At 35.8% G+C, this 72,089-nt stretch overlaps 2 protein-coding genes across 2 annotated transcripts; one reads left to right on the plus strand and one right to left on the minus strand.

Annotated features, from left to right (window-relative positions):
• Positions 1 to 1,796: 1,796 nt before the first annotated feature.
• On the plus strand, positions 1,797 to 11,538 carry LOC106143191 (elongation factor G, mitochondrial). Its single transcript, XM_013345212.2, has 12 exons — positions 1,797 to 1,965; positions 2,194 to 2,340; positions 2,767 to 3,086; positions 3,500 to 3,738; positions 4,234 to 4,419; positions 4,751 to 4,938; positions 6,125 to 6,363; positions 7,175 to 7,336; positions 8,622 to 8,740; positions 9,458 to 9,670; positions 10,114 to 10,315; positions 11,209 to 11,538. The coding sequence occupies exons 1-12, from the start codon at positions 1,891 to 1,893 to the stop codon at positions 11,348 to 11,350; spliced, it is 2,232 nt and encodes a 743-aa protein (XP_013200666.1). The 5' UTR covers positions 1,797 to 1,890; the 3' UTR covers positions 11,351 to 11,538.
• A 3,317-nt stretch (positions 11,539 to 14,855) lies between these two features.
• LOC106143192 (sodium-driven chloride bicarbonate exchanger) lies at positions 14,856 to 31,808 on the minus strand. The gene is made up of 14 exons (XM_060945519.1): positions 31,718 to 31,808; positions 25,350 to 25,460; positions 24,231 to 24,287; positions 23,326 to 23,808; positions 23,098 to 23,217; positions 22,761 to 22,835; positions 21,228 to 22,303; positions 18,679 to 18,831; positions 18,443 to 18,592; positions 17,703 to 18,368; positions 17,355 to 17,597; positions 16,808 to 17,013; positions 16,184 to 16,277; positions 14,856 to 14,945 (listed from the first exon to the last, which is right to left on the minus strand). The coding sequence occupies exons 1-14, from the start codon at positions 31,806 to 31,808 to the stop codon at positions 14,856 to 14,858; spliced, it is 3,615 nt and encodes a 1,204-aa protein (XP_060801502.1).
• Between the last annotated feature and the right edge of the window lie 40,281 nt (positions 31,809 to 72,089).

Below are 72,089 nucleotides of genomic sequence, written 5' to 3' on the forward strand. Positions count from 1 at the left end.
TGCAAATAATGAGAGACGACGATATCTCGATCGACAATTATCGGGCCCAGTTCGGCCATCGTTGATTACCGTCTCTTTCTGTTTTGTTGTGTTATATGTCATAGAATAATAAACTGTTTTTCTTAGTAATCATTGGTTTTAAAGACCGTATTCATACATACATACATACATAAAATCACGCCTCTTTCCCGGAGGGGTAGGCAGAGACTACCTCTTTCCACTTGCCACGATCTCTGCATACTTCTTTCGCTTCGTCCACATTCATAACTCTCTTCATACAAGCTCGGCGGTTTCGGGTACTTTTGACCTGACCCTTTACCAGGACGTCCTTAATTTGATCAAGATACGTTCGTCTAGGTCTTCCCACTCCGACCTTTCCCTCCACACTCTCCTTGTATATCTGCTTAGTCAACCTGCTTTCATTCATCCTCTCCACATGACCGAACCATCTTAACATACCCTTTTCTATTCCTGTAACTACATCTTCTTTCACATCACAACATTCCCTTATCACGCTGTTCCTTATCCTGTCACTCAATTTCACACCCATCATACTCCTTAACGCTCTCATTTCCACTGCATTTATTCTGCTTTCATGCTTCTTTTGCCATACCCAACTTTCACTCCCATACATTAATGTCGGGACCAACACGCCCCTGTGCACAGCCAGTCGAGCCTTTTTGGATAGTTTCTGACTGCTCATAAAGGCATGCAAAGCTCCATTCACCATGTTCCCCGCGTTCACTCTCCTTTCAATATCACTATCATACTTGCCATCTGATGTAAACTTTGATCCTAGATATACAAACTCTTTCACTTGCTCCACTTTTTCTCCTCCAATCAAAATATTACATGCTGTCATTTCTTTCTCCATTTCAAAAACCAGTGTTTTAGTTTTACTTACGTTCACTTTCATTCCTTTCTCTTTTAAAGCTTCATGCATACAGTTTACCATCTCCTGTAACTCCTCCGCTGATGACGCCAGTATAACCTGATCGTCGGCATAGAGCAGACATTTGACGAGTAACTCATTCATCCTTAATCCACTTTTAGACTCTTTCAAATCTGTCAAACAGCTATCCATAAATAGGTTGAACAGCCACGGTGACGCAACACATCCTTGCCTAACGCCTTTCTCAATCTTAAACCACTCAGTGTGCGCTCCGTTTATCCTGACACAAGCACTCGAATCCTCATATAAGGATTTCAGTGCTCGTATTAAGAGACTGCTCACCCCATGCATAGAAAGTGCTGACCACAATTCATTCCTCTCAACTCTGTCATAGGCCTTTTCCAGATCTACGAATGTGCAATAGACTTTTTGACTCTTGGCCAAAAACTTTTCGGCTATGCACCGCAAGGAAAAGACCTGATCAGTACATCCCATTCCCTTTCGAAATCCCGCTTGAGACCGTATTCATTTGATGAAATATTTATTCTTTTTAAATATGCATGTGTGTGTGTATCTATTGGAACCACAGTGCACGCTATTTTAACCCGTAAGAATTTTAAAACTATGACTGCAGATATGAACGCGATCGTACATACCTAAGTTGTATCATTTATTATTACAAATATCCATTTCGGAATGACTTAAATAACTTGTGAGTCTTAACTTGAGGACGCTAGCTGATCCCACATCTCATTTATATTATTGTTACTTCTATGTGTAGATAATTCTTTGTGAATCATTTAGTGGATAATTTCAGGAGGAAAGATGGCCAACATAAAAATGTGAATGTCATACTGACACTGACAGCCAGCTGTCACCGACATTCATTTCGATAATAGTGTCGGTGAGTCGTCTTTGGTGGGTCGTGAAGAATTTATAACCTCAAATGAAAATCTGATTTAAAGTATCGTGTATGTTTAAAATAAATCAAATTAATAATGACTTTAGTAGATTTAATGCGACTGGCAAAAGCCTTTACAAACGCCGGTAAAGCAAACTTACTTCAAGTTAAGGTGATTGATATTATTCATTTTTACTAATTTTCATATTTCTTTCAATTTTTACGTAACAGTTTCGATTTTTTTAAAGTTCCGATAGCATAGTACCTTTTATCAATTAAATTATAGTAATACTTAATCCCAAGGTTGTAGGTTATATCGCAGAATTAGTTCCCCGTTTTGGAAACTCCATTTTCCTTTTATTTTTCAGATTTCATTATACAATATTTTTTCCACTTACAGACATACTCCTCTCATGTCAAATATGCAGAACACAAGAAATTGGAAAAAATCAGAAATATTGGTATATCGGCTCACATAGATTCTGGCAAAACAACACTCACAGAGCGGATATTGTTCTACACAGGACGAATAGATCAGATGCATGAGGTTTGTATTGCTTCTTCAATTCTGTTGATTATTTGTAACAATATCTTAAGTAAATATCTTTTAAGATTAGAAATGTCTCAAAAAGACTTGAAAGAAATATTCAGCTAGATACATACATACATACATATGATCATGTCTATATCCCTTGCGGGGTAGACAGAGCCAACAGTCTTGAAAAGACTGAATGGCCACGTTCAGCTATTTGGCTTAATGATAGAACCATTCAATTCAGCTAGATCTTATAAGAAAACTTAGTTCAGCCTGTAAAAATTACTTTGTAGGGCACAGTCTATTATTTCTTCACTTTACCAATATTATATCATCTGCACGAACCACTGATAGGGCTAGGCCAATGATTTCTTCATATCAATTTACAAAAAGAATGCTTTAAATATTTAAAATCACTTGTTTAATCCTCACATTCAGGTGAAAGGCAAGGACAATGTGGGAGCAGTGATGGACTCTATGGAACTTGAGAGACAAAGGGGCATCACAATCCAATCGGCTGCTACGTACACAATATGGAAAGACCACAATATCAACATTATCGATACACCTGGTCACGTTGACTTCACAGTCGAAGTGGAACGCGCATTGAGAGTTCTAGATGGCGCTGTTCTGGTACTGTGTGCTGTTGGCGGGGTACAGAGTCAGACTTTGACGGTGAATCGACAGATGAAACGATATAATGTGCCATGTTTGGCATTTATCAATAAGTTGGATAGGTTAGGGGCTAACCCTGATAGGTTAGTTTCTTTATTACTTAATATTGGTATTTAAAGTAAATTGGATATATCTTCAAGACTACTTGCAGGATGGATAGATTAATAGAAATAAATTATAACAAAATAACTTGTCCTAAAACTTAAGCTAAGGTGATGTACAAAACGTATGATGAAAAGTAAAACCTTTTCTCAACAACGCTTATTTGATTATAGAGTTAAATGCTTACATTTACTTTGATATGATTATGTAAAAAATGCTGAGAAATTTCAAATGACTTATTTTTGGGACTAAAGTTTAACTATTTGTTCTTAAAATTAAGAAACTTATGAATGTGAACGAAGCCTGCAAGTGGAAAGATGGTCTGTGCCTGCTCTTCCGAAAAAGAGATGTATTTTATGTACTTATGTATAATATTATTTTTGTTTATTTCAAGAGTACTAAAACAAATGCGTTCTAAGATGAACCATAATGCTGCTTTCCTACATCTACCTATCGGCCTGGAGAAGGAGTGCCAAGGAATTTTGGACCTTGTCGAAGAAAAAGCTATGTACTTTGATGGTGATTATGGTGAGAAAGTTCGCCTCGATGAAGTGCCCAAGGATAGAAGGGCCGAAGTGCAGGAGAAGAGGCACGAGTTGATTGAACATTTGTCTAATGTGGATGATGCTTTAGGTATGTAACTTTTCCTAATTAATGCATTTTCTTCCTCAAATCCAAGTCCACTCTGAAATATTTTGTATTCTTCTGATCCACATTCAGTGAGAAGAGGGATCCACTAGGGTATCAGATTTTGGGGATCAGACCGAAATAACCCTTAAGTTTTATTAAGATTATTTGGTATGCATATCAATCGTCTTTCGCGATGTCAAGCCAAAAGTTGATGCAATAAGTGCGGTAAAATATTACATACACAAGTGTTCTCTGCTTAACCCAATGGTTAGAAAATGCTATTAGTATTCAGTCCGCCTACTGTGAGAAGGAATGAATACACTTTGTTATTACGGTCATTATTATTTAAGTCTAGAAAAAAACTATTAAATATTTGGATAGGATACTTTTAGTCCCTATTAAGAAGTAATATTTTAATCTGAATTTGTGTCCCTCGTAACAGATTGTATTTCGTACAATCAAGTAGCTAAAAATAAATATTTTTAAATATTCTACCAGGCGAGTTGTTCCTTGAAGAGAAAACGCCAACCATATCCGATGTCAAGCGAGCCATCCGCCGCACCACTCTCAAACGGACCTTCACTCCCGTGCTCGTAGGCACAGCTCTCAAAAACAAGGGGGTCCAACCGCTCCTTGATGCAGTACTGGATTACCTTCCACATCCTGGTGAAGTGGAAAATACAGGTAAAAACTGGTTACTTAATTCCTATGGAGGTCATTGTCAGTTGTGTAAAAATCTATATTATTTTTCAAATGTTATCTAGGTTAGGACTTAGGAATTCCATCATGAAGCCATATAGCTGACATTGCCCTTTCAGTATTTTCGAGACTGTTGACTCTGTAAATCTTGCAAGGGATATAGACGTGACTATATGTATGTAAACTTAATTCTCTATAAGTCAGTTAAAAAAAATCCTTATCAATAATACACTTTTTAAGACTTGCTTGTCATAACTGTGTTGTCTTTTTCACCCATATAAGTATTTATTAACAAGCCATTTATATCGATCCGCAGCTATTTTGAATGAGGACAAGGACGCCGAAAATATAGTACTGGACCCATCGAGGGACGGCAAGAAACCTTTTGTGGGCTTGGCATTCAAATTGGAGTTGAGCAAATTCGGACAGCTGACATATTTGCGGTGTTACCAGGGCATATTGAAACGTGGCGAGAATATATTTAACGCTAGGACTGGTAAAAAGGTGTGTTTCACTTTTTTTTTTCTATATCCATTATTTTGTTTGTACACAAAGTGCTCGTACATATATTAATACATACATATAATACAGTCTATATCCTTTGTGGTGTAGACGGAGCCAACAGTCTTGGAAAGACTGAAATGCCACGTTCAGCTGTTTGGCTTAATGATAGAATTAGGCCCCTCACCTAAAAGAAAAATCCCAGATTTATAAGCATATACCTTAGGCGCCTTTTACGACATCCATGGGAAAGAGATGGGGGTAGTACTATTTTGTATTGGTGCCGGGAACCACACGGACAAAGATCTCCTAATGAAAGTAATATAAATTACAATACTTTATAATGAAATAGTGTTCACCATCTGCTCAAAGCCTAAAAAAATCTATGTGAATTTTTAGTACAGTCAACCGCGTATCAAGTTACTCTGCATATAACTTTATGACGCAGTATGTTATTGGCATACAAAAGGATACAACATGAAACCTGTAGCAAAAGCCTTGCTTTGGGACCAGAGTGTTATCTATATTTTCCTCGCTTGTCAGATCCCGTGGCTTGTATATCATCTTTTATAACATACTAGCTGAGCCCGCGACTTCGTCCGCGTGGAATAGTTATTTTGGGCATCATAGAAGCCCTCAAGGATGAATAATTTACTCCGTTTTTTTTTTCATATTTTCCATTATTTCTTTGCTACTTATAGTTGCAGCGTGATGTTATGTAGCATAAAGCCTTCCTCGATAAATGGTATATTCAATGCAAAAAGAATTTTTCAATTCGAACCAGTAGTTCCTGAGATTAGCGCGTTCAAACAAACAATCTCTTCAGCTTTATAATACATACATATACATATACATATACATATACATATAGTCACGTCTATATCCCTTGCGGGGTAGACAGAACCAACAATCTTGAAAAGACAGATCGGCCACGTTCAGCTATTTGGCTTAATGATAGAATTGAGATTCAAATAGTGACAGGTTGCTAGCCCATCGCCTGAAAAAGAATCCCAAGTTTGTAAGCCTATCCTTAGTCGCCTTTTACGACATCCATGGGAAAAGAGATGGAGTGGTCCTATTCTTTTTTGTATCGGTGCCGGGAACCACACGGCTTTATAATATTAGTATAGATAGCTGAAGTGATGACAAGCCTTGACCAAAATTAACTATTATATATGAAACTTTCCAGGTCAAAATCTCACGTCTTGTACGAATGCACTCGAACAACATGGAGGAGGTGAACGAAGTGTTAGCGGGCGATATCTTCGCGTTGTTCGGCGTAGATTGCGCGTCCGGTGACACGTTTGTCAATGATCACAAGCTGAATCTGTCAATGGAATCGATACACGTGCCGGACCCCGTAGTCTCGATGTCCATAAAGCCGAAGAATAATAAGGACAGGGATAATTTCTCTAAAGCTGTTGCTAGGTGAGTTCTATATGAAATATATTAAAGAAATAATACATATAAATAAATATATACGGGACAAATTACCAATTATTATCTTATTACAATTATTATCTTATTATCATTAAGCCGAAATAGCTGAATGTGGCCATTCAGTCTTTTCAAAACTGTTGGCTCTGTCTACCCTGCTAGGGATATAGACGTGACCATATGTATGTATGTATGTATTATCTTATTATTGCTTACATTCTTATACAAGTGGTTCCCGGCAACAATATAAAAAATAATAGGATCACTCCGTCTCTTTCCCATGGATGAACTTGGGATTCATTATAGACAATGGCCTAGCAACCTGTCAATATTTGAATCTCAATACTATCATTTAGCATAACAGCTGAACGTGGGCTGTCAGTGTCTCAAGACTGCTGGCTCTGTCTTCCCCGCAAGGGATATACACATGATTATATGAATGAATTAATGAAAAAGTTTACAAACAAACAACAATTCTAAATAACTCAAAGTTTCTACATAACTTTCTTTAGGTACTTGGAAATGTCTAAAAGGTAAACATTATTTAATAAGTCAATCACGTGATGGGTAAAGTCATGATAATTTGTATGTAGATCCATACATACATATTATCACGTCTATATCCCTTGCGGTGTAGACAGAGCCAACAGTCTTGAAAAGACTGATAGGCCACGTTCAGCTATTTGGCTTTAAGACAGATTTGTATGTTTGTATGATATTTGATATATTCCTCTATGATTTCCAGGTTTACCAAAGACGACCTGATATTCCAGTATTTAATATATTCCTTTATGATTTCCAGGTTTACCAAAGAAGACCCAACATTCCAGTTTCGTTACGACGGCGACAACAAAGAGACCATAGTCTCCGGTATGGGTGAGCTGCATTTAGAAATCTACGCCCAGAGGATGGAGAGGGAGTACAATTGCCCCGTGGAGTTGGGGAAACCCAAAGTCGCTTTCAGGTAAATTCAAATTCAAAATTTTTATTCATTACTATAGGATACTATATATCGCTTAATAATTGTCAAAACGTATGGTTTAACAACATTGGTTGACGTCAAATAAATTACTTAAAACTAATTTTACTGCCGCTTCCAAGGCGTCAGTGCAAAAGAAGCGGTAACAAACTGCACTGCAGCATTTTCTTCAACAACGTCAACTTCACAATATTAATTAAACTAAGAATAGAATAAAAAAATAAACATATTATACACAGGAATCTTACTACTACAGCCCTCATAGTATGGCACGCGCGACGCCATTTTTATCGCGCGAAAAACTAATGGGGCCTGATGACCAATCCACCAGAAGAAATTATTACATACATACATACATATGTATGGTCACGTCTATATCCCTTGCGGGGTAGACAGAGCCAATAGTTTTGAAAAGACTGAATGGCCACGTTCAGCTATTTGGCTTTATGATAGAATTGAGATTCAAATAGTGACAGGTTGCTAGCCCATCGCCTAAAAAAAATCCCAAGTTTGTAAGCATATTCCTTAGTCGCTGTTTACGACATCCATGGGAAAGAGATGGAGTGCTCATATTCTTTTTTGTATTGGTGCCGGGAACCACACGGCAATTATTACGCTTTTTTAATGGCACACAAAAGCACATGCGTTGTACACGGTTACAATGAGATGAAACTTCAATTTTTCTCATTCTAAGCTCCTTGTTGTTTCGTCTTGATTCATATTGAGCCACTCATTCATGATAGTTCACAGCGGATGAAAATTCTGATCTAGCTAGTAGAGTAATGTTGGAAAAAAAATCGAAAGAAAAAAAAATTGCTATTTTCTTTAACTTTTTTTTTGTAGTTGATGTAGCTCTATGATAATAATAACAAGACCAACCTGTCATATCTGAATATCGATTCCACCCGATTGTCTTTTGAGCTTTTTCAACAATATTGCTTTAGTCTATCCCGTAAAGGATATAAACGTGATTATGTGTATGCGTATGTATGTGTATACATACATAAAATCACGCCTCTTTCCCGGAGGGGTAGGCAGAGACTACCTCTTTCCACTTGCCACGATCTCTGCACACTTCCTTCGCTTCATCCACATTCATAACTCTCTTCATGCAAGCTCGGCGGTTTCGGGTACTCTTGACCTGACCCTTTACCAGGACGTCCTTAATTTGATCAAGATACGTTCGTCTAGGTCTTCCCACTCCGACCTTTCCCTCCTTGTCTTGCCTGTGTATACAATTGTGACATTACTTATAGCCATCATTTTTCAGAGAAACAATGATGTCTCCGTGCGCATTTGACTACCTTCATAAGAAGCAATCCGGTGGGGCCGGTCAGTACGCCAGGGTCTCAGGAATAATGGAGCCTTTACCGCCACATCAGAATACGAGTAAACTATTTTTATTTTATTTTATACTAGCGACCCGCCCCGGCTTTGCACGGGTGCAAAATTCGGAAAAGATTATACATAAAACCTTACTCTTGAATCACTCTACCTGTTGCAAAAAACCGCATCAAAATCCGTTGCGTTTTTAAAATTTTAAAGATTTAAGCATACAGACAAACAGACTAAAATAGCGACTTTGTTTTATACTATGTAGTGATATTTGTACGTCTTGTTGTACTTCATAAATATCACTCTGATGCAGTGAGGCAGTATGCCACTTACAGACTTATTGGTTTTGTATATCCCTTGCGGGGTAGACAGAGTCAATAGTCTTAGACTGATAGGCCACGTTTAGCTTGGCTTAATGATAGAATTGAGATTCAAATAGTGACAGGTTGTAAGCCCGTCGCCTCAAAGAAGAAACCTAAATTTATAAGCCTATCCCTTAGTCGTCTTTCACGACATCCATTGGAAAGAGGTCGAGTTGACACGAATATTAAATTTATAATGTACTGTATAATGTAATGTAATTTATATGTAAATTTATAATCACGATTTACGAACGTATTAATGTCTTAGACCACTGCTTTATAATTTTTTAATGAAAATGGTCGAAACATCACCTCTTCTTACTTTTCCACCTACTCTTCATACTTTACACGAAAGAGTTATTTACGTTCAATTTTATCATCAAATATCAATATCAAATTTTATCATCAGGTTTAGAATTCGTCGACGAGACAATAGGTACGAACGTGCCCAAACAGTTTGTCCCCGGCGTTGAAAGAGGGTTCTTGGACACGTGTCAAAAGGGATACCTGTCAGGGCACAAGATATCTGGCGTCAAGTTCCGTTTGCAAGACGGGGCACATCACATTGTGGACTCTAGCGAACTGGCATTCTTTTTGGCGGCTAAAGGGGCTGTTAAAGATGGTATGTTTTAAATTTTACTGTTTGAAACTTGTGTGGTGAATTGGGGGTAATTATTTTTTTAACAGTTTCACTACTCTGCTTAAAAAGTTAGTTTTTTTTATGAATATTTATGAAATGTAAAGAGGATTCTGAAAGGAAAATAATAATAATCATTTTTATAGATATAAACAGGGGGAATTGATGTTTGGAAGCCTGTATCAGTGTACCATTCAGGTTTACATTTTGAACTTATTTGAATACATATCAGTGATCCAAATTGAGGAAGAAATGAAATTAAAAGATGGCACAATAACTGGAAGAGTTGCTCTCCAGTTTTATGTAGTCTAGTAAAAATCTAAAAGCAACCCTGTTTTGTCTAAAATCCAGACAGGTATTATATCTGTCAATAACTTTGAAAACATTTTTTTTTACTTACTTTATAGACAATTCCCGTTTCCTTTCAGTTTTCGAAATGGGCGCATGGCAAATCCTCGAACCAATAATGTTCGTAGAAGTGACTTTGCCCGAGGAATTCCACGGCACAGTACTAGGGCAGCTGAATAAGCGAGGAGGTATCATAACAGGCACGGAAGGAGCTGAAGGCTGGACCACTTTGTATGCTGAAGTGCCGTTGAATAACATGTTTGGTTATGCTGGAGAATTAAGGTAATTTTCTAATTTATTTAGGTAATTTTATAATATTTTTTATAATTAAGGTGATTTTCTCAACTATGAGTTTATTCTTAGCCATCTTTAGCCTATGAAAGAGAGTGTCAGATCGTTTTGAATCTGCAATAAAAGCAATATATAAGCTCAATAGAACGAATTATAATCACGCGGTACTAGGGTACCTGAAAAAGCGAGGAGGTTTTGCTATGGGCAGTGAAGTAGCTAGAATGTTCTAGATATGTTTTACGTGTGTAGGTTCTACGCACAAATGTATTAAATTTTGTCGTTTTCTACGGCATTGTATTAGTGCACTGTACTAGCTGAATAAGCGAATCAAATCAAATCATCTTTATTGTGGTGCGAGGAGGTATCATAACTGGCATGGAGGTGAGGGCTAGACCAATTTGTATGCGGATATGGCTCTGAATAATATGTTTGGATATGCTGAAGAACTTAGGTAAATGATTTAAGCGCCACAGTACACGGGCGAGTTTAGCGTCACTTGCGAAAGAATACAGGTTTTTCGCTAACCCCACGAGATTTAGCGGATAAAAAGTACAAGGATTTCAAAAAGAGGCAAACAAACTTACTTTTGCATTTATAAGTTTAGTCGGAATTCTTAGCTCTTGGAAGAAAGTGTCAGAACGTGCAATGGTATCACTGAATTATAGCTTTACTCGACGATATAGCAATAATTCAATGATACCTTACCTATAGCATGTTAGAGTAGAATTTTTCATACTTTTTTCTGAACCACAAATAAACACAAAAATTTTGGAAGGGGAAGGCCAAGATGAACTTACCTTGATCAAATTTAAGACGTATCGGACTTTTCGGTTCGCTAAAAATCGAGTAGCTTTTATTTAATTATTAAAATTTAATTGTTACAGGTCAATGACCCAAGGTAAGGGTGAGTTTAGTATGGAATACAGTCGGTACTCACCGTGTCTCCCGGACGTACAAGAACAGCTCATAAGGAAATACCAAGAAGATATGGGACTGTTACCTGATCAGAAGAAGAAGAAAAATTAACCGCCTCTATTTTAGAATAATTATATTTATATTTATTTAAGTGTAAATTTATTGTTTATTATTATACAATGAAATTGATAATTTGTTTTTTAGTCACGAAATTCCTGATTATATAATAAAGAGATAGAAGTGCCAACCCTCCGATGGGTCTTGTGACTTTTGGCTCTGTCTAGTCTACCCTGTAAGAGATAAAGACGTTAAATACGTGTAATTATGGAAATTCCATAAACATGGTTTTTTAACAATATTTTCAGCATAAAAATGCCAATTTAAGATTTGTATCACCATTCGCTTCCCGTTTTTTTTTTCAATAAACCTATACTTAGGATCCATTGTCTTTTGAATTTAATCTATATGAATAAAATAATCTTATTTTTGGCCCACATAAGAAATGCAAAACCAGGTTAATTGTATATGGAGTACAAATAGAGTTATCACTGCCTATACGGGACAAATTATACTGATTGAGTTAGCCCCGAAGTAAGTTCGAGACTTGTGTTATGAGATACTAACTCAACGATACTTATATTTTATAATAAATACTTATAAAGATAAACATCCAAGACCCAGGCCAATCAGAAAAAGTTCTTTTCTCATCATGCCCTGGCCGGGATTCGAACCCGGGACCCCAGGTGTCACAGACAAGCGTTCTACCGCTGCACCACAGAGGCCGTCAGACTGTGGTTGTGCCGTATGGTATAAATAGGACCACTCCAACTCTTTCCCATGGATGAAGTAAAAGGCGACTAAGGGATAGACTTATAAACTTGGGATTCTTCATTTAGGCGATGGGCTAGCAACCTATCACTATTTAAATCTCAATTCTATCATTAAGCCTAACAGCTGAACTGACTGGCCTGTCAGTCTTTCAAGACTGCTGGCTCTGTCTAGCCCGTAAGGGATACAGACGTGATTATTAATGAAAATAATTGTGCTCATTTCTATCAGCAACGATGTTACCACTCTAAATATATTTACCTCATCTAGGGCTTAACTTTTTTCTGGTATTATACCTCATGTAATTTTTTTAAAATAGATTTTCTTTACAGCAGGTTTAATTCGCTCACGTGTTTGATAGTTGGCTAAACATGGTCATCGAGCGTCGACTCGTGACTTCTTTGTAAGGTAGATATTATCCATAGATTACGTATAGAATAACCATAGTTACAATGAAACTCAATTATCTACATAAGTAGGTAAATATCTATCCTGTTGTAAGTATATATAACCACTTCTTTATCCCTTGTAGGGTAGACAGAGCCAACAGTCTAGAAAAGACTGAAAGGCCGCGTTCAGCTGTATGGTTTAATGATGGAACTTAAAATAATGACAGGTTGCTAGCCCACAAGAAGAATCACAAGTTTATTAGCCACTCCCTTAATCGCAATTCACGACATCCATGGGAGTGGTCCTATTCTTAATTGCCAAGAATTACACGGCACGGAGTAAGCGATATATCTTAATTTCTGGTACTTATAATTACTCACTTTGTAGCGTTCCGTGTACAAAATGGGTTCGAACTATTTAGGTAGGGAGATACGTTTTAATCTCGTGAGTGCTTGCTAATTAGAGGTTACATCACGAAAAGTCATTAGGGGTCATTCTGCAGATTAATCGCTACACCTACATACATATATTATGTATGTTTAAGCGGACCCCAGGAATTGGACATCTCGCGAACATAAGTACATTTTATTTATTATCCTTAAGAGAAAAATATACGACAAGGTCACAGGCAAACCCTGGGCTCCTCTCTATAGAAGTGAAGGTCCAACCAAATAGAAGGATAGGTACACTGTTAAGAAGACGCAAATTTACATTTATAAAAACCCATTTATTCTCAAAACGAACCACAAATATTATTCAAAAACCTTAGAAACCGCGTAACAAACATCTCGCCAGGTACAATAATATTAATTGATTTCTTATTAGGTACGTGTATACTATAACTAATAAATATAAATCAAGAATCCTATCTTACAGACTAGATTTAATTAAAATCTACAATACTCGTAGTTTTATAAACTGATCAATAAAATTAGTTCACGTTGCCAAGACTAAAGAGATTATCTTTAAATAATGATTTTTTTAAACGGGAATAGCAATGATAGGTACCTACCTACCTTTAGTAAGTAATATGTAGTTGTATGTATATACCTAACCTAAAGTATATACTGACTGTGCTCACTTATAATAACAAAAGAATTTATTGAATTATATAATGTGTAATAGACAAATGCTATTTCTACTTAATCAAAATATAGGGGTTAGAAAATTTAATCCTAAACTACTGGTGTTAGGGTGTTGGCACTTCGTTAATCATTTGCACGTGGTTACCTACTTACTACGGTTCTACATTCTATTTGGGCATAGATTTTCCGGTAGGTATACGAATTGGACGCATTAGAAAAAAAAAGCAACTCCTGTGAGAAAGCAGGTTGATTAAGTATCCCAAGCCGTACAGAAAAATAACACAAGCAATACAGAAAAATACACAGCAATAATAACCTTCACTATGTAACCGTAACCTGTTGTTATAAATTAAGTAAATTTTTGACAAGACTCTGAAAGACTTGACTACTATCTAGTCGTGTCTTTTTCTTGTTGGTTACTCCGTAAGGGTTAAAATGTGTAAATCTAAAAAGAAAGTGACAGAAGTGAACCAATTTTATATTCGTGGGTAGTTTAACTAACCAATTTATTAATCATTTCAATTTACGGTTTCTCGCTCAAAGACAAAATAAAAAAAAAAACAAAAGTAATAACGTCAAAATATAATTACTCAAAAAGTCGCGGTGATGGGCACGGTATTTTTCAACCGCCTTCAACGGTTTTCAAACATGTCTGGCAAATAAACTTGTTATATGAAAATACATATTTCTATGTCTTTGTTCTAATCTACGGAACATTCAAGCTATAATTCATAAATTTAAAAGATATCTTACTAAATTAGTGGCAGAGTTCATTTAGTATCAGATATGGCTTTACATGAAATATTACTCAAGCAACAAGTAGCAGTTTACTCAGTTTGATAGATTGCTCGTATACGGTAGGTGAAAATCATTTATATATTTCATGCCTGTGATGAACTAAGGATAAAATGATCTAAGCTACATACGAGCTTTATTACTATACGAGTACTAGCGAATTTTATTAACCTTTTTTATTGTTTTTTATTTTAAAATAGATATTTTGTGCTTATGCTAAATAAATATACTCATACAAAAATAAACAGCTATTTATGAATATCACACTAGAACTAATTATATCACTTACAAGGTGGTTAAGAAAAAAATAGTAAGTACGATGAAAATAGGGGAAAAAGCCATAATCATTAATCAATTAATTAAATTACTAATAGACGAAATTAAGTTATATAAGTTCACATTAAACATATCTAAAAGTACGTAATGCTAGACATAGAGTTTAAATACTGATGAAGATATATATTTACCTTACATTTACAAATAGCATAGTTAATTAGAGTTTATGACTTAAGAAAGTTTTAGACCGAGGTTTCAGCCGAAGTGCTGTTTTTTCTAGAATCACTCCTTTTACTAGCACTCCAAGACTCTTTTCGCCGAAGCAGTTCGTTCTGGAAAAGAAGTAAATATAAAATAATAATAATAAAAACAAGAAACATATAATATTCGTGACTTTTACTTTACATTAAAATCGACATATAGATATTAATAGGTATTGCTGAATTAAAGTACATACATTTGCAAAATACCACGATAATAACGAGAGTTTGGAAGCAGTTATATGACAATGAATTATCACAGAAATTGACAAAACTAAATGTTGTAAAATAAATCTAATAGTTGAGAAGCATGCTAAGGATAAGACGTTTTTAAACATTTAAAGCATTTAATCAACACTTCAAGTGAATTATGAAGAAGACTACAAATACATTTATTTGAACAAGTTATTGTGCATAGTACTTACATAAAGTAATTAAAAAAACCGCCAACAGGATCGTAAATAGTATTAGTCTAGCTATTAAATTCAAATACGAATAGATACAAAATATTTCAGTAAAATTCTAGCTATTTATAAAAAGTGCAAAACAGATTATATACACTCTACTAAAATGAAAGAAATAATGTTGTAGTCTAGAATAAATAGGTAGATAGGTATTTTGGAATCAGTACGAGTATCTGTGTATAGAATTTTCTGTGATGTTAGAGAATATAAATCGGAAAATGTAAATATAGTAAATAGATAACCATATAGATATCAGTTCACATTGCAAGCGAGTTTATGTGAGATCGATTAATTCGATAACTGATTTATTTTATATCTTGCCTCGCTTTCGATGTGAAGGATCGGTAAACTATCTTTTTAACTCATAGAAATCTTAATAACTGTGCATGATTCACGTAATTTCAATACTAGTATTTTTTTTACTATGTATATTAAGCATTTTAATTCATCTTTAAAAATTCCTAATGCCTAGCCTGCTCATTATCATATCATCTATATACCTAACATAAACTTCTTTCAATTGCCTTTCACGTTGCATCCATAACCTCATGCAAACGTTTTGAAGCTCTGAAATTCAATGCTCTGATATTCCTGACATCAATTAAAGTAACAAACTAAATAGTCTCCCCTTATAAATTTCTTAGAGGTTAATTGAATTTGTTAATAATCATATGTACAAAATAAATTCTTGAATTATCTGATCTTTAAAACAAGTTTTTTTATTTAAGATTTCTACGATTGTTACTCCATGCTTGGTGTTTGGGTTAGGTACCATGCGTCCATGCGTGTCCAGTGGTCATACGACACGGGGCTACTGTGAACCACTCAAAACTTGGTGTCATTAACCACCTTTGATTCCTCCTCTTCTAACTCGTCCATTGTTGATAATCTTCTTTCGATCTCAGATAGTGTTGTTTTTGATATTTTCTTGTGCTTGTTACTGAAATTAATTTGATTAACATTAATTAAACGACAATGAGATTGATCTGAGTAATTATCCTTTCAATTAGGATCAAATTTCACAATCTAACCATAATAAGCAAAATCTCTCTTCACACAAAAATGTAAATATAAAAGTATTTAGAATCGGCCCTGTTATAAGGCGGACTCATTGTTATACAGCTCTGTTCAAATATTTTTTACATATGGACGTGTACTTCACGAGTTAACAGGTAGGCACTTGTATTTTCTTTTATCTTTTAAGTACTGTAGAATGTTCTTAAATCTCGCTTTAACTGTCAACGGAACAGTCTACAATTTATCCAATTGCAATATTAAATATTGGGTAACAAAACTGAAAGGCCACATTCAGCTATTTGGCTTAATCATAGATTTGAGATTAATTTTTAGATTGGTTAAAAAAATTAGGCAAAAACATATGAACATAAAAAGGAGTGACGACTCATTGGCTGAATAACGCCATTTTAATAATTTTATTTAATAGAATTTAATGATATGGCGATTCCTTACTTTTTCTTTCCTTGCTTATGTTTGTGTTCCTTGGAGTCGTTTTTATTTTTACTTTTATTGCTATTATTCACTTGCTTCCATATCCCTGTCTTGTTGACTTCCTCTGATATGTTTATCGATGCCAAGGGAATGTTCATTATATTTCCATTTATAAGTGGAATTTGGAGATTCTCTTGATATGGAGGCGGGCTTGTCTTTGTTGCATCCTGTAATAGGAAATTCTAACAAACATAAGCACATAATAAAAATAATATTTGTGATCAAGAGAACAATTGACTAAACTTACCTAAAAGTAGATGCAACAGAGGAAAATTTATATGAGAAAAAAGTCGCAATGGATAAGGAAAATAAGTCCTACTGTGGCAAAAATAAAATGCGGTGCATGAACTTAAAATTACTTTTATTTGAAGAACAGCTGATTACATCGAACAACTAAAAATAACGCTACTAATGGCGGGATGACAAGGAAACCGAAATAATGATCTTCCTTTAAAGACAGATGATATATTCATCGGCAAAATCTTAAAAGTTTTGCATGCCATCCCACCTCAGCGTCTCCAAGTTCTCGAAATTCATCCTGGTTCCTCTTTGTCATCTCTGGCATTACGTCATCCAAAATCTTCAATTCTCGTCTGGTGAAAAAAAGATCTAAAGATTTCCTGATACCGATCATCACAACTAACATCAGTGGGAATAATATTGATGTCATCGAGAAAGATTTTATAACCCAAAGACAAACTAAACAAGTTAGTTGTATAGCAGTGAAGATGTGAACTCGACGAATGGGAACCTAAAAATAATGAAAATTTGTATCATAATGTTAATGTACTCATAAAAAATTTACTCTTGAATGGCTCTTATTCAATATTGGTGATATTGGTGTAACCCATTTTACCTGTCTTAGGAACATGTGGTCCGGTTGATACTTTTGGGGCATAAACATGATCAAAATTCTGTCAAAAAATTGCAGTCCTTTGAGCGAAGCTGCTCCCATGTACAAAAATACTCCAAATAATACCGGCATTGGTATGTGGCTCAATATAGGCGTCAGGACCACAGAACATCCTATGGTCATAAATATCAAAATATGTGTAACTCTTTGTTCTCGTACTCCTAAAAATTGTGGTTTTTCACCTGGTGCTGCACATTCTGATTCCACTTTTAATGAATTGACATGATTAATACTTAACACCGTTGCTGCTACAAACCATGGCAGTCCCATAACAGAGCAAACTTGTATCAAAATTGCTAAAACAAACAGATCTAGATGGTATCCACACCCCTTTTTCAATTTGTTCTCTTTTCTGTTTACAATGACGGCAGTTATTTGCTGATCCATGAATATTAATATGGTGCCGAGAAGTGCTGGTAAAATCGCCACCAAAGCAGAATAGAGGGGGTTGCCGTTGAAGGGTGTAATTATCCAATTTCTTGACGGTAGTGTGGGTTTGAATTCTGATGGTACTTCTAGTTTAGGTGTTTTGACTCCAACTTTGTAGTCCAAGAAGGACATCGATAAAATAGCAATGATAACGGAAAAGTCACTGATTACTTGTCGGATCTAAAAAATATAATATATTTAATAATACCTAATCATTTTCAGATATTTTATAACGTTACAGAAAAATTGTTTACCTTAGAAGGAAAGAAGAGAGAGTTTTTAAAGTCTTTCAAAATAACAGAAATAATGAATGTACCCAAAAATAGTATAATTGACATCAGATAAACATCTGGTACGTAAACTTTCGTGTCGCAGCCTGCTCCCGCCAAAGTTCCATTATAAATCTAGAAAAAAGAATAACACAAATTTATTTAATTTTCTTGATCATATTTAGATCAAAATCGAACAAGTTTTTAATGAAATTCGATACCTGACAAGACCCTTTGTCTACGGCGGTCCAATCGAAGTGGTCTGGCACTCTAGAGTAATTGCTTGGCAAACAGTAGCACTCATAATTGAGAATTTCGTCGGGGCGTGTCTTTAGTGGATACTTTTTCCCGATAGAAATTACGTTTTCCACTGCCTATAAATAACGATATTAATTAAACAATGAATAAAAAGGTTTTAAAATATTATTCGAAGAGTGTTACATAAAATGTCATAATTTGACTACCGATATATTATTTACTAGCTGTGCCTGCGACTTCGTCCGCGCGGAATAGTTATTTTGGGCATCATTGAAGCCCTCAAGGATGCTCCTTCCCCGATTTTTTTCACATTTTCCATTATTTCTTCGCTCCTAATAGTTGCAGCTAGACGTAATCCAAACATATAATAAAAGTGTAACTGAACTTTGTCTGTACATTGAAGATATTTAAGAAAAAAAAAATATAAGGGGTCTTTTTAGGGTCAATAGAAGCCAAAACAATTTTTTTTAGAATTTTTGTCTGTCTGTCTGTCTGTCTATCTGTCTGTCCGTCTGTCTGTCTGTATGTTTGTACGCGCATCACGCAAAATCTACCGAACGGATCTGAACGAAATTCGGCACAGATATAGTTAGTAACCTGGATTAGAATATAGGCTACTATTTATCCTGAAATTCTATCCCAAGGGGATGAAATAGGGGGTGCAAGTGTGTATGGAACTTCGTCATTTTTTAAATCGATATAAAAAGCTGTTAATTAATAATTATAATACATAGACTGATAGACAAAACTGGAGTCAAAATCTGTACTAATATTATAAAGCTGAAGAGTTTGTTTGTTTGAACGCGCTAATCTCAGGAAGTGCTGGTTCGAATTGAAATAATCTTTTTGTGTTGAATAGACCAATTATCGAGGAAGGCTTTATAAGGCATATATATATATATATATATAACATCACGCTGCAACTGTAAGGAGCGAAGAAATAATGGAAAATGTGAAAAGAACACGGCGAAAATTATTCACCCTTGAGGGCTGCAATGATGCCCAAAATAACTATTCCACGCGGATGGAGTCGCGGGCACAGCTAGTATAGCCTAAAGCCTTCCTTGATAAATGGTCTCTTCAATGGCATCATCGCTGCCTACAACTGTAGGCAGGTCGATGGGGCGGCCGTGACGGCCTGGGTCTTCACGACTTCATACACTGGGAGTTCCCATCGGCGGCGGCGTTATCACTGGTCGACGACGTCTGCCGCAAGGCAGCGAGGGGAGAGTTTCACCCGACGGCCCGGAGGGCGGGCGTGGAGCGGCGAGATGCCGCGCAGGTGGCTGTGTGATGACGCGTCCGCCCTCTCGAATATCTAGGTTCTCCCACTTCAGGTCCCTGCGGATCGTCGAGTTCCTCACGAAGCGCGGGACTCCGACGACTGCTCTGAGACGTTGGTTCTCTTGGGCTCTGAGTCTTCTCCTGTTGGTCTCAGAGCAGAATGCGTACCACGCCGGGGCCGCGTACGTGACGCCTCACGATTCCGCCGGATCTGACGTACGTTTGGTAGATCCCGAGCTTCGTCCTCAGGGGGAGGCTGGAGGAGAGAACTGCGTGAAGTCTCCCCCTGGCTGCCTTGGTCATGAAGCTTGCGCTCGCCTCCCGCCCCTTTTATACTCTGCCGCCGCTAGCCGCGTCGAGCGCGGTAACCGTTACGCAAAAATAATCCTTATAGCATGATTCAGTATTTACGCGCGATGGCTTGCTAGCGTATTTCATTTCATGTATAAGTTTGGTATTTCTATACTGATTTCGATGATTCTTTTTTTATTGAATAGGTACTTATATTAACTTTTAAGAATTACGAATGAGTGTGAGTGTTATTGGTATTATAAACATCAGAGTAAAGAAATATAATCAGAAATCTCCGAACTGCTAAGCTATTAGGAATTACACGTGTTATTGTGAGTCAACCATAAAAGATAGACTTATGCTGTCTTGGGATATTTTTTTAATAATTTTATGTAGAATATTTATATTATACATGGTTTCGCTGTATCTTTAACCATTAAGGCTGCACACGCGACGGAAGCTTAAAAAATCAAGTAACTTCTCCCGTTTTCCCAACATTTCCTTTCACTGCTCTTCTCCTAGTGACTGTAGCGTAATGAAAAGTATACTATAACCTGCTCAGGAGTATGAAGAATAACTGTACCAAGTTTCGTTAAAATCCGTCAAGTAGTTTTTGTTTCTATAAAGAACATACAGACAGACAGACAGACAGACAAAAATTTTACTGATTGCATTTTTGGCATCAGTATCAATCACTAATCACCCCCTGATAGTTATTTTGAAAATATATTCCATGTACAGAATTGACCTCTCTACAGATTTATTATAAGTATAGATATAGATAGAAGATAGATATAGATAGAAGATAGATAAGGTACACAAAATCTTATGGGATGCAAATTGGGATTACACATGAATTACAGGAAACTGGAGTAAAAGTAGGCATGACAAAAACAACAGTGTTAGTCATTACGTAAATAAATTCAAAGTGCGTTACCTTGTAAATGAATATAAATGCTATCAGTGTAGCAAAATTCTCCTCTGTGAATCTGGTTATGTAGCAAACTAGAGCGCTTGCATCAATTGCCACCAATATAACGAGAATTATTGTAATCCATGTCCCAATACAAAATCTAAATGACATATAATCCCAACCCGCTTGTTTACAAAATTCAAACACAATCGTTTCAAAAACTAACACGGGACCTGTTGATCCTAAAATTGTTAACGGTTGTCCTGAAAAGAAACCGTATCCCATGCCACATACAAATCCTGATATTAAAGACTCCATGGCAGCCATATTTTTTCCAGTAGCTTCACCTAATAATCCTCCAAATGTAATAATAGGTGACAAACACGCAAAATATAGAAAAATCCAAGATGCTATGCATTGAAGCGCTAACGCATCTTTAAAATCTGACCAATACCACGGTTTTTTCCTTTTCAAGTCATTTATTAGACCTCCAAACAGCCTCCCAGTTCTAGCCAGCCCCGATTCCTCTCTTTGTTTTTGTTCTTCTTCTTCTTCATCAGGTTCATCTTTCGGGTTATTATCATTGGGACGTTTACGAGGATCTTGTGATGGGATGGCTGCCGGCGGTTCAATACGAATAGCCGGATCCCATTCACCAGGCGGCAATACAGTTACCGCATCAAGGAACTCATCTATTCCTGCTAGCAAATGGTCTCTCTTCCTAGCGCGATATGCTACTTCATGGAATATTTCATCGGACATGAGAGTTGCCATTGCTCTTCCTATCTCATGAAAACTAGAATTACTATTTGGTGGTCCGAGTAATACGAACAAAAAACGTGTTGGCACGGGTACTTCTGTTAGGTCACCCATTATTGTTCCAGTCTTCAGTCTCACAAAAGCCGAAAGAGTTTTTTCAAGAAAATCTACTTCGCCAACTAAAATGTTGGACGCTTCAGCTCCTGGTGGTATTTTTCGCATAAAATTGGTATTACTTTTGTGATTTATATCTCCATTCATATGCAGATCACTGGAACTATGATTTCTTGGCATTGATAAGTTACTTGGACTCTTTACCATACCTTCATCATGAGCAGAACCTAAAATTTAAAAATATTTGTTGATATATTTTACATGCAGTTAATAAGTGTATATCACAAAGCAAAGTACAATCGAGAAAGAAAATTTCTTAAAAATAAGTGAAAAAATCATATGTGCAAAATGTTTTATTGTAGGTACAGCTGTGGTTTCAATGTGTAGCATCCGAGATTCAAAAATATTCTGTGAAATCACAAAAAGTGAAGTCAATAAATATTTAATAACCTATTTTATGTATAAATGTTAATACAAAAGCACAAACAAAGCTAGATTATTCCTATTAGCAGTTTACATTGCATTTAGCGTATTGTTATAGCTTAAAATAATTTCAACGACAAAGCAAGAGTAAAATAGAACAGTTAAAGTCTTAAAAATTTAAATTAATAATGATGTTGATGACATAATCGAAATTAAGACGTGAAGAAAAAACATCGAAGACATTTAAAGAGAAGCGGTTACCCGCATTAGGGATGCCTAGGAAACGAGTGAATTCTCCTTTGTGGGAATGCCCCCCTGCAGAACCGCCTTCTTCCACTGCAATATAACAATATATATATGCCCATTTAACAATACTTCAATAAACCGGAGTCAATAATTTCCCTTAAAACTGAACAATTTTGGGAAAGTTATTCACAGATTTAGACATATTGTAGACATCAAAAGTTTTTAGACACAACATAATATATACAGCAGTTATATTAGCGTCAGGTGCGTGCGCTGTGATGATTACACGTACAGGGTGTAGGGTCAGTGAGCTGAATTTTACACATTTTACTACTCCTCGCGGTCGGCTAACCTGGAACAGCTAGATAGGATCCTCTGGTATCGCTTGCTTCTAGAAGGGCTGTGTGAGGGGACGTGGTAGACCCCCGACAACCCCTGGAACTAGAGCGTCGAGAGCCACCCTCCTGGAAATCTGATAGGATATTGCCAGATTTTCCATATAAATTCTGCTTTATAAACATGCGTTACTTTTGACTTTATTGGATCTATTAATGAGTAATTGATACGTTCTAAAACTTACTTTTACATGACGAATGATTCCTTCCAATATCAGCAAGTGATCGTATAAGGGGTAGTCTGGACATATTATTGTGATTTCGTCTCTCATGTTGATGTCTATGTCTTCGTAATAGAGCATCTTTAACCTTTTCTCTACTGTCATATCCTAAGGAACCATCTGCTACCATATTATCTAATACACTATCAGCAACTTGTTCTAAAGAATTGGCTTCCAAATCCAAAATAACAGATCCGTTTAAAATCAGACTTCTCAGTTCGAAGAGCGAATGAAGCGACAAAGTCGCTACGTGTGGTTTCGACCATCGGTTTCCACCTTCTTCGACATCTTCTTCAAATTTAATCCATCGAGCGGTTTCTTTCCATTCAAGTTCATCACCCTCTTTAACCAGTTCTTCCATTTCAGAAAACAATGGATGTGATTCGAGGGCTGCATCTTCCACATCTTCTCCCAATATAAATTGGACTCGTTGAGCTGGCGGTGTTACTGAAAATCGGTAAATCTTATGAGTTATCAATAGATACGATGACAAAATAATTTAATAATAATACCTTCTAAAAGTACCTAGAACCATTCTAATTAAAAAACCCGCCAATTAAATTTAATAGCTAATTATTTTACATTCACTAACACTAAAGGACCTAGTACCTAAAGTTAAGTAAGTAAATGTCATGGAAATAATTTATAGAAGAATAATAAAAATAAATTAATAGGAAAGGCAAAATATGAGACTAAGAAATACTATAGGTATTAAATTCATGCGTATTTATGAAATGGGTATAAGGAAAAAAATCTGTTCTGATTTAAGTAAAATAAACTCATGCTCATTCAGGCGATTGTAATAAAATAAATCTCTGAGAAATAAATTATGCCCAAAACAGAGGAAAGGGCTTGACATATTGCCTTACATGTTTCTCCATCATCGGTGACGCTCAGTCTTCTAACTCGTGCCATTATTGGAGGCCCTAAGAATTAAATTATAAGGCGCTGTTGATTGATGTATTATTGTCTTGTAATAAACAAATTTAGAACAAAGGCGAAATGGGTGTCAACAATCTTCAAGTTAATTGAATTTATATAGACGCAGAAAACAGAAAAGTCTAGGGACTCTCCGCTAAACGTTTATTAACAGAAAGGAAATAAGTTTTTAGATGATATAAACTTGGTTCAGAATGCCGTAATATAACAAGTAAGTTATAGTTGGTTCGCTGGCAGTTTATACAATATCAAAGGCTAACTAGCCACTTGTGAGATTCAATGAAACATGAAGTTCAGTCTCTAATAATACGCCATTTCTATCTCTCTTACGTAACTTGGGACCTTGAAATGTAATCTTCATAATATTAGTGATTAGCTGTGAGGGAAATCTAATTTAAAATTGTCTGAGAAGAGCCAGATAAGGAGGAAGCGATTAAGGGTTACTTTTTTAGCTCCCGTGATGTTTGTTTATTTTAGATTTAAAGGTTTTCTATGAATGATTGACACTTTGCTATTGCTGCCTATGCGGCAATAAGTGAAAGTGATGACTTTTTTACGTAATGCAGAATAACATTTGAAATTTGGGAAGTATATAGAAATTTGAGATATTAATTATTTTAAACCTATGTAAATATATAATTGTATATATTTCTGACTTGAATTTTCATTTATAAACAACGTCATGTGTTATTCCTGATAATAAAATTATTTTTGTAAAAAAAATATTGTCAACGATTAGATTTTATAGATGACAACGATTCTGGTTGCTTTTTTATCCATTTTTCTGCATGCATCTGCATGGTTGAATTAAAATTTGCCCTGTGTCAAAAGATTTTTTCTATTTATAAAAGCAATTTTGGCTAAAAGTGTGCCTTTTCGTCTTCTGAGTAAGAAATTTCTGAATATAAAGTTTCCCACATAGAAAGACTACAGTATCTGCGGTTACATACGACATAATTTTTCTGAAAAATCAATTTTTTGGAACAAAGTCTCGGATGAAACTCCAGTCCTCTTAACAATAAGGCACTATATACAAAAACGGTGCATACCAGGTCTATCAATTTCCTTCTCTCCATTGCGATGGTGGTGTTTGTGTTTCCGGTGTGAGTGGCGGCGAGCGGGCACGTGCACTCCGACGAATACGGTGTGAGCGCGGTGACCTGGAAGCAGAAACGCAATTAGCCTTTTTTTTCATAAATAGAACAATTAAATAAAAAAAAGACAGAGCTGTGGCTCTTGTTGAACGATGGATGTCGAATTTTAATGATGATGATTCATACAAAATGGCAACGCCTTTAGGAATGGAATTTCCAAAAATCATTTCTTAGCGTTATCTAGATAAAATGGCCCAATATCTTAATCGTTTCTTACGTCATTCAAAGAAAATAAAGAGAGTGGTCTTATCCTAAAAAGAAGAACACGATACGGGAAGAGCTTACGATACAAATATTTATTGCAGCAAATATATTTTTGAATACGTAACGACTTATCGGCATGTCATTGACAAACTTGTCATTTGCAGCGATGGTATATTTCCGTTCTTTCGAATAATCGAAGTACAATTTGTGATAGCATGTGCCTTAAGTTACGATAAAATATTAAGCCACCTTAAAGAAGGAGGTGGTTCTCAATTCGACCGTATTTTTTTTTTCTTATAAAGTTGGGTTTCGTTTTGCCCATGGACTACCAACCTGTCACCATCTTAGTTCTATCACTGAGCTGTCCAGCTGAAAGGGGCCTTCCAGTCTTGACGAGACTGTTAGCGCATCTAAATATTCTGCAAGGGACGTAAGACGTTTGGTATGCGTAAAGATAATGAGAAACATCGAACTGCAGATCGAGATAACAATAAAAACTTTTTTTTATTAGTGGCCAGTGTCTTTTAAATATTTTTAAACAGCTGTTATTTGTTTGTGTGTTTGTAATTGTTTGAAGCATTGCTGGCATACAGCATAGTAGGGTGACAATATAAATAACAAACTTATTTTAAACTTTCATTATAATTTCGACTTTTATTATATTTTGGTATATAAATAAGCAACACATTTCAATAATGATCTTGAATTACAGCATAAATATTAAGTACTGAATTTATCAGCTTAATAAGCGCGCTTTCACATTCAATCTTCTACTTTTTGATTTCCGATTCGATTAATTTAAATAAGTGCACTTGAATTGTACAGTAATATTAATGTACTTACAGAAATTTACTCATAATAATTTGTTTAATCATTAAGCCATGCTCAATGTGGCCTTTCAGTCTTTTCGAGAATATTGGCTCTGTCTACCCCTAAGGGAGAAAGATTTATGGTTATTTGTAAATTTACTCAGATAAAAAAAAACATATTAGAAAAATAAATTAATTCTAATATGTTATAGAAAAATAAATTAATTCTTATATGTTTTTTTACTCTTAAAAAAAAACTACCGGAGTTGGAATGGGACAAACCGCTCGGTTTTGTATCTATATTTATTTACAGATATAATTTACAGTAATATAATCTACAAATATAATATACTAATCTAATCTATAATTGACAAATTCCCTATAAAAAAAAAAGATTCGAAAAGTAACCTTTGGCCCTTTGGTTTTTGAAGTAGGTCAATGATAATCCACTGAAGTTAAAAGGTATCGGGAAAATCCCTTAAGAGTTCCGCTCGTGATTCCCACTCACCGCTATTTCTGGATACTGCTCTGAATGCATAATCTGTACAGTAAGCATCATAGAAAATGACTGACTCATTCTGATATAATTTCCTCACTACTTGACCATCAGCATTAATACCTTTAGGACCTTCAGGACTTACAGGATAGACCTTCTTCCTCCTGGCTTTAGTCCTAGTTTCATTCTAATCACTTACAGGATGAGGATGAAACCAGGACGTGGTATGTCTTTGACTATGGATACTGGTTTGGATGTGTCATATTTCTACACGAACCGGCTCCCATTTAACCCCCGCAACCTTTGCAGGTAAACTTACTCATGGTAATACATCCAGTTACCTGAATGTGCAGGTATCCTCAATTTCTACAGGAAAATAATTATATTTCACATAATATATTTCCATATCTTTAATATATAAACTAAAGGAGCGACGCCAAGACTTAAATGTCTATCGCTAACCTGCATTAGATTTCTGATACATAGTTAATTAGTCTGAGTACCTACTGCAGATCTAATCTAGTCTCATCAAATGGAATGTTATTAGGCACTCGGGCTATTACAGGATCACATTTAATTTCAACGTATCTTGAAGTAATTTCGAAATGCTTACTAAGCTCTTTACGAGAACTCTCAATCATTATCAGAATCAATTATAGTCAAAAAACCTTTTGGGTTGAAAGTTGTCAATGTCCATTAGTACAATGAAATAGTACATACATAAATATATTCACGTCTATATCCCTTGCGGGGTAGACAGAGTCGGCAGTCTTGAAAATACTGATAGGCCTCGTTCAGCTCAAAAGCTCCCAAGTTTATGAGCCTTAGTCGCCTTTTACGACATCCATAGGAAAGAGATGGTAAAATAGTTGGGCTGTATAAGTCCTCTAGATGGACAATATATATACATGTGTATTGCCATCTAGGAAGGAATAATAAAAAGTAAGTTGTAAAGGAAGGAATTCCTCAAGGCGATGCGAGGGTACTTGGAATGAAGGGATCCCTTGAATACCAATGTGCAAGGAGAGACGGGAAATAATAATAGATGATGTATTTTCCACTTGAACGAGAAAAAATAGCTTAGGTAATTTATATGAACTAGTAGGAATAACATATATACGTTGCAAAATAAATCAATCTATTGTTATCTAGACTAGCTTTGACCCACGATTTCGACCGCTTGAAGCGATCTACAAAATGCAACGAATCCAAATTTAACGCCATCTAAGAAAAAAGCGACGAAATTAGCACCACCTTCAGAAAGCAACGAATGAAACACTATCTACAAAAGAATATAGGTTTTTCGCAAATCCCACGGGAATATTATTTTTACCGGTACGATGTTCTTCTCCAGACTCTTAATTATACTTATACGTGATATTTAAAGGAGATTAACTCGCAGTAGATAACCCGTGGAGGGTTAACAAACAAACAGACAAATAAACTCTCGTTCGCATTTATAATATTAGTTACATACATACATATGATCACGTCTATATCCCTAGCGGGGTAGACAGAGCCACCAGTCTAGAAAAGACTGATAGGCCACGCTCAGCTGTTTGGCTTAGTGACAGAATTGAGATTCAAATAGTGACAGGTTGCTAGCCCATCGCCTAAAAGAGGAATCCCAGGTTTATAAGCCTATCCCTTAGTCGCCTTTTACGACATCCGTGAGAAAGAGATGGAGTGGTCCTATTCTTTTTTGTAATGGTGCCGGAAACCACACGGCATAATATTAGTTAGCCCAATCCTAACTAATATTATGCCGTGTGGTTCCCGGTTAATCTTATTCCCAGCTATAAAGACTGTTTTGTGGTTACTTTGATCCAAAGTTAGACGCGGTGAGATTGATTTGTCTTTGCGTGCGGTCGGGTTGAACGTAGTGCGAAATAGCTCTAACAGAGAATAACGGGAGGTATATTCCAAAACGGGAGAATTACGCCTTAACCTCTTAAGGGATAGACATAATCACGTTTAGCTATATGACTTAAGTAAGTAAGTAAATGCTTTATTGTTCACTAAAGGAGTACATTACAAATAAAAACAGTACCTACAGTACAAAGGCGGGCTTATCCCTAAGTGGGATTTCTTCCAGCCAACCTGACAATAAGAGGATCATATACAAAATTGAGGCAAGGGTGAACAACAGTTCTTTTAACGAGTATTATCATTAAGACATGACTTTATGATAAAATTGAGATTAAAAGTGACAACTTGCTAGCCCTGAAAGAAGAATCCAAAGTTTATATGCCTTTCCCTTAATTTCCTTTAACAATTTGCTGTTATCTTTTAATACTTTGGGACCGTAAATATGTTTTCGAATTTGTTTATTTTTTTTTGTTGTTGTTTTAAACGTAAAGGTATTTATGTAGGTAATGCCTTTGTTTTTATTATTTCATTTATTTTTCTGTAATGTATTCACAGCTCAGTAGTATTTATTATTCACACCGCACGTGCCCGCATGTGGTATATTATATTACATTTAACCTTGCGGTTTTAGCGGGGTTTGTATCGTCTGTTCATAATTCAGTAAAAATTAACGTAATCATTGAAAAATACGACATAAATTTGAGTTTTAATTTAGTTTTATTTTTTATATTCGAATGACTAACAGCTGACTATATTAACATAAATAAAAAAGATAAAAAAATATATATACGGTACCTACATATTAGGTACACAGATCGAGTTAACCTCGAAGGAAGTTTAAACTTGTATTACGAGATACTAACTCAACGATACTATATTTTATAATAAATACTTAAATAGATAAACATCCAAGACCCAGGCCGTCATACATAAGCTATATAGTAAAAAACAGGTCTTCACAGAAATACACTAACTTTATCGGGACCGCCGCCTACACATACTGCATCAAGGTGAGGCCAAATGAACTTAATGTATGGAAAAATGTTTAGTTAACTGACTAGAAAGTCTAATTAACTTTAATTGTATCATTGTTATCATTTTATTGTTATTTTAAGCCAGCCGAACGTGGTATTTCGGTCTCCTCAAGTCCGTTAGCTCGGTCTAACATGCCACAAGGCATAAAGACTTAATATAATATGCATGTTTATAAAATAACAGCCGCCCGTTATCCAAGGTTTATATTACACATTTCGTAATACAAGCCGAGGTAGCTAATTTCGCGATAAACACATTAACAGACTTAATAAACTTTTATTGATGCGATCGCTGGAAAAGTTCAGCGTGTTTTCATCGATCTGGGCATGGGGATGTGTTCCCGAAGACCCTCCGTTAACGACAATCTGACCTACTTTCGTTCCCGTTACAAATTTACAAACACTTGACTGCACGACGTAGACACCAAAGCCTTAGATTGTTTGCGCTTTAGATTTGTTAGATTAGATGCGGATGAGTAAAAAAAAATATCTATGTAGATAGTAACTTTTATATACTATTCTTATTTGCATAAGTGCACTGTGGTTTCTGGCACTAATCAGTCTTTTTAAGACTTACGGCTCCCGTCTACCCCGCAAGGAATATAGACGTGACTATATGTATGTATGTGTAAACATACTACAACGCCGACATATTAATATAGTCGGAAATTTATGTATAAATAAATGTATGCGACATTACTGATGTCGCCACATACCTACTCTATATTAAAATAAATCTGTATTCTTTATTTTGATGTAAAAATATTTTAATTTTATCAGAATGTCATCCAATTATTTATAACCGGGACCGACCCCGGCGTCCTGACATTTATGAGTATCTATATTGTAAGGTTAACAATGTAAACAAGAACTTATTAGAGGCACAGCTATAACCTTAAAATATACTTAAACCGGGTAACCGTTATTCAGGGAGACTAATATGTGGTTTTACTAAGACAATTTTTGAGTGTTGGGCTGCGAGGTCTTTTGGACCCAAGGTCCGGTTTTGACTTTATCCACTCAAAATTCAAATTTTTTTTTTATTCGAAATTCAATTCGTCTGGTTTTCTCTCTCTCATCTTCGCGCGTTCCCGGTTGCACCCTCCACAGAAGTGTTTGGGGCCCGGAGTCCGCCTCCGCCACTTTTCCGGTTTTCGTGGTAACCAAAAAGTTACCTCTGGACAACGAATCTACTGAACCAATTTTGATAAAACATACATACATACATAAAATCACGCCTCTTTCCCGGAGGGGTAGGCAGAGACTACCTCTTTCCACTTGCCACGATCTCTGCATATTTCTTTCGCTTCATCCACCATGTTCTTCATCCAATTTTGATAAAATTTTGTACAAAATAAACATTTTGAAGGCCACGTTTGCGCCTTCTTTAGGAATCCAGTACAAGGCTTGCCTCAGTATGTGGGTAGTCGGAGCCTGTGGCCAATCCAGTTCCTCGGCATTCGATCTGCTGGGCGATCTGGTCTTCATTGCAACACTCTCACAGGTTTTCGTTTAAGATTTTCTCTGACCAATAATCACCGAGTATACGGCGAACGAAGAGCTATGTGTGTTGGTTGAAGTTAGTATGCAATAAATAAATATATACGGGACAAATTACACTGATTGAGTTAGCCTCGAAGTGAGTTCGAGACTTGTGTTACGAGATACTAACTCAACGATACTATATTTAATAATAAATACTTATATAGATAAACATCCAAGACCCAGGCCAATCAGAGAAAGTTCTTTTCTCATCATGCCCTGGCCGGGATTCGAATCCGGGACCTCCGGTGTCACAGACAAGCGTACTGCCGCTGCGCCACAGAGGCCGTCAATGAAGAATGAACAAACCTTCGAAGTCCTGCTCAGTGTAGTCATGATGCGTGTGTTTCCTTGCGGCTGGGTCGGTTGGCGCCTCATCATCATCAGCTCTCGTCTCCATGTTCCACGGTCTGCAACAAACAAATGTTTCCAATTTTACATACATCATATATCACGGAATCACATCATCATATAGTGCCGTGTAAAGTGCCAAAGAATAGGACCTCTCCATCTCTTTCCCATGGATGTCGTAAAAGGTGACTAAGGGATAGGCTTACAAACTTGGGATTCTTTTTTAGGTGATGGGCTAGCAACCTGTCACTATTTGAATCTCGATTCTATCATTAAGCCAAATAGCTGAACGTGGCCATTCAGTCTTTTCAAGACTGTTGGCTCTGTCTACCCCGCAAGGGATGTAGACGTGACCATATGTATGTATGTATGCATATATCACGCTTTTATCCTTTCCGGGGTATATAGAGTCAAAAGCATCGAAATTATCGACTGAAACGAAAGACTGGAACGTGGTCTCAACCAAGCTCAGAATGAAGACATCCTAGAGCTTATGGTGGAATTGAGATTCAGATAGTTACAGGTTGCTATACCAGCCTTCTTTGTTTACAAGTCTTTCCTTTAATTGGTTTATACAATCTGTACTGAAAGAGAAGCAGCTGCTACACATTTTGTTCTTAGCGGCATGGTAGCTTGCACTACATGAATGTGCCTATTACTTTAATCACTGTTTACGACATCACATGTGTAGGGAACCATATGGCAGGCAGTAATAAATGTGATAAACAAGTATATTTGTCTGGAAATAAGCAACCTCTTGTGTATCTTACTGGCCACAAATAAAAACTAAATAAAATAGAACGACGAAAATAAAAAAGTGACGATCGGAAGACGAAAAAAGAGCAATTATTAACATATAATATACTCGTATTTTAATGTTTTTGTAATTGTTTCAACGCAAATATAAAGTTATAAATTAGTTTAGGACGAGTGGAGTTTTAGTTGCATTTGTTTTTATATATGTATTTACCGTAACATATTATTATTACAAAGTACATGAACAATATTATATGTGAATTTCGCTTAAATTGTTCATCAGTAGGTATTGTAAACAACACGATGCTTGATTTTACTCGTTGGAGTAAAACTAATCTGATTCAAGCCAAACAAATGCTAGAGAAACACAATCGCTAATCAATCTGCTCATATAACCAGGCTTAATCAACGTTCCAGTGGCATCCCGTTCAATTTCGAGTTGATTACAACACGCGATTACCAAGTGCCGTGTGGTTCCTGGTATTATGGAATAGGACACTCCGTGTCTCATCTCACAGCTGTGGCCCAGGGGTAGTATTCTGTCTCTGAGTCTTATGTCTCAGAACCTTATGGTTTCGAGGTAAAATTCTGGCTAGGACATAATAAAAAATTTATATTTTTCTGATATAATAGTATAGGTACTGGTACAAATAATCCGGCGGACCTCGGGCCCCGAAACAGTTGTGTGGAGAGTGCAATTAATAATCTAAAGTTAACAAGACCCAGGACAAGGTCTTGAATGTTTATACATACATACATACAGATGGTCACGTCTATATCACTTGCGGAGTAGACAGAGCCAACAGTCTTGAAAAGACTGAATCGCCACGTTCAGCTATTTGGAGATTCAAATAGCGACAGGTTGCTAACATATCGCCTAAATAAGAATCCCAAGTTTATAAGCCTATCTCTTAGTCGCTTTTTACGACATCCATGGGAAAGAGATGGAGTGGTCCTATTCTTTTTGTATTCGTGCCGGGATCAACACGGCAATGTTTACTCGTATCTTTATATTGTAAAATTTATAATCGTTGGTATAATGCCTAATTATAATGCAGAGAGAAAATGTTTTGTTACGCTTTCTCGTCCTATACTGAACGGAATTTCGTTTAAAATTAATTTGAAGACGAACGAAGACCGTCAAATGACCTAAATTAACGAACACACTGGATATACTTATTCACAATTGAAAAAATCTAAAAATTACACGCGAACAAAGTCGCGGACCAAAAATAATTACGCATGAAGGCGTGAATAATATTTATGTTAAGGTTTTCAACACAAATTTTGTCAATGGATCGATGAAAATCTTTCCTACAAGGTAACGACACATATTGGCAAAGGTAATGTCTCTAGGGTGAATCCCACTACATGAATGATTTACATATACTTTATTTCTTACTGAGATACACATATTGCATTGATATTATAGATAGATGCCGTGTGGTAACCGGCACTCTCTGTTTTGCTTACAAACTTGTCCGTCTGTCCGCCACCAGGCTATATCTCATAAACTATATAAGAAGTTATTATAATTTTAATTTCTAATATTAATTTATGAATTAGATCCACAATAACAGCTATACCTATATTGTACGTTCTGTTAAGAATAGGACACATTGAAACATTTATTATTATATATTTAAAATCTATGTAAAACATGTGTACCTACCACAATAAAGATGATTTGATTTGAAAAAAACCGTGATATAATGAAAGCTGAAATTTTCTCAACTTTTGTATTTTCGTTGCCGCTATGACAACAGTCGATTTTAATACTCGTATATCGGGAACAGTCTTCCGACTTTACTCTCCGGACTAAGTGGAGAGAGAAAAGTCGGAAGGTTGGTACCGGTTTTCGGCGTCCTAGGATTTCAGTCCATTATTCTCATGTCATCTTTTAGGACGTCCAGTCATGATCTTTTCGGTCTGCCCCTTTTACTTGGGTCCGGCGGTAGCGTCATGGTCAGATATGTGGTCTCCAAGTTGTCTGTCGTTTTCCGTTTTTTTTTTATTTTCGTAGAGGATAAATATACGTTTAATCATGTTTATATCCCTTGCGGGGTAGATAGAGCCAACAGTCAGGGCCATACATACATACATAAAATCATGCCTCTTTCCCGGAGGGGTAGGCAGAGACTACTTCTTTCCACTTGCCACGATCTCTGCATACTTCCTTCGCTTCATCCACATTCATAACTTTTTTTATGCAAGCTCGGCGGTTTCGGGTACTTTTGACTTGACCCTTTACCAGGACGTCCTTAATTTGATCAAGATACGTTCGTCTAGGTCTTCCTCCGTCAGTTAGGGCCATGGAGGATACAATCGTGACTAACATCTAGCAAGATAATTTCATTTATAATAATTGTTGATAAATAAACGTCCAATGACAAACAATGAATAGTCTGAATATAAGATAAGCTTAAACCTAAACAAATAAGAAAACTAGGGACAAACTATATAAACGAACTAAATTGGGAAAGCTAATTAAATTACTGGATCTAAATCTAACTCGGTTCATTGTTCTGTAAAGAGATTAATTAATTAAATGAGCGTAAATAAGTAACGCGCCAGGAGAAATCAATATCAGATTTGGGTTTTTAGTTTATGTTTTCGAGACGAGTCTACAAAGCTTACTCTGTGAAAAAGTTATCCAATCTCCTAGAAAGCTAAGCTCTAAAGTTGCTCTAAACCACAAATTCTACCTTTCACCATAATTAACAGGCTTAATTTCACAAACAAGAACTTATCATATTCAGGAAAGAACGCAGGGTTTGACCTCATGAAGGTTAGGGAAGTATTATTATAGTATTTTTATTTGTAATTACTAGGAAAAATAATGTGTATTATACCTAAATTGTGTTGATTATTTCTAATATTGATCTCTGTTATCCAAAATAATAGACCTTTATTTATTTATTTTTAATTTTTTTTAATAATGAACGGCCCATTCTGATATTGACTTTCAGACTCGCATACAATAAAAAACATGTAAATAAAAGAGATAAAAAGTTTTTCTCAAACTGAGTGGTTGCAGATAAAATGAAACAATTCCCATAAAATGTGTAGGTACAATTTATTGGCGGAAAGTTTGTCTCCATTCAGATACAAAGCTTGAAAGTTTCAACGCGAGCTTATAAGTTACAACTCTGAAGCTGTGGCACAATATTATTAAAAGTTGCAACGTTATTTCTGTGCAAATTTAAGTTACTCAAATCTCTACATTTATATACACGTCGGTACATTTGCATCAAGTCATTATGGCAGTAGGATGAAACCACTACATCTCTCTCAGTAAATGTTATAAAGAACTGGAACGCATATCTGTGGTATTAGCCACAAATATGCGTTCCAGTTCTTGCCTGGAAAAAGTTAAATATTCATAACTGATTGAGGGTTATATTTGCCTTGTACTAGGATCTTCGATGGTCTTTTCCGGGTACTTCGTTATCATGAAACAGCCCGTGTCCTTAAATAAAAAGTCTTAATCGGCTAGTTCTAAATTGTTAGTTCAAACTATGTTACTCCCCAATGTCTATCCTTGTAAAACTAAAAATCTTGTTTATTGACCGTGTATTTCACATGCTAAATTTTAGCTGCTTGCGGCGATTTTTATTTCGTTAAATAGTTTAGCTGTATATCAGTCAGTTAACGTTACAATTCTACTTTCACAAAAGATTTAAATGAAATTCTTCAAAAATATAAAATTGCTTAAACAATCATTCAATTTATTCTAATATCTCTAGAGTTTTCTTCAAATTCATGTAATCCTATTTTCATTAAACAAGTTGAAATATAAATTTGACATGAATTAAATCCGATTTGTAAGGATTTTAGCAATAAATTATTGTCAAAATGATTTTATAATCAAGAATAAACGCAGCTATTGAAATTTCAATTCAAATTTGTCTCAGAAGTAAAAGAATATTGTGAAGTTAATATTATATTATGAAGCTATAAATAGCTGTTTTACAAAATCAAGGAATAATTTCGGAAATTTGAAGTCATTCGGCGTGTTTGTTTAGTATTACAGTCAACATCATAACAGGAAACTCATATTCGTTGGAAATTCGCCTCCATTACCGCGTCGTAGAATTTCATGCATAGAACTTGATTTGCGGTTGGCTGTACATTTCGGAATGAAATTCAAGGAATAAAGGGAGATGGGTGAATATAAGACGAGATTAATTGTTCTTGGAGATTGTGGAAAATGTCTGTATTTGTGATTAAAGATTTTATACGTCAAAAGTAAACAATATGAGGAATATTATTAGGCTATTATTAAGTAGTAATTTTTGTAAATGTTTTTGTAAGTAGATGTATTTTCTTTTAATAACTTTTTGAATTTTAAAATCTACAGTAAACCTTCAGGGGAATTTCGATCAGTTCATATATTTTTATTAAAAAACAGTCAGAGGTTCTCAAATAATTTTAAATAGATTGGTCAATCACAAATTTATCTTAAGTTCGAAGAGATACATTTTTAGAACTTAAATTATGGTCTAATAAGAAAACACAAAAGTGCGTTATAGGAAGATATTGATACATAGGTAAAAAGCTTTATTCACTATCACAATACATTTGTTGGTTACATACATAATTAATAGTAAAAAAATGTGAATGTGCATGTATGTACCACAAACAATAATGGACAGTGAAAAGGTCCTAACTCAGCATAATGTCACAGGTGTATACACCGCCTTGCTGATGATTTTGCCAGAACCGTAGATGAGCTCAGCAAAGCCACGCGAGGAGGAGATGAATTTACAAGTCATGGGGCAAGTGTCCCGTCTAGTTATAGGTGCTTCTCTTCCCACACAGATTGTAAAAGTCAACTAAGGAAAACTCTTTTGATTGTTATGGACCTTTGAAAAACAGAGGGTTTTGTTTTCGGCGATGAGTTACCTAGCAATCTAACTCTACCAAACCCAATTCCATCATTAAACCAAATGTAGCCTTTTAGATTTATTATTGGCGTTTTATACCCCGCAAGAAATAAAGACGTGATTGATATGTATGAGATAATAAACAAATTCACTTTCATATTTAAATATTCGTAGTAGAAAGTTGGAATAACGTTTTTAGAATATAATTAAGTTTTCTGAGGTAAGAATACTTAATTAATTTAGTTCCATATTCGGGTAATTATAACTCTAGTCGACGAATCTAAAATAATTTAACCCCAATGTAAAATGGGTCGCCGATCAAACCTATTTTCAGTGGAATAGAACTATTTGAGTAACAGTTAAATTAAGACCACAATACCCTTTTAGTTGAACAGATCATTTCCCTATTGTCTATTGTCCAGAACTATTGTCAATCTTCCCCATGGATGTCGTAAAAGACTACTAAGGTGTAGGCTTATGAACTTGGGCTTCATAGACAATACCGGGTGAAACGAAAAGGGTGTTATCATATCGAGTACATCAAACGAGTTACCGGTAACAAACAGCCTGGTAAGACACTAAAAGTTATTTTTTTATTTTAGAGTTTTATTTTACGCAGTCAATTTTATTTGATTTTATTTTATTTTATTAAAACTTGCCCAACGCTATGGCAGTAAACAGCTGTGAGGTCAACACCACCTTAACGATTACACCCATAGAAATTAGTCCACCTCCCGTTTTTACTCCTGGTATTCTAAAATAGTATTTCACAAACTGGATTCCAGATATTTTTTGTTTTTCACACGTGAGTGTTGCTGTTTCTTTACCAGTCCCACACATCACAGCACATAGCAATGTTGTCACTATATTTATAAGAATCCTAACAGTAATAGTATGTAAGATTATTTAAAATATATGACTACACTTAAAAGTTTTTAGTAATAAAAAAGCGTAGAAATTTATAATGGTAGGTACTTACGCATCTTGGTCTATGAACGGCACAAGTTCGTATTCTTTGAAACTAACTTTTTTAAAAACCATTTTCACAATTCAATATAATATATTATAATTGCATTATTAACAATAATTTTAATTAATTCTTACTTATATTCAATTTTTAATACTATCTATATTTTTTAATTTTAAAAATCCTAAACGAAAAAAAAAATAAAGTAATTTTCATTTGTTTTTTTTTCTTATTTTAAAAAGGTAAGTGTGTCTTTTGGCAGTTTAGGTGTTAAACTAGGGTCTGACCACGAGCGTCGAGTCACGAGATTATGGTGATAAAGGCCACTGACCGGTTATGCGAATTAATGGCGATTTAAATACAGGTATCAAGTAGCCAACTGACACGTTAGCCATATAATTGGCTGTAGGTAACTTTTACGAGTATTTTTGTATGTAAATGTGTTATTGATACATGCATACATACATATAATCACGTCTGTATCCCTTGCGGGGTAGACAGAGAAGAACATGTCTTATTGATATCTATCTAGGTACTACTGCAGATTTTGATCGCCCATCAAAATCTGCAGTATCTAGTCGTCAGAATGTAATGTCAGGTTTTCTTTTAAAATACTAGTATATCGGGAAAGCTGTGCTAACATGTCAAAATATAAGTATGTATAGTAATTTTTTTTTTTTGACAAATTACACTGATTGAGTTAGCCTCGAAGTAAGTTCGAAACTTGTGTTACGAGATACTAACTCAACGATACTACCGCTGCGCCACAGAGGCCGTCAAATTATGTGTGTGTTTTGTAATTTTCTTGAAGGTTTGTTTGATGTGATAAAAAATATAAATAGACACCAAAAATACTTTGTTACCAACCTTTTCAAACTAGTCTAAGCTAAGATCTACCTCACTTGACTATAAAAATACCGAAACTGCTTAGTGACGAAAACAGACTAAAAAAAATCGTTAAACACGTGGAGGGCATTGAACTCATTAATTCATTGTTGCAATTATTACTTAAACGAATCATGTGATGGCTGTCATTGCTATAATGATCCACTCGAGGACATCGATACAAATCGGATAAGTATCGATCATTCGAATTAATATACTACTTCGCTTCCCAGCTCATATATTATAAGTGGTAATTTGAGTAAGTTTTATACCGTTTGAACATGAAAAGCGTAAAATTTTATTGTATTCGTGACATGTAATTTTTTTGTTGAGTTACTTACATACTGACTTTTAACTTTATATGGTATAGGTACGACGTAGGTATTTACAGCCAAAAATAATGGGCATAAGAAGCGCTATATGCTATACTCGTAGTTTAAGGTCTTTATTTAAAATATTTAAATCTCTTGAAATTGGTTCTCGAAATTCCCAATTGTCCGCAGTGCCAGTAGAATAATATAACAGAACGGTTACCTTTATGAAGACATGTTGTTAAATAGAAAAAACCAATGTCCCTGACAGTAAACTGAATTGGTATTAGGCAGGCCACATTTCTTCGGAGAGCTGATGGCCAATGAGGCCAAAAAGTTCTCAAGTGGAGACCACGCACTGGAAAGCCCAGCTTAGGATGGCCTCCCTCGAGATAGATCCATGATCTGGTGAAGTCTGCGGTGAAACGTTGGATGCAGGTCACCTCGAATAGAGCGAGAAGTCATTAGATAAGATAGGCCTATGTTTAACAGTGGACCTTCTACGGCCGATATGATGATGAAGATGAATCATTTGTAGTAGAATATTAATAAGTTAAACTAGGTATTAACTGCTGAGTAATATTGCTGCTATTACGAGCAGACACTACCTCGTAATAGCAGAAATTTATAGTTTAATCTTGATTCCTCATTAATGCACAGGAGAGAGTTTTAATCACATTATCTTGAGGATGTTGCATAGACTATGAGATTAGGTATCGTTGTTTGTTCAAAATATTGAGAGGGAAATAAATGAAAAAAAAAAATAATTAAACTATCGTCCTCCTGCATTCGTACCGGTTGCCACCTCTTTGGAGACTAGCCCTGGATTCGATTATGACGCACCAGGTATAGGTCTTCTTCCGCCTGGCGTTAGTTCTTTTTATATTCTCACTTCTCTAGGGAGGAACCCGGGGTGCGCCTTATACCGTGATCCTGGATTAGATAAGTCAAGTGTTGACACGAAGCAGTTCCCATCTCACCCTCGCAACCTTTGCAGGGGAACCTAACTCGTATTGGATCATGGTTGGCAGAATGTCCAGTGTTTTTCCACAATGTTTTCCCTTAACGTCTTGGGTTGGTAGTCAAACTCAGAACAAAATAACGCATATCAGGCAAAATAAGGCGACTCTAATTTGACCTCCGTGATCCTGTTTAAAAAAACCCATCTAGATCATGAATCAAAGGCCGGGTAAAGAGTTATATATCAGAAATTCTGTAATTGGTCAACGCCAAAGCTTAGAAGCCAAGAGTGACATGCAAAGATGATTAACTGATCAGCAACAAGTGGCAAATGACAAAGTGTCATGTGACACCAACACGCTTTTGGATACAAATATGAGAAGAACCTCTACATATTATTATGCATACAGCTATATGTTTCACGAAACTCCAAACTACTGCCACTATTCCTGTGTTCAAAACTGATATCTAACTTAGATCTCTTTGACATCGACACAAAGACACATCGAAATCAAAGACGTTCCTCGGAAACATTTACTCATTCGATACATAATATAACTCTATATAATATCATGTTTGTATAAGGTACGCACTTATTGCGTACAAATATTTTGATAAAAATATTATTTTTTTCTGGTAAAAGTTTCGTCGGCTGTTTAGTAGATAAAGTCTATTTTTTGTGCATTATGACCAGAAAAATATTTTCTATATCCTCGATTTAAATGGCGCTCGTGACACAAATGCAAGTTATTACTACAACGCTGCAGGGGTTACCAGTATGAATTAGGAAAAAAGTAAATCTCAACTAATAATATTATGAATGCGAAAGTAACATAAAGGGATATAAGTAGGATACCGTTTATACGGACGGGAAGGCAGGAGAGAGTTAGAGAATAAATTAACGGACGCTTAACGCACAGATGAAGATTTTGGTAAAGGTTTTAAAGCAAAAAGCTAGTTTAAAGTTCGTTTGTTTCCGGGCTCTTGGGGCAAAGTTCACCCTTGGCTTAGCCACTGTGCCACAGAAGCCGACACCAATTAGGTATCTTTAGCTGGCGCTGTTATTGTGTAGGTGAAAAATATTTGTACCCATTTTAAGCGGATCTTACATATTTATTGGGCCGTATGTGGCTCGGTATAATACTCCATTGATAAACAGAGCTCTCAGAACCCAATTTCTGCCAAGATATTTCCGAACCATTTGGTTCTCTGTTTATTTAGGACATTGCACGTTTAAATAACTATCTGAAATCACATTAAAGTGTACTTTATATATACACTATCGCATTAGATTTAGTCTATAATGGTAGATGTAAGAAAGTAAATAAATGAAAAAAATAAATAAATTAAAAAAAATGTCGAAGTTAATTACGTATCCAACCAATTGGCACAAGGTTTGAAGGGACTTCATTATATTTAAATTAATAGTGCAGGTTAACAGGAGAAAGAGCCATTAGTCTTGAAAATACTGAAACACCACGTTCCTAACTATATGGCTTAATGCTGGTATTCAAAGAGTGAGAGGTACTTAGTTCATCGCTTAAAAAGAATCCCAAGTTATATTATTAAATAATTACCATTCCTTTAAAATCTTTGAAATTCAGAACGTAGAAATAACACAGTTTCTCTGTATTCCGATGGCAATCACCGTTTCAGTCCATATAACTGGTCGTAAAATTTTATTCGCAATGATATTCTGTCTGGGTACATGAACTGTAATCGAACAGCGATTGTCACGGATTCTGAAATGGCTTACAAAAAGAAACATCAAAATAATATAGGAAAAGTATTTTGGATATTCAAAATTTGTAAACGGAATAATGGAATTATATTATTACTGCAATTTTCATAATAAACACAGAGATAGTGAGGCAGGTTTTTACACGAAGCGACACTTTACTCTCGTTATCTGACCTCCGCAAGCTTAGCGGAGTAACCTAACTCTTATTGTATCATGGTTGCACTTCCAGTTGTTTGAAACCTGAATGTTCACGTTTCCTCACGATCTTTTCCCTCACCGTAAGAGATTCTCTTAGCACTCATACTGATGTGATGTTTGACCTAAATTATAATTTCTGAGTAGGTACTTGTTTGTTTGTTTGTAAACTCTTTATTGCACATAAAAATAAACATAACAAAAATAAAACAGTCATTGGATATAGAAGAATATGTACAATGGCGGACTTATCCCAATCGGGATTTGGACGTGGTACTTATTAAGACTTTACATAAAAAAAAAACTGATGACGATGTTACTTTAAAAAATGCAAGAGATTTGTGTCTAAAATCCCGATCTAAGAAAGTTTTTAGACTCTAAAGAGGCATATAAACAATTCCATTGAAAATCAATCACAAATTCCATTCGACCGGACCCAATCAAATGTGTTAAAAGTCCTTTGATCCGAAGCCTTTCATGTATTAAAATTGAATAAAAAAGGTCCATTAATGAAAGTGTCATGTATTTTGAAGGAAAATGTAGCCTGATTGTATTGGTATTTGAACCCTTTGTGTGAAATTCAAATTATTTGTATTGTTTGTTAGCAAATACTTGTAAGGCTTGATTGCTTGCTTGATATTGATATTGATTATTAATATGTTAGTATACCAACTACTATATTATTAATGCGAAAGTTTGTTCGTTTTCTCTTCACTCGTTATCTACTTAACTAATTTTCTTGAAATTTAGCTATATAATTAAGAGTCTGGAAAAGGACATAGGGTACCTTTAATCCTGAAATAAAGTTCTCGTGGGATTCGCGAAGAACCTGTGTTCTGGGACGCTAAATTCGTTGCTTTTGGCCTTTTTTTTAAATGGACATTCCATTTTAAAAAAAATATTCAAAAATAACTATGCCACGAGTGCATAAACAAAAATAAGGAACGACTTTTATTAAGACATCATATCCATAAACGCCATAAATAAGGTAGTTGCCATACAAATTAAAGTTCATGACGCGAATTCAGGTATCACGTCATACTTAAGTAGCGTTTGTAAGAGATGTTTTGGACTCGCCCAAAATATGTGTTATGTTCTTCGTTATATCTAAGTCAGATTTTTGTAGATTGATGCGATTATTTCACTATTGTTTCAGTTATTTTTATGAAACGAAATTAATCAAACGAAATTACTAAAACGAAAATTAGTCATCATGCCTATTGTGTGCATGTTTTAATGAATTCAAAAGCACTTCATAACAAATTTCACGAACGTTAATCCGTTGCATGTATGCGGTTTACAAAATAGAAGCACGTAACAATCCTTTGTTGTCTGCCCCGAAGTAAGCTGATGTCTAGTCAATGATATATTTACCTTGTTTCTATACACAAGCTAAACATAGAAAGTTATATAAATAACAACAAACCTGCGGGGTGCATAGGTTGCTTGACACTTGATAGTCAACAATTGAAATAGGTGCCGTGTACATTCCAGAAAATTAACTATCATGAATATTTTAATCGGGAACTTATTACGGCGCCGAAACGAATTTTGAGATAATTACAGCTTTTCTTAATGTCTTTGGCGTGAAAATAAATTTTGGGATAATTATAGCCCCTTGTTGATATATTATAATCATAGGCATTTTCATAAATATGTTAAAATATGTATTACGGGTACATTTAATGTACTGTTAACTTTATTGAGATTTTGATTATACTTTTATTATTCCTAGTGTTAATTTAATTAATTAATATATTAATTAATTTTCATAACTTTTTGTGATATTACTCTTAGTACTGCTTACAAACTCTGGAGTCTGTTAAAAATATTTAATTTAGCCGCTTACGGAATTTTTCTCGTCAGTGGCAGAATGTTACCCAGATTCGAATCCCCTGCGCCAATGTGTCTTCTAAGTCAACTTAGATCACAGAACTGTGATCTAAGTTGACTTAGAAGTGATGTGACTTTCCCATTCCTTTAACATAAAGAATGATGTTAATTCCGAATATTTACACGTGTAAAATATTTTCAATATTGAAGCCATAAAACCTAGAAACGGAAATGAACAAAGTGTATAATAAAATTCGGTCGAATTAAGAACCGTCTTTTTTTGAAATCGGTTAAAAAACCGAAACGTTTGTATGAGCTACGGGCTACGACCAAATGCTGGTAATATTTTAAAATTGCAGACAATGTCCTCGTAGTAAAAGAGTTAAATGAAACACGTCTACTTAAATCGGATCGTCTGGAGTCTAGACGTAGTCTAGGTTTTACTCTAACCCTACTTTTTGTACTGCAACATATTTATGATTTATTTGTATTGGCAAAATTTTTATGCCATGTAGTTCCCGGCAACATTTGCAAAAAAAAAAATAGAACCCCTCCATATTCTCAAGACTGTCTACCCCGTAAAGGATAAAGAATAGTAATAGGACCAATACATATCGTTCCCATGGATGCCGTAAAAGGCGACTAAGGGATAGGCTTATAAACTTGTGATCCTTCTTTTAGGCGATTGGCCAGCAACCTGTCACTATTTGAATAATAAGGGATATACTCGTAGACATCCCGTAGATGTCCTAAAAGACGACTAAGAATGATTGATAAGGGATGGGCTTATAAACTTGAGATTCTTCTTTTAGGCGATGGGCTAGTTCTGGGAAAGAACATAACACATTTAAACGAATATAAAAATTTATTGTATAATTTTATTAATAATTTTTAATGAATTTACAAAGCGGAAGAAAGAAAAAAGTAGACATGTGCCAATCATGTTCAGGATCGGATTGAACCTGGAACGGTTCATCGGAACTGTGGAACTAGTTCCGTTATCATGTTCGCGGAACTATCTAGTTCCGCTAAAATTTTCAATGCAGGGCGCGTTACTTACCCACGAACTGGATATGGAACTACGACGACGACGACGACGGTCGTCGTCGTATTTCCATATGTTTTGAATAGATAACACACATGACTTGACACGACATAATATTACCATAGCCATAGCACCTATGTAATGTACTTCACATCAATTGATTTACCTTCATACTTGGCAGGCTTAGGACTGACAACCAAAAGTAAATTATTTTACAACCAACAAATGAGTGTTTGGAGTCAATTGTTACTTTAAATAACATTGAATAGTTACATAAGTATCTAAGAATATTACGAAATTAATGAAGTGTGTGATTACTATTTTGCGGCAGCGCGGTGGCGGCACGGCGGCGCCCTCATATTTGGTCGCGGATATGTTAGGAACTGTGGACCGACTAAGCCAATCAGTTTGGATTGGACCGATATCGTTCCACCTCCGGACATAGTTCCGAGAACTATTACGGTCCGGAACGACACATGTCTAGAAAAAAGTGTTGCTACCAACATAATTATTACGCTTATTTTTAATTGAACAGGCTAGTAACAGCTAGACGCGTCCTCTCATTCTTTCAAGACTACTGGCTCTGTCTCCCCCGCAAGTGATATAGACGTTTTTATGTGAGTTAGTGAGTGGGTATACACTTACACGTGTTTATTATCTTGAGGATCCATTTACATTACATTTATGTATATTTATGTACTTTTATTATATCGAATCCCTCCAGGCTAAAAATCCTTGAAAAGAAGTCTTTGCTCGCATAATAAAGTAAGTATATTTTGTTTGAAGATATTGTACCACCGAATTTAACTTTCGTAATAATTATACCCGCCTACGCGATTAGCTTGCTTAAACAAAAACAGAATACCTACACTTGAATGAACGCAAAAATTCTGTGAAGTGAAATTAAGTACCAAAATGAATAAACTCTTATGAATATTAAAGTAAAAGTTTCGCCACAGATTAATATATACTAATATTATAAAGATGAAGAGTTGGTTTGTTTGAACGCGCTAATCTCAGGTATTACTGGTTCGAATTGAAGTTTTCGTTGAATAGACCATTTATCGAGGAAGGCTTTAGGCTATACCTATAATATCACGCTGTAACTATAAGGAGCAAAGAAATAATAGAATGTGTGAAAAAAACGGGGAAAATTATTCATCGTTGAGGGCTAGGGACGCAGTCGCGGGCACAGCTAGTTTTAAATAAAGTTTTTTTCGGTTCACAGGTAGAGCTCCTACCGCTGTCACCAAATATCATGCAAGCTACTTAAATTGATTTAAACCTTTCATTAAAAAATACATATTATTTTCATTTTCGTATGAGCAGGCGAATTTGGAAATCGAACCCATGATATAAATATACATACATACATACATAAAATCACGCCTCTTTCCCGGAGGGGTAGGCAGACACTACCTCTTTCCACTTGCCACGATCACTGCATACTTCCTTCGCTTCATCCACATTCATAACTCTCTTCATGCAAGCTTCGGGTTTTCGGGTACTTTTGACCTGACCCTTTACCAGGACGTCCTTAATTTGATCAAGATACGTTCGTCTAGGTCTTCCCACTCCGACTTTTTCCCCCACACTCACTCCTCATTTACCAAGTGTATAATTCTTTTTTTATACAGAGGTCAATGTTCTCTTATATTTAGGGACGGAATCCCACAAAGTTGTGAAGAACAAAAGCAATAAACAACTTAACTTTTCATATTTTTAGTCAAATGGATTCAAAGTCCGTGTAAGTACGAAAGTTTTCCCGAGTCTTTTTAAAAGAAAATAATAAAATTGTTTGGTTTTAATAAATTTTTGAGGTTTTAAATCATCGTTCTTGATTATACGGACTATATATTTTTGATTTCATTCATATTTAATTGCACTGTTGAGTGAAATCTTTGTTTAAACTTTGAAATAATTTGATATTAACTATTTTTCAATAACATGTAAGATTTATTTTGTAAAAAGTCGCTGAAGTGAACCTCGGAGTGTATTTTGTTTACGTTATTTTACGTCCAAAATATAACGAAAGGTTAATAAAAAGTGTTAACAAAAAGGGCATTTGAATGCAAAGGTAAAAAATATATACTTTATTTTAATATAAAGAAGTTAAAAAAACAATCTAGTATTGTCCACTTAAATTGTGCATTCAAAAAGTTCGCCTTTGAATATGAAACAAGCGAAATCAAATTTTCCTTACTTTGCGAAATGACGGCGTCGAGAAATTTAAAGTGCTACTCTAAAGGCTACCTTACAACCTAAATTGATCTTTAATCCTTTACAATTAAGTCTAATTTAGCATGGGCTTCAATGGAGTATCTTATAATGAAGGTAGATTTTAACACCAGACCTATTCTTTGTTTTTAAATTAGTTGGGGTATAGCGAAAAATAAAATTGACATGACAGTACGAGGATCAGAATTCTAATCTCCACTGTTTCAACCATAAAAATGTGGGGTCTACCTTTTCATCATCCACTTGTTAAACCTGGATGCATTACCTCTCGTCTGCCTCGCGGAGCTCAGGTTGCGCCTGTCACCATAATCCTGATTTGGGTACATAAGTCAGATTTTTAAACGAAGCTACTCCCGTCTAACCCATTTTTGGGGAACCTAACCTTTCTTTTGAACACGGTTACATATTCAAGCAACTGTTTGAATGTGCATGTCACCTCAAAAAATAAGTAATTCTTCACGTGGTTTAAGAAACCGCGGCTTCCAGTATTGAAGGTAAATGTTTTGCCAATAAAGACGGTGTAATAAGCTTTTGTTTTCCAAGAACTCTTTAAGCAATTACATACTGTTTATTACAGCGTAATTTTACTGCCAATAAAACCATAATAATTTTCCTGGAAATCGGTATATTTCGCTTCAAAACTGGATTCATTTGTCAAACTCAGTTGTATTCAGGTCGTAAAAGACTTGATGATAATAAAACTTGTTGTAGTAAATAATAAATAATAAATAAATATATACGGGACAAATTACACTGATTGAGTTAGCCTCGAAGTAAGTTCGAAACTTGTGTTACGAGATACTAACTCAACGATACTATATTTTATAATAAATACTTATGTAGATAAACATCCAAGACCCCAGGCAATCAGAAAAAGTTCTTTTCTCATCATGCCTTGGCCGGGATTCGAACCCGGGACCTCCGGTGTCACAGACAAGCGTACTACCGCTGAGCCACAGAGGCCGTCCGTAGTGACGATGATGAATGGAGGTTAAAAATTATCTTTATCTGAGAGTTCAAACTTTTCAGTGACAGAAAATTGTAGTAATTTCCCTTCAAAAGAAGACAAGATAAACCGTTTATCTATCGACCCGCCCCGGCCTCGCATGAGTAACATTTATAAATATGAAACTTTCTCAAAAAACCTTCTTTCTATTATTTTAAAAAGGAACAAAATCCGTCGTCTACTTTCTGAGATTAGCGTGTATATACAGATAAAGAAAATACCGCAACTTTGTCATATGTTGTGATCTAATTTCCATTCATGCTTATTTAAGCTCATTTATATTATTTATTTTAAGTCTAAATTAAAACAATTCTAAATTGTTTTGAAATATCTGTTTTCAGGCAAATACTGTTCTGCCCATAACAAGTTTTATGCGATTATTATTTATATATATATATAGCGATATTATTATATATTCGAGTTTAGCGCCACCTACATGCGCGAATTTAGTGTCACCTACAAAATAATACTGTTAGATAATAAAATAACTATTTTTACCGGGATGAAAAGTACCCTGTGTTATTCTCCAGACTCTTTTTTATATCTACTCAAATACGTAAAATTTCAAGAAGATTTGTTTAGAAGAAGAAGAGAAACTGTCTTCATTACAAGAGACGGATAACCTGTGTGACTAACATTCTTATTCCGTTATAGTGGATTTTTTTTTAAATCCACTGTAACGATGAAAACTCAATTTTCGTCACAATTTTCTTCGCAAATACGATAAACTTCGCAGGTGGAACGACATTTTTGTAATTTACTGGTTTTGTTTTTGTACAACTGCACTCAAATTTAGACCTTACAGCTTTATGTTAAGGACTGAAATGTATAAAGGGTGTTGATTAACAATGTCTGAAGTTGTAAACACTGAACTAACTTGTTTTGTTAGTACTTGTTTGGTAGGAAACAGGTTTATAGCTTTTTCTATTTTGGTTCAAAAAGCTTTTATTAAAAATTATACAAGGCTAGCTGTCGCTCGCGTTAACAGTACCCATGCCATTCTCCGTTTACTACATGTTTGCAAAATTTCACGGAAATCGGTTCAGTTATTTTATCGACAAAGACTGAAAAACAAACACACTTTCAATTTATGGCAGTCAGACTCCTTTAGGCAGCCTTAAAAAATCTGACACCAGTATTGGCTACACACAACAATTCAACATCTCCCGTTGGTGCGCTGTTGGGTGCGATGCTCGCCTGTATGATGTCTAGGGTTTCTTGTATTCTTGACCTGCTATATGGTTGGTATGTGCCGTGTGGTTCCCGGCACCAATACAAAAAAAGAATAGGACCACTCCATCTCTTTCCCATGGATGTCGTAAAAGGCGACTAAGGGATAGGCTTACAAACTTGGGATTCTTTTTTTTAGGCGATGGGCCAGCAACCTGTCTCTATTTGAATCTCAATTCTATCATTAAGCCAAATAGCTGAACGTGGCCATTCAGTCTTTTCAAGACTGTTGGCTCTGTCTACCCCGCAAGGGATATGGACGTGACCATATGTATGTATGTTGACCTGCTATAGGTCTGCTCTGGTCATTACAACGTACCCTAAGGTACGCCTCGCGTAGGTATGCTATCGCTATTTTACAGTCAGCCGATTTAATCCAGAAAACCTTCGAATATTTATTGTTTTGCAAATAAAAATTATCTGGTTTATTGGATTAAGTAAGTACGACTGTCGCCTCATAAAGGTGTCGTCTCAAAATCTACCGTGCGTGCCGAATCTGAACTGACCTGGATTACAGTGGGCACACAAACAAGTATAACAAATGATGACAGAAATAGGCTTTAATTAATTTTGTCGCATTCTGAATTCATGATGAATATAAGGTTTAATTTTTTTTTTATATATTGTGTTGTCACTGTTGTATACTTATGAATTACTTATATTATAAATGCGACAGTTTCTAAAGTTATGTGTTTGTTATTTTCACGTCAAAACTAGTGATTGGATTTTCATGAAACTTTGCAGTAATTAGAATCTGTTAAAATTTATAATGATATATCTATAAAGCGGACGAAGTCGCGGGCAACAGCTAGTGGATTATAAATAAGGATACGACAAACAGAGCCAAACGAAAAATAATCGAAAGACATTTATCAATTATATATTTAATTTTATTTTATGAATAAATAAAACTTAATCACATATAATCTTAAAAACAACTCTATTTAAGTAACCTTAAAACAGTTAACAAAGCTGTAGCCTAAATAACTGATGTATGAATAATTTAACTCCTTAATAAGGGCTATAACTACCACGTCTATGATAACGTCCATTGAATGAAAATGTAAGAAAATATAAGTTATTTTGTCATAAACAATTTTTGTATGATAAATAAAACTGACATTACATGGAAGATAAACATTTACTTATCTAAGAAAGATCTATAAGCCCAAAAATGTTGACCAAAGCCAGTATAACGATAATAAGTAATAATAAATTATTATTATCATTTACTTGGTTGACGCCCGTAAATGGTATTAACTCACTAGCTTTAGCTGAGATAAAAGGAATGTATCATACTAATAATAAAAACGGGGAAAGTATCGCTGAGTTCAACTATAAGTTATCAAGTACATACATAAAATCACTTTTCTTTCCCGGAAGGGTAGGCACAGACTTCATCTTTCCGTTAGCCACGATCTCTGCATACGAGTACTTCTTTCGCTTCGTCCATCATAATTCTCTTCATGCAAGCTAAGTCCTTAATTTGATCAAGGCACAAATGTAAGAAAAATAAAAAAATATAAGAACAAGAATATCTTCTCAAACCATTTTGAGAAGATATTCTTTCTTCTTCTTATATTTTTTTATATTTGAAGCGGCTGAAAGATACACTTTTTCCTAAGTCCATACTTAGGAAAAAGTGTATCTTTCAGCCGCTTTAATCTTGACACGTGGTTTCAAGTTTCTGAGCACGCTCTATGGTGAAAACAAACTCTTGACAGTTTGATTGGAAACTCAGCTTTGTGAATACTAAGAATACGGTGTATATATTTTTTTATTTATCTACGAGTAATTAACAAAATGTCGCAACGTTACGCATGTTTTGACAGTAATTTTAATTACGAATTAAAATTACTGTCAAATCTTTTATACATAATTAAAATTTACTTTTCACAACCGTTCATAATCACCTTTTCTTCTTAAAATTCAAATTATTTCTAATTTTTAAATAAAGTTTTTTACTTTTACAGCAGTTTTACTTTTAGTAGGTCAGACTGACCGGTCCCTAGCCCGAAGAATCCCTTCAGGCTTGCAACCTGTCACTATTTGAATCCCAATTCCATCATTAAGCCATACAGCTGAACGAAAAAATGGGAATCTTCATAAAGCATACTAAACTTCATTGAAATTTAATTAAAATATTTATGATAAAGATACCCAGACCAGCCATATCCAGGATAATATCCGAATACAAAAAAGGTGCAGGTATTTCTAACAGCCAACATTTCGTCGTGGCTTCAAAAGGCAGTACACACTATAAATAGAATCAGATATTTGTAACAAAAAGGTTCAATATTTGTTGGCTTTGAGAGTTGAAGCCAAACACTCCGGAACAGCGGATTATCGTGAAACCATTGTGCTACGTCGGCCAAGGAAACTGCGAAAAGGGAACATGAAAGAGATTTTACTTTGAGACGTGACGTCTTTAGCAAACAATGGGTATGAATTATGCTTGACTAGGTATTAGTCTTTCGGGTGACTTGTGGTGGTTGTGGTCTCCCATAGGAGGTCGGTAAGGGAAAGTATTCATCACAGTTTTTGTCACTAAGAGGTAAGAGATAAGGAAGCCGCTGTGTCGTATAAATAATAAATTAGTTATTTTTGTAACATGTTACGTCAACCCCAAGGGTCGCCGGCTACTACAGCTGGATACATAATTGCCCGACCATGAATAAGTAAATTGCAATATAAATTGATGTCCCAAAGGAAGCTTCGGCAATCTGGTTATGATTGGAAGGAGAGCTGTTTCCAATCTATTCAGGAAAGCGATCGAATGAGAGTCTATTTTGAAGGATGGGACCTTCAGTTTGGAGTTTAGTAATTTATAGGTAAAAAATAAATAAACACGAAGCGATTGACACCTGCACCTTTTACAGGGGAATGTAACACATTGGATTATCCAGTTGCCTGAATGTGTACGTTTTTTTTTTACGATATTTTCTTCCCATAATATTTTATTTATTAATAATAATTATTATTATAATGATATAATACCTAATTATGATTACTTTCTTAATGAAAGCGAAACCGGAACATTTTTGAAACAAATTTAATTTTAATCTAAGTTACTAGTCCTAACTTCTTAATGACAGTTTCAGGATTGTTCCCGCCGTCAAAGATAGCTCATTATATCAAGAATTTTCATTACAACGACCTTAAAATATGGCGTAGATGAACATATGGGTAAGGTCAGGTCAAGAGTACCCTAAAGCTTCGATAAAAAGCCAAACCAAAAACTAGTAAAAACATTTTGTTTCTCCCGACCCCTCTGGAAAAGAGGCGTGATTTTGTATAATGTGATTATATGTTATTAATCACATTATACATAACAAAATAACGTTATTACTTAAATTTACGAACTGTATCTTTTGACAAAACTGTATTTAATCGTTTTTTTTTTTGTTTTTAATAGCCAAGTTTGTTATTGTAATAAGCTACTGAAATGGATAAAAGCTTGGGATATAAGATAATCTACGCTCAACAAGAGTCTGCCTCGCCCAACTCACAATTATCCGTTATTATAAGTACAGAATATCATTCAAAATTCAAAATTGGATGTTAAGACCGAAAAGTCAAACAGATATACTCACTTTCGCGTACCTATACAGTAGCCTTCAAAACTTAGTATCTACAGTTTTAATATGAAATTGTGGTACGAAGTTTTGAGGGCCAGAGTACATTAAATATTGATATGGATTAGTCTGAGAGTCTGAGATACTCTTCTTAATTCTCACTACTAATAATATGAATACGAAAGTTTGTTATCCTTTTAAGAATAAACCATACATCAATTTTATGAAAGGAATAGATGTAGTTTACCTATATAATTGAAAAGCCGATGTGAAACGTAGGTTACATTTTTCGCGCTCCAAGTCGTTCATATCTTAATTAACGGTCTGTGTAAAAAGTATTATTTCGAAATTTCCAGAAAAACGCAGTTTCATGCAACAAATGGAAACAAAGTTGACATTGTCACTGAAAAGTTTACGACCCAGATTCCCATATTCCCACAACGCAAATGTAACTGCATGTAACGTCATTGTTGCAAGTCTGCATGTTATGATTGAGATAGCGTGGGAGTGTACAATTTCCATGCTTATTTCCGTTTTGGAAGCACAGATAAGCAACTGACAGGAAGTTTGTTATTAAGCTGTCGAAATTCAGGTAAAAGGTATTACGTTAAGAGCGTTTTAGAGCATCGGTGGATAAACGGATATAGTGCCAAATAGTTGAACGTGACCTATCAGTCTTTTCAAGACTGTTGGCTCTGTCTACCCCGCAAGGGATATAGACGTGATTATTTGTATGCATGTGTTATCAATGAGCAGAGTTTAACATTGAAGGATTGTGTGCGTTTCACAATGTGTAGAGTTCAACGCTATTTTTTCTTATGCTTTTATCAGAGAATCTTGTTAATAATTTATCAGATTTTCATGGCAGAGTAGAACCGTATATACACCCAACGTCATATTAAGTGGCCCAATCAAATTATATTTTCTGAATGCACTGAAAACAATTGGACTACCAAGGACGGCGTGAGACGTGAATAATGAAACGGCTGTGACGGACAACCGGACGGACGGATATGAGCGCTGTTCGTTCCAGCTTCGTTCGTGCACGGAGCTTTTGATGGAACTTTCAAGTGTGATTTTGAAATGTTCTGTTGGTAGAACTTTTTGCATTTCTTTTCAGCGTATTTACCTCATATAAAGCTGAAGAATTTGTTTGTTTGTTTGTTTGAATGCGCTTATCTCAGGAACTACTGATTCGAATTGAAAAATTATTTTTGTGTTGAATAGACCATTTATCGAGAAAGGCTTTAGGCTATATAACATCACGCTTAAACTTTTGAGAGCAAAAAGGAAAACGTGAAAACAAAACGGGGAAAATTATTCATCCTTGAGGGCTTCAATGATCGAATGACACATTGTTAGATCAAAAAACACATATCCTTATTTGTTGTCATAAGTAGAAGGTGAAATTTCAAAAGATTTGACAGAAGTAGGAACATATAAAAGTGTAATGAAATAAAAAATACGTACATATAATAACGCCAACAGTCTTGAAAATACTGATAGGCCACGTTCAATTGTTTGGCTTACTGATAGAATTGAGATTCATATAAAGTGACAGGTTGCTAGCTTGTCGCCTAAAAAGAATCCAAGTTTGTAAGCCTAACCCTTAGTCGCCTTTTACGACTTCCATGGGAAACAGATGTAGTGGTCCTATTCTTTTTTGTATTGGTGCCGGAAACCTCACGACACCCAACTTTATCGCACCTTCAATTTGTGTCGTAAAATACATTAGAAGGTGAACCCCAGAACGGATGGGAATTTCGATAGAAAATTACTAAGGAAAAGCGTTACAAAGATCTGGTTAATGCGAAATTGCCAGAACAAAATGTGATCAAAGGTTGAAATAAATATAGACTGAGTAGGGTTGCCATATGTAATGGCTGGACTGACTATGAGAGTTTTCCCTTAAATTGGGGTAAAATGCCCAACGTACCTACTGAGATTTCTTTTGTTTATCGACACGACGATGGTGTACAATTATCAAGACTCGATGGAATGAGAATTCCTTTACTAAAACTGGAATCATTGGCGATCGTAAGTTTCGATGCATATTATGCTTAACCGAAGTTGGACAGGTCACGTATATTACAATCACATCATCATCCCTTACAAGGTAGTCAGAGCCAATAGTCTTCAAAAGACCTAAAGACCACTTGTAGCTGATGTATGGCTTGTTGATGGAATTGATATGAAAAGGTTGCTAGCGGTTAAAGTTGATTGAATTTTCTGACAGTTTTGACTGACAATTTCGTCGGTGTGTGTTTTCTTTGCTATCAGCATGGAAGCTTGCATTATACGAAAAACTTCTCCCTTATTCGTTTTTAACGACATTCATAGGAAATAGATGGCACACGACACCGGACAGGCCAGACACCGTAATTTTCCCGTAAGTTGTCCGACATGCAGCCAAAAAGACCTGTGTCCGGTTTCAATCGGACGCCTGCATGTCAATTCCGCTATCTAATATATTTAAACGAGCAATTCTTGTATATACATATATAATCAGGATCTCGGAAACGGCTCCAACGATTTTCATGAAAGTTACAGATTAGGGGCTTTTCGGCTCAAGGAATCGATTTATCAAGGTCCTAGGTTCGAGAAAAGCTCAGTTCCCAAGATATATAAACATTTTAAAAACCGCATTTTAAGAAACTATATCAGCGCCATCTCTGGTAGACCGAGCAAAGCTCGGTCAACCGGATACTTTTATTTTAAGCCGAAACGGATCTGAAATGCATTGATGACAACTTTTGGTATTCTACTAACAATTTTTCAAAACGAAGCCGTAACGCATTGGTTACGCAGCCGAGCTGTTTCGGTTAACAAATAGCAAAATTGACATGCTGGCAACCCTGAGAATGAGGCTATAACTAACTATATATTATGTAGAACCGTTCCGAGGTGAGAATATGGAAATGGCTTCTTTGAATTACTCCGGCTTCAGCGGCGAGGAAATTCCTCACGGTTTTTAGGATTCTGCGTGATAGATTGGTTGGAACGTGTCATATCATCTTTCATTATTAAACGAGTTGGCATGAGACTATTTCTTTTGTATAGTCGAATGCTTATTTGTAAATTATTTAAACAAACAAATAATAGATATACAAATTAAATCCTTAGACCTACTAAACTAACACTAAATGCGAGAGTTTGAAAGGATGATTGTGTGGATGTGTGTGAATTTGTTAATCTTTCACGCAGAACGTTTTTTTTTTGATGACTTTTAGTACAAAGGTAGAATATTACCTACAATGCTACATATAGAAATTCCCACGAGAGCCAAAACCCTGGGGCGCAATACATACATACATACCTACATACATATAATCAAGTTTATAAGCCTATCCCTTAGTCGCATTTTACGACATCCATGGGAATGAGATGGAGTGGTCCTATTCTTTTTTTTATTGGTGCCGGGAACCACATGGCACAACTAGTAACTAAAATTTTTTCAGTTTGTTTATAGCTAAACTGAAAAAAAATTATCTTATTACACGTAATAGAAGATTACTTAGGCATATTACGCGTAATAATATTTCATTTATAGTAGATAGAATATTAGATAGAGTATATAGAATATTATAATGATGTATACCTATAAAGGTAGAAGATTAATCTATTACTTGCCAAAACTAATGATACCGATGCGACCATCTTCATAAACTTCATTTTTCATTAGAATTTATGAGTCACTTTGGCACTGATTTATACCTTCATAAATCGCTCAGTGGCTTAATAACAACTTTCGTACGTACAAATGTTTCTCATAAATTTTTAGTTACATTTTGCCAATAATCCTAAAATTATAAATGCGGAAATAACGCTGTCTTTCTGTTACGCTTTCACGGCTAAACCATTGAACCGATTTTGATGAAATTTGGTACCGAGATAGAGTTGACCCTGGAAAACACATATACTTATACGCATAGACTTTTCATTGCGGAAAAAGGGGTTAAAAGACGGGATGAAAGATTGTCAGTGAACGTTTACGGCGAACGAAGTCGCAAGCAGCAGTTAGTTTTAAATAAGTTTGAAAATAGACCAAAATATTGTCTAAACTATTTTTAAGGCCAAACATATGTGTAGGTAAGAATTATAAAAATAAAACCTAAAGGTACTGAAACCTATTTGGAAACTATATCATGTTGTTCTTACTCGGGTCACACAACACTATCAGATGAAACCAGCCACAAAATTAGTTTGCATACTGCGGCCCGAACAAATCTATCCCACCTTGATCAAACACCTCCGGCAATTAAATTCGTAATAGGCGACTAAGGCATTAAAGCTTGTGATGCTCCTTGTAGACGATGGGCTAGCAACTGTCACTATTTGATTCCAGTTCTACCATTAAGCCAAACGTGGCCTATCAGTCTTTTCAAGGCTGTTAGCTCTGTCTACCTCGCAAGGGATACAAACGTGATTATATCTATGTATGTTTATATCTGAAAGTGTAACAGTTTCTACCAGTCAAAATGTTCTTATATTCGCTTTCCTTCTTGACTTTATTATTATAATCAATATTATTACAGACTATAAATACCTTATGATATAGAAATGGTATTGAATAGCATTATTTGTTGAACCCTCTTGTCGTTCCATAGATTCGCACTTAGAATATAAATGTGTTCTTCTCAATATGGTTCTTGTTTGATGTACAATCACGCACAATATTTGCACATATTGACCCGAGGCCTAAGAGCTCATAGTTCAACTGAGGACACGGAAAAATAAGAGAAGAGACAAGAAGAATCCAGATTTTAATTAACTGTGTTAATCAAAGGTAATGGAAATAATATAGGACTATTTCCTTAAAATTCAAATTCAAACTTAAAAAAGATTTTCGAGCATTAATAAAAATTTTACCCCAGAAATGTTCGTTTTTTAACTTTGCACACTAAAATATCAATTTAGCATTTCTGCAATAAATAATATTGTTTCAGGCTAAAAAAAATCTTACGATTTCATTAAAAGCGAGTAAATTAAATACAGTTTTATTGAAAATCTAAAAAAGGACACGAAAGGTGAAGGATTTCAATAGAAAATCTTCAAGAAAAAGGCGTAACAAAAATTGATCAAAGCCTAATTGCCCGCACGAATTGTGATCAAAGATTGATATAAAAATAGATGGAGTCTATAAATGTTTATATCACTAGGATCTAGGTTTAGCTAACGTGGAAATATACAAGAATATTTGAAGGTGCTAACTTAAATACCTACTCGTCTGTTATAAATAAGTAAAGACGTACTTGGATGAGCGTGACTACAAATTAATAGTTTAAAAAAAATTACTTCAAGTAGTTTTTTTTAAACTATTAATTTGTAGTATAGTAAAATTTGCAGCCGTGTACTCGTACACCTGTATTAAGATTTACGGTTTCGAAAACACGAGTACAAATGTACATATTACGTGTAACTACAAATATTGCTATTTCAATAGTTAAGTATAATTATGGAGCACGAACAATCAGTGTGAGGGAGAATATTTGGGATAATGGGAGTTTTTTTATACAACATCCCAAAGAGGTTCAGGCGTCAGTTCCAGTTGCATCCTCTATCTTCTGGAGAGAAATCTGGGGTTCGCCTTTTCTATTATTGGTAACTTAGGATCTGACCTGACCTCCGCGACAATGCAGGGGAACTCAAGCCAGCTTGGAACACAGATAGTTGCCTGAATGTCCACATTACCTCGCGATGTTTACCCTCACGATAAGAGTAAAACTAATGAAAAGGTAGTGTTAAAAAGAAGATAATCTCAAGAAGAAGAAGAATGAATGGTAATTTAACTGACATCAATAAAAGGTCTGAAGTATTAAATTGTCTAAATATTTCAATGTAAAACGTGACTAAATGCTTGTAATATTAATTTTCTTGCTTTGTTAAACACTATATTATTGTTATTATATTATATTTGTTTTTCTATACACATAGGTATATTTGTTAAACACCCAGATAAATTACCTTTAAAATTTAATACACAGGATTTTCATTTTTATTTTGTAGCGGTCGAGTAAGGAAACTGGAAAAAAATCAAGCGGAATCTATTCTGTGTACTGTTTCGTTATAAAGGTTTTTTAAAGCTACTATTAAAAGAAAATTAATGTACAAATACAAGAACAAAGATGATAAATCGGATACTTTTTTACACAAATCTAAGGTAAACAGGAATCAAAAATTGAATATACAAAATATATTTATTTCACAAGCTATATTCGTTCATCATTATTTGTTCACGGAATGTAAAAAAAAAAACATAAACATTATTAAACATTTCCTAACAAAATCTTGTGATTTTTGCGTAAAACTTGAAGATATAAGTTGAACCACTTACCGTGTCAATCGGCGCTTTACATTAGAACGACGATCCCCGAACTTTCTCCTCACAACACTGCACAAAAACTACCAAACGCTTTTCTTCACGAATGTTTTTTTTTTAAATATTATTTCATAAACATTTCATATACAATTCTATTATTGTTGTTATAAAGGTGTGAACAGACGGGCAACAGGGTTCTCGCTCGTCCAAGCGACGGCCGTGCTTTGGCTTCTGTTGGCGCAAACAAAGCATCCAGTGCGCATGCGGCCTTAACCAACTCAGTAACTTAACGCACCTGTGTGTGATACATTGTGGACGTACTGAAATTTGTTGTAATGTGCCATATAGTATGATAGTATTCAGATTGACGTCTATTAATATAAATACTCGCTTATTGCAGTATATTGACCATGTGTCTAGACTTGAAAGCAATTTGAAAGAGCGACTGATCTTGCAGGTTTAAGTATATGGAACCAGACTTCGCGGCTCCGATTAATTATGCGCTGGACGAGTTAAAAAGCCAAACAGCTGGACCTGGCCATTCAGTCTTTTCAAGACTATTGGCTCTATCTACTCCGCGTGGGATATAGACGTAAATATATGTATGGACGAGTTGAATCAGCAGTTGACAGTCAGTCTGCGCCTGATTGTCTGCCAATACGGAAAAACGGCGGGAGATCTTGTGGATAGTGTTTAATTTGTTTATATGTTTACTTAATTTTACAAAATACAGATGTATTTCTTACTAAGTGGACTTAATTCTAGAAATATTACATACATACATACATACATAAAATCACGCCTCTTTCCCGGAGGGGTAGGCAGAGACTACCTCTTTCCACTTGCCACGATCTCTGCATACTTCTTTCGCTTCGTCCACATTCATAACTCTCTTCATACAAGCTCGGCGGTTTCGGGTACTTTTGACCTGACCCTTTACCAGGACGTCCTTAATTTGATCAAGATACGTTCGTCTAGGTCTTCCCACTCCGACCTTTCCCTCCACACTCTCCTTGTATATCTGCTTAGTCAACCTGCTTTCATTCATCCTCTCCACATGACCGAACCATCTTAACATACCCTTTTCTATTCCTGTAACTACATCTTCTTTCACATCACAACATTCCCTTATCACGCTGTTCCTTATCCTGTCACTCAATTTCACACCCATCATACTCCTTAACGCTCTCATTTCCACTGCATTTATTCTGCTTTCATGCTTCTTTTGCCATACCCAACTTTCACTCCCATACATTAATGTCGGGACCAACACGCCCCTGTGCACAGCCAGTTGAGCCTTTTTGGATAGTTTCTGACTGCTCATAAAGGCATGCAAAGCTCCATTCACCATGTTCCCCGCGTTCACTCTCCTTTCAATATCACTATCATACTTGCCATCTGATGTAAACTTTGATCCTAGATATACAAACTCTTTCACTTGCTCCACTTTTTCTCCTCCAATCAAAATATTACATGCTGTCATTTCTTTCTCCATTTCAAAAACCAGTGTTTTAGTTTTACTTACGTTCACTTTCATTCCTTTCTCTTTTAAAGCTTCATGCATACAGTTTACCATCTCCTGTAACTCTCAGAAATATTATCTATCAGTTTAACATTTGGTCTGACAAAGAACTTTAGGTGGGGTCAAACTAAATAAATTTATTTATACTTACACACAAATACAAAATAATATAAACACTATTACCAATAAAATATGCAAGTACATAAGTGCAACAATTTTTGAAAACAGTTAAATATTGTCTTTAATATATGCCTATACTATACTTATACGAACTTGTATAAGTATAGTATAGGCATATAACATAATTGGGAAACTTTTATATGAGTACGTAATTTCATTACGGCATACGCCATTCATTATTCGTGGGTAAACTATGTCCTGAGTGTTAATAGGACAATAATGATACAATATATAAAATGAAAAGATGACTGAAATATCATCAATGCAAAGCGGAAACTTCTGAATGAATTTCTCAGAAATTGAGGTTGAAACACGTATATAACTGGCAGCGAAAGTGTTTTAGAAATTAAAAATAGTTTGACTTATACTCAATACTTTGACTACAGTATGAGACATATTATGAAGAAATCCTGTTAATTTCCATTCCATTTCATTTTCTTTCGGGAATTCTTTCTTACTTGTAGTGCACTTTAGACAAAACATTGGCAAACAAAATTGTACATCCAGCGGTTAAAGATATATATATGATATGATATATAGAATTTAGATTCAGACAAATAGTGAGAAGAAGTTAGTCACCGCTGAAGCTGTTAAAATGTATGCAAAATATTTATAGTGGGAAAATTTTATTATAATTGAAGGTATTGTCGACACGCTAAGAAGTATATTTTATTTAGTTTTCAGAAAAAAAAATTGACGACTTTTAGTTTTTGTGATTGAGTTTTAAAAATAGAACTCCAGTAATAGTCCTCCCCTATGTGGCAAATAATGATTTCCTCTATACTTCTCTATACGAATGCGAGCCCGTAGCTCGTAGCCCCACTGGCGCTACGCCAGGGCAACGACCTCGTAGCACCGTAGCGGTCGTAGCCCGCTCGTAGCATCCGCCGCGTAGACTATGATTTATTTTAAACTGTAAATTCTAGGAGATAAGAGTCAGATTTTTAATTGTTACCTGAAATGATTCGCGTTTTGTTTTTGTATCATCTATGTTGTGTAAAGCTTCATAGGCACTATTTTGTTATGATTTGTTAAAAAATGACTAAATAGTTTTTGTAAGACTAAGACATTTGTTTAATACATACAATGAAAGCTCAACATTTTATAACTTAATCATAAATGTAGCTTACGTATTCAATGACTTAAAAATCGTAATTTTATGCATTGTAATACATAATACATAAAATAATAAGTGATTAGTAATATTAGTATTGGAAATCGATTTTTTAAGCTTCTACATATGAGAAAACTTTTTGACTACAGTGACCTATAGTTTAGATGACCGTAATATAATTGGTCACACCTGTATCTTGATTAAGAAAGCATTCATGAAACGAACATAAACATCACTACAGCTTCGCGATTTATATTGTTTACATCGTAAATGTTCAAAATATGACCCAGTTGGCAACACGCCTAGAACGGTCGACGACCCAGATCCACCCTCGCCAGATAAGGGTAAAATTAATTTATTGTATGTAGTTACATACATACATACATATGGTCACGTGTTCATATCCCTTGGGGCTAGACAGAGCCAACAGTCTTGAAAAGACTGAATGGCCACGTTCAGCTATTTGGCTTAATGATAGAATTGAGATTCAAATAGTGATAGGTTGCTAGCCCATCGCCTAAAAAAGAATCCCAAGTTTGTAAGCCTATCCCTTAGTCGCCTTTTACGACATCCATGGGAAAGAGATGGAGTGGTCCTATTCTTTTTTGTATTGGTGCCGGGAACCACACGGCACTTGTATGTAGTTCTCGAAAAAATATACTGAGGCTACTCTTCCTTAACTTTAGATTACGTAACAGTTGGATAAAAGAACTTAATCTAATGAGGGATGGGTTTGAAAGGTCCCATCAGACGAGAATTGCTTCGTGTAAAAATGTGACTTAGAATCTAGGATTTTGAATCTATTATAGGCGACCATTTTCCGCCATTTCTCTGCCCGGTCACCAGAATCCCCAGATGAAAGTCAATGGGCTCGCATATTTTTTTAGAATAGAACAGAATCTTTGTTTGGTAAATATATATATAAGGGTTTACAAAAGGTGTAGCATAAAACATATTTCCTCCTAGTCAGCCATTAATTATAGCATGCAAATGTGCCACGTCTACCTCTTTTTAATTCTGCCCCTTCCACTTTTTTTTCAAATATCTAGCAAGTTTTAGCTAGAAAGATTAAAAGAAATTCATTGTTAGTAAATACCAATTTCTTTTTTCACACAAAGTTATAATTTGTTTTTACAATGTGGCACCACTAACCGCTAGTGAAAATTAGTTGTCAAAGCTACCGGACCAACTAACTGTGTTTAGTTAATTGACAATTTAACTTTGAATACCTTTGTTAGGGATATGGTATTAAAAAGAGACAGGAGAAAACTTATTATGCTTAGGAAAAAACATAATTAAACTTTACATTATCTTTTATTGTTTATGGGTGCAGGGGTTAGAGGCATGAATCTGAGCCACGTGGCCCGGGTTCGATGTCCGGTTAGCTGATGATGGAAAAATAGCTTTTCTGGTTCGTCCAAATTTTTGGTTTACATGTATTTTTAACAAAAATATTATAAATGCATATCATTCTTTCTTTATTGTTTACGGTTAAGACAGAGCCAAAAATCTCGAAAAGAGTCGAAAGTCACATTCAGCAGGATGACTCAAACCTTAATCGACTTTTACGATCTGTGCAGAAAGAAAAGAAGCTACTTAGATAGATTGATGGATAGATAAAACTCTTTATTGCACCATAAGAGTAAAACATACAAAACAGCACTACCACTAGTTCATACTATGTTTTTCCTTCGTTACCAGAAACTATAAACACATTTAAGAAAAAATATAATTGACTAGCTGTTGCCCGCGACTTCGTCCGCGTAAAGTTCGAATTGAATCTTAATCATACAGTCAGATACAGACAGACAGACAAAAATAGCAAAAAAAAAACCTCTATCCGTTTCAGTCAAAATATTAAATGTACAGACAAAATATTTTTACCGTTTTATTATATGTAGTATTTACGTGATTCTTTTTTTGTTCGGTAGAGTATACTTTCAAGTTGGTCCCGTTGTTACCTAGTCAGGATCTGATGATGGTATTCCAGGGAAATCAAGGGCAAACCTCAAATTTACTGGCAATTACGTTTTTGACAATTTCATAGATCTGTTTAAGTATTTGCGTCTGATAGTCATCATCCCATGTGAATGAGCTGATGATGGAAGGTACAACTCCTCAACGGTTAGGAGTTGAAAGAAAATTCTTACGAAGTTATACGTACATGTGAGGCTATTAGGTTGACCTGATAATAAAAAGTAAATCTCATTAACGTTAAGAATTTAGGTGAAAATGGATGCGGACAAATTTCGTCTCTTCACTTGTTTCCTTTTAGCTGTTTGTATTGGTAGTGTTAACACAAAATAGATGTGATGTCATTAATGTTATGCATGTATGTACATAATTATGTATGTTATTATGTATGTTAAAGAGACGACTGAAAGTTGTCATACAAAGTCTTTTTTTTTAAGGATGGGAAATCATCAAATGACCTCTCCCGCTCTGGGTGGAACGGAAGGGAGTGTCAGACTTTTACTGACTAAAACCCACCTCGTTCCTTCAGTTGCCCTTTGCGTTCCGGGGCCACGGTATCTCGTTAGAACTTTCCCGCAGCCCCGGCTCAGTTTATCCCGTTTCCCCCCTTGGGGGTTGACATTTCAAAAATCCCTTCTTAGTGCTCACTTATGTTACTAAAGGAACCTCTGTTCAAAATCTCAGACTCCTATACCGAGCGGTTTCGGCTGTGCGTTAATAAATCAGTCACCCAATCGCACCCCCTAAATCACGATTGGAGGGTAGTTTGAAAAAACTTATAATGTCAAACATATTTACTTGCCTATGTACGTGTTCATGCCAAGTTTCAAGTTTATAAACCCAAGGAATAAGATTTTTCATAGAAACGTTTTTACCCCTTTTCCCCCCCTTGGGGGTTGAATTTCCAAAAATCCTTTCTTAGTGCTCCCCTACATATCCCAAGGAACCTACATTCCAAATTTCAGCTGTCTACGACCAGTAGTTTCGACTGTGCGTTGTCTGTCAGTCAGTCACTCAGTAACGGAAGAGTTTTATATATATAGATTAGCTCCACAGAGGGCGTATAATTAAATTATTCTGAACCCTGATTAATTTACTTTAGCCTCGGCACCTTACTCGTAATAATAAGGTTTATATACCACTAACCTCGTGCTGGTCCGGGAGAATAGGACATAAATTCCAGTTAATTTAAATGAAATTATTTCTTTCCTAGAAAATACGTGAAGGTTTAAAGATGGAGATTCTTTAACTCTAATATACTTATACTATCTACTAATAATAATATGTACCTCTGCTATTCAGTATTAAGAAGTGATCGTTATGTTTTTATCCTCATATAAAATTTATGGAGTAAAAAAAGGAAATCTTTATTTTGCTAAAACAAAAGTGGAACTTAATTTTTAGTTTAAAGATTTGTGAAGCGAAGTCCAATGTAAGTGACAGTGAAAGTATGAAATTTTAGTTCTATTTCCAAATCTTTAGAACTTTACTTCAAATTAGTTAATATTCTATGCTTAAACAGTCAGAACTTACTTCAAAGCTATCATTCTATTTTCAAATGATAGGAACTAAATACAAAATATCTGTTCTGATTCTTTTTTCAAATCTTCAAAACAACAATTTTTTTAATCTTTTTTCAAATTTTGGGCAAACAAAACAAACTTATTTTTCTATATTCAAATTGTAGGAACTAATTATAATCTTTTCAGGCTATCCCACTGGATCAATTGTAAAGCTGTCGCTACACCCACGTTTTTAACGAGCCCCGCGCCGCTCCATATCGATCCGCGCCGGCCATCGAACATACATGTTTGAACAGTGGATGAGGCTTTATATTTACCAGCTTTGAAATAGAAGGTACTTAAATAAATAAAAGATAATGAGTGAGGCTGTCGCAATAACCTTTATTTTAGAGACTCGGAAAGCGATTTCTTTAAATTTTCCATAGAAATTCAATTGAGTATAAAAAAATAATTAATAAAGTATAGTATATCATAGCAATAACTTATGTTATTATGCACTTATGTGCAGGTGAAATAGAAAAGTTTATAGGTACCTATTACTCCCGTTTAGTGGGTTTATCAAGTAGTGTATACTTTTGGCCTAATATAGTCACAGGTCAAACAGGAGTCGTTTCGAGTAAAAACCTGACTTGATCAATGAAATAAATTAATTAAATAAATTGGGAATTGCTGCGGGAATCGAACACATGCCGTGCCATGCCATTGCCGTGTGGTTCCCGGCACCAATACAAAAAAAAGGACCACTCCATCTCTTTCCCATGGATGTCGTAAAAGGCGACTAAGTGATAGGCTTACAAACTTGGGATCCTTTTTTAGGCGATGGGCTAGCAACCGGTCACTTTTTTAATCTCATTTCTATCATTAAGCCAAATAGCTGAACGTGGCCATTCAGTCTTTTCAAGACTGTTGGCTCTGTCTACCCCGCAAGGGACATAGACGTGACCATATGTATGTATGTATGTATCGAATCCATATTGGACAAGACATGATCAGGGGTCTTGTTTCTATACAGGCGGTTGTAAAAGTGAAAACATGAAAAGAATAACCGTTTTGTGCCGTGTGGTTCCCGGCACCAATACAAAAAAGAATAGAAGCACTCCATCTTTTTATCATGGATGTCGTAAAAGGCGACTAAGGGATAGGCTTGGGATTCCTTTTTAGGCAACGGGCTAGCAACCTGTCACAATTTGAATCTCAATTATATCATTAAGCCAAATAGCTGAACGTGGCCATTCAGTCTTTTCAAGACTGTTGGCTCTGTCTACCCCGCAAGGGATATAGACGTGACCATATGTATGTATGTATGTATGTAAGAACCGTTTTCTGGCTTGGCAAATAATATATACCATATCCTTCCTTTCACAGGTCAATGTCATAGTTAAAGGCACGGTCGTCTCTCATGCGATCTAATGACTATACGCTGAACTAACACGTGTGGCCAATGATGTGATTGTGACTTCATTATGAGAATACAACTAGAAGAGCGTCGGTAGTCGAAGAGTTAAGGTGGCCGAATAAAGAGCATGAGGCACAGGTTAAAATCCAGGATTTTAATACGGCCTCTGTGGCGCAGCGGTAGTGCGCTTGTCTGTGACAACGGAGGTCTCGGGTTCGAATCCTGGTCAGGGCATGATGAGACACGAACTTTTTCTGATTGGCCTGTGTCTTGGATTTTTATTTACATATGTATTTATTATAAAATATTGTATCGTTGGGTTAGTATATCGTAACACCAGTTTCGAATTTATTTCGAGGTTTACTCAATCTGTGTAGCTTGTCCCGTATATATTTATATTTATACTCTCTTCTGACTCTTTTGTGAGATATGTATTTCAGTGTGACTGCTAACGAATTTTCTTACTTTGAGGGTCACACATCGTGAGGAAACCTGCACATACACATGGTAACCTTATGGGTAGAGCCTATAGTCTTAAAAAGATTGAAATACCAACTTAGTTATATAGCTTAATGATGATACTTAGATTCAAATAGTGAAAAGTTACTAGACAATCGTCTGAAAGCAGAATTCCAATTCATTAATTGCCTTTTACGACATCCACGGTAAAGAGATTTAGTGCTTCTATTTTTAAATGTCGGGAACCACACGGCGCAACATGCACAAGAAGAATCTTCAAATATCATCAATTCTATTGTCGGTTGAGTAAACTTAAATGATTTCTTTATTCCAAAGGTTTCTTTGGAGAGGACGCCAGTCAAGTGGCACTTGGCAATTGAGTTATGTGACTCGATTCAAATTCTGTCAAAGGTAATGGGAATGTATCTAAGGTAATAAAAGGTCAAGTAAAATCTGCCTACATTTTACCTTATGTGAAGATAGTTGATTTTTTTTAAAGTCATTTACGAGTTAGATGGCTACTACAATAACGTATATGTTTTTTCTGAAATTCATAAAAAAAAGTACTATAAAGAACCACATCGGTTCTTTTACTTCCTAGTTTTTTTGCGAATAGGGTTAGGCTTATAAACTTGGCATTCTTCTGTTAGGAGATGGGCTAGAAACCTGTTACTGCAGCAACATTCCACAAAAATACAGTATGGTTACAACTATTTACAAGGAACATAGGGAGTGGACTGGAGCCTGAACTAGGTAGAACCTGTATTTCAGGCCATCAGGGACAGGTAACTTACATACATACACATACATAAAATCACGCCTCTTTCCCGGAGGGGTAGGCAGAGACTACCTCTTTCCACTTGCCACGATCTCTGCATACTTCTTTCGCTTCGTCCACATTCATAACTCTCTTCATACAAGCTCGGCGGTTTCGGGTACTTTTGACCTGACCCTTTACCAGGACGTCCTTAATTTGATCAAGATACGTTCGTCTAGGTCTTCCCACTCCGACCTTTCCCTCCACACTCTCCTTGTATATCTGCTTAGTCAACCTGCTTTCATTCATCCTCTCCACATGACCGAACCATCTTAACATACCCTTTTCTATTCCTGTAACTACATCTTCTTTCACATCACAACATTCCCTTATCACGCTGTTCCTTATCCTGTCACTCAATTTCACACCCATCATACTCCTTAACGCTCTCATTTCCACTGCATTTATTCTGCTTTCATGCTTCTTTTGCCATACCCAACTTTCACTCCCATACATTAATGTCGGGACGCGCGCGCCCCTGTGCACAGCCAGTCGAGCCTTTTTGGATAGTTTCTGACTGCTCATAAAGGCATGCAAAGCTCCATTCACCATGTTCCCCGCGTTCACTCTCCTTTCAATATCACTATCATACTTGCCATCTGATGTAAACTTTGATCCTAGATATACAAACTCTTTCACTTGCTCCACTTTTTCTCCTCCAATCAAAATATTACATGCTGTCATTTCTTTCTCCATTTCAAAAACCAGTGTTTTAGTTTTACTTACGTTCACTTTCATTCCTTTCTCTTTTAAAGCTTCATGCATACAGTTTACCATCTCCTGTAACTCCTCCGCTGATGACGCCAGTATAACCTGGTCGTCGGCATAGAGCAGACATTTGACGAGTAACTCATTCATCCTTAATCCACTTTTAGACTCTTTCAAATCTGTCAAACAGCTATCCATAAATAGGTTGAACAGCCACGGTGACGCAACACATCCTTGCCTAACGCCTTTCTCAATCTTAAACCACTCAGTGTGCGCTCCGTTTATCCTGACACAAGCACTCGAATCCTCATATAAGGATTTCAGTGCTCGTATTAAGAGACTGCTCACCCCATGCATAGAAAGTGCTGACCACAATTCATTCCTCTCAACTCTGTCATAGGCCTTTTCCAGATCTACGAATGTGCAATAGACTTTTTGACTCTTGGCCAAAAACTTTTCGGCTATGCACCGCAAGGAAAAGACCTGATCAGTACATCCCATTCCCTTTCGAAATCCCGCTTGAGCATCCCATATTTTGTCATCAGTTTCATTCCTGACTCTATTAATCAATACCTTAGCATACAATTTGCCGACGACGCTAAGCAGGCTTATACCACGATAATTTTTGCAGTCCAGCTGTGACCCTTTTCCTTTGTAAAGTGGCACGATAACAGCCTTACACCAATCTTTTGGTACTCGGCCGCTTCTCCAACACAAATTGAAAAGGCAGTACAACTGACTAGCTACTACGCCTTTTCCTGCTTTAAGCATCTCGACCGACACTCTATCACACCCAGCAGCCTTTCCCGCTTTCATACTCTTAAGTGCTTCCACAATTTCGAACATTTCAATTTCGCCTTCCATCTCATTCTCTTTTTCTTCGCTATAGCAGAAATCTTTCTTATTTCCTTCCTTTTTTTCAAATAAACTTTCAAAATAGTCCTTCCATATCTTTAGTACACATTCTTCTCCTTTCACAACGCTACCATCCTGGCATCTGATCCTAGTCAGCTCTCTGGTTATAGTATTTCCTCGGGCTGACCTTACGGATTTCCAGAATACTTTCAGATTTGACTGAAAGTCTTCTGATAGCCTTTTATCAAAATCCTCTTTATACTCTTCTTTCTTTCTAATCACAGCTTTCTTAACCAAATCTTTCATTTTCTTATATTCCTTACGTGCTTCATTCACATCTTCATCTATAACCTCTTGCATTCTTAAGTTAGCTTTTGCTGCTAACAAATCCAGCCATGCTTTCTTCTTTAATCGCACAAGTTCTTGCACATCTTTACTCATCCACGCATTTTTGTGATTTTTTCCTTTCCTTCTTCTACTTACACCACACACTTCAACAGCTACTTTCACAATTCTTTCTTTAAATTCCTTCCATCCATCTTCAATATCGCTCATTTCCTCTAAATCTTCAAATTCATCCTTCAGTCTATTAATATACTTCTTACCTACATCCATATCTTGCAAATTTTCTACTTTTACTCTTTCCAAAGCGCTGGTTTGCTCCCTTACCCTGTGCCGCCAGCGATTGAAGATACCCCTTATCCGGGATATCACCAGTAAATGGTCCGAGTCAATGCCAGCACCGCGATATGCACGGGTATCCAGCACTTTGTTCTTCAATCTTTCATCTACAATCACAAAGTCTATCATACTTTTTAAAATACCTTCCACTCTTGTGTAGGTGTGGATCTCTTTATGTTGAAACATTGAGTTCGACACAAAAAGATCCCACTCTAGACAAATTTCTAATACACTTCTTCCATTATCATTCACCTTTTCGTCACCAAACGCACCAAGCACCTTTTCATATCCATCACGCTTTACACCCACCCATCCATTAAAATCACCTAACATAATAATCTTCTCATTTGGCTTGGTAACTTTCAATACTTCTCTTACACTATTCCAGAACTCCTCGTTTTCGCTTTTTGCTGATGTTGTACCCCTCGAACCCACATCCCAAGGTGCATAAACACCTAGAACGAAGATCCGAGTGATTCCAACTTTCAGCCTAATCCATAGAAGACGAGGGCTGACACACTCATACTCATTCACGCACTCAGCCATTCGTGCAGAAAGAATTAGACCGACCCCTTGACAGCCTCGGCTGGTACTGGAAATTCCAGACCAATACGCCGTGTAAGGGCCGTGCTGCGTCGCGTCGCATCCTTTCCGCTTCGTTTCATTCACGCACAACACATCCAAACGTCTTTCATCCATCATCTGGCATACTTCCTCAATCTTATCCTTCATTCCTCCTCTTACATTCATCGTCGCAAAGCGGCTTTCAGCAGACCGCATACCGCTCCCGCCGGGAACGAGACGTGATGGGGTGCGGACACCATCGCCGCCATTTATATGCTTTTTAAGGTTCATAATGCGATTCCCACGAGACGCTAGGGAAAAATTTTGTCCGCCCCAGCAGAGCCCCGCATGCCAGGGTAAGGCTAGCCATTACCTGGGGGTCGCCCAACCCCATGGCGGAAGTGGCACGCTCGAGACTAGGCTCGCCCCTAGCCATGCATCCATCGGCGCGGCAGACCTTAGATTGGCAGGGATTTACATTAAAGAGGAATCCCAAGTCTATCCCTTAGTCGGCTCTTACGACATCCGTGGGAAAGAGATGGAGTGGTCCTATTCTTTTGTAATGGTGCCGGGAACCACACGGCAATAAC

The sequence above is a fragment of the Amyelois transitella genome, chromosome 2 (assembly GCF_032362555.1).
Source record: "Amyelois transitella isolate CPQ chromosome 2, ilAmyTran1.1, whole genome shotgun sequence".
In the NCBI taxonomy this organism is placed as follows: domain Eukaryota; kingdom Metazoa; phylum Arthropoda; class Insecta; order Lepidoptera; family Pyralidae; genus Amyelois; species Amyelois transitella.

What these genes read in the sequence shown, in the direction of transcription:
- LOC106143191 (XM_013345212.2), top strand. Translation starts at nt 1,891, where the DNA reads ATGACTTTAGTAGATTTAATGCGACTGGCAAAAGCCTTTACAAACGCC. An exon ending in TGGTGAAGTGGAAAATACAG is followed by an intron (nt 4,420 to 4,750) that starts GTAAAAACTGGT and finishes ATCGATCCGCAG; the next exon opens with CTATTTTGAATGAGGACAAG. An exon ending in AAACCCAAAGTCGCTTTCAG is followed by an intron (nt 7,337 to 8,621) that starts GTAAATTCAAAT and finishes ATCATTTTTCAG; the next exon opens with AGAAACAATGATGTCTCCGT.
- LOC106143192 (XM_060945519.1), bottom strand. Translation starts at nt 31,808, where the DNA reads ATGGAGACGAGAGCTGATGATGATGAGGCGCCAACCGACCCAGCCGCA. An exon ending in CACCGATGATGGAGAAACAT is followed by an intron (nt 23,809 to 24,230) that starts GTAAGGCAATAT and finishes ACCGATTTTCAG; the next exon opens with TAACACCGCCAGCTCAACGA. An exon ending in CATTTATATTCATTTACAAG is followed by an intron (nt 18,832 to 21,227) that starts GTAACGCACTTT and finishes CGTTATTTATAG; the next exon opens with GCAGTGGAAAACGTAATTTC.